The sequence below is a fragment of the Chlorocebus sabaeus genome, chromosome 15, assembly GCF_047675955.1.
Source record: "Chlorocebus sabaeus isolate Y175 chromosome 15, mChlSab1.0.hap1, whole genome shotgun sequence".
In the NCBI taxonomy this organism is placed as follows: Eukaryota; Metazoa; Chordata; class Mammalia; order Primates; family Cercopithecidae; genus Chlorocebus; species Chlorocebus sabaeus.
Window position 1 is genome coordinate 40469762 of NC_132918.1, and position 72089 is coordinate 40541850.

The 72089-nt window shown below is 38.5% G+C and overlaps 2 protein-coding genes across 7 annotated transcripts; one reads left to right on the forward strand and one right to left on the reverse strand.

The window, feature by feature from the left end:
• Positions 1 to 573: 573 nt before the first annotated feature.
• On the reverse strand, positions 574 to 34354 carry EIF2A (eukaryotic translation initiation factor 2A). 6 transcript variants are annotated; one of them, XM_008008732.3, is made up of 14 exons: positions 34231 to 34354; positions 28271 to 28340; positions 24959 to 25033; positions 21044 to 21162; positions 20104 to 20203; positions 19340 to 19422; positions 15956 to 16029; positions 15679 to 15823; positions 15431 to 15547; positions 11207 to 11778; positions 7649 to 7762; positions 3037 to 3165; positions 1548 to 1613; positions 574 to 979 (listed from the first exon to the last, which is right to left on the reverse strand). In XM_008008732.3, the coding sequence occupies exons 1-14, from the start codon at positions 34256 to 34258 to the stop codon at positions 914 to 916; spliced, it is 1758 nt and encodes a 585-aa protein (XP_008006923.2). In that variant the 5' UTR covers positions 34259 to 34354; the 3' UTR covers positions 574 to 913. The 6 variants fall into 6 exon arrangements, with proteins under 6 accessions (XP_008006923.2, XP_008006924.2, XP_008006927.2 ...); XM_008008733.2 differs by lacking the exon at positions 34231 to 34354 and adding an exon at positions 29494 to 29512; XM_008008736.3 differs by lacking the exon at positions 21044 to 21162 and having other exon boundaries at positions 34231 to 34340.
• Positions 34355 to 34541: 187 nt separating this feature from the next.
• SERP1 (stress associated endoplasmic reticulum protein 1) lies at positions 34542 to 36856 on the forward strand. The gene is made up of 3 exons (XM_008008731.3): positions 34542 to 35024; positions 35292 to 35367; positions 36576 to 36856. Exons 1-3 carry the CDS (start codon positions 34941 to 34943, stop codon positions 36614 to 36616), a joined length of 201 nt encoding a protein of 66 aa, XP_008006922.1. The 5' UTR covers positions 34542 to 34940; the 3' UTR covers positions 36617 to 36856.
• The last annotated feature ends 35233 nt before the right edge of the window (positions 36857 to 72089 follow it).

Sequence of the window (72089 nt, forward strand, 5' to 3'; positions counted from 1 at the left end):
CTAAATGATACATTACCTGAGGATATAGGAGTAGTATATCATAGTAACCTAAAGCATAGGCTCTGGGATTAGATGGCCATTTCCTAGCTTTGAGACACTGGCAAATTTCTTAATTTTATGGCCTTAGTTTTTTCATTTATAAAATAGAGATTGTAATAATTACTTCATAGAGTCTTATGAGAATTAAGTAGTTTTACATGTCTTATAAATTAATAAAGGATATCTGGACCAGGCGCGGTGGCTCAAGCCTGTAATCCCAGCACTTTGGGAGGCCGAGACGGGCGGATCACGAGGTCAGGAGATCGAGACCATCCTGGCTAACACAGTGAAACCCCGTCTCTACTAAAAAATACAAAAAACTAGCCGGGCGAGGTGGCGGGCGCCTGTAGTCCCAGCTACTCGGGAGGCTGAGGCAGGAGAATGGCGTAAATCCGGGAGACGGAGCTTGCAGTGAGCTGAGATCTGGCCACTGCACTCCAGCCTGGGCCACAGAGCGAGACTCCGCCTCAAAAAAAAAAAAAAAAAAAAAAAAAGGATATCTGAACTAAGGAACTTATAATAAAAGCAAAGTGATTAAATTTAAAATGTCTTTATTCATTTATATGGTATATATCACACTCCACAAAAAAAAATGACACTTGTCAAGTGTCATTTTTCAATCTGTCAAGCTTAGCTAAAAAATTCATGTATCTCTTTTCTATATCACATATTGACATGATATAGGATGCAAGATATAAATATCAATTCAATAGACATTATTAAATAATTTTACTTATGTAGAATCTTGGATAAGTGGTTAAAATTATAGATTGACATTAAGTGTGGGAACAGGAATATTCTGTGTATACCAATAGGTTTAACAGAAGATGTGTTTGCACTGATTTCTGGTCATCAGCTTGCTTTCTGTGAATCTTTAAATACCCAATTCCAAATCTTCCAGCTCCTGGAGAAGGGCTGTTTCTTTCTGAATTTTCTCCAACTAGAAAAGTTTAAAACAATGAAGTTATTATGAAATAGTTAGTGGATATGTAACCAAAATAATACAGAAAAAAACATGATATTTCTGACAATTTATTATGTTCACTAGTAAACACAGATTTTAAAACACAGGTTAGAAACAAATTCTGATTTGTTATCTGGTATGAATCAAGAGTGAAAAGAACAGACACTGTTTTATTGCATCCCTTTGGGCCCAAAAAATTTTCAATTCTATATTTGGGATTAAAATTGTTGAAAGGAGGAGGGAAAAGGCAAACAGGGCAGTACAACTTGAGATAATAATCTTATATTTGTCTAATACAACAAATTGCTATTATTTTCAACAGTAATAGCATAGTATGCCTCTTAGGAATATTGACTTTTTCATTCACATGAACCATATCTCCTCTATTTAAGAGTAAGGCTATTTAAAAGTAAAAACATTAAAAAGAATATGGCATATGGTTTTCAAAATAAGTTTTTAAAATCTATGTGCTTTTAAATACTTGTTTATAATAAAAGGGGGAAGGCTGGTGGTCACAAGCCTAAATGAAAAATGCAGAAAGTACCTGATTTTTTTCTAGCTGTTTTCCAGTTGCTGCTTGTTCTTTCAGTTGTTCAATTGCTTTCAGTTTCTGCAAATATCAAATATGAGTCAAGTGGAAGGAAGTCACTTCAAATGCAAATTTCCTTATTAAGAATGTGAAACTCAAATAAGGAGATTAATAATCTTACATCTGTATCAAGAATGGTCTGTTATAATGCTAAGATACACTATTTTTAAAGTTAAATGCTTTGGGAGGCCAAGGCAGGCAGATCACAAGGTCAGGAGATCGAGACCATGGTGAAACCCTATCTCTACTAAAAATACAAAAAATTAGCCAGGCACGGTGGCGGGCGCCTGTAGTCCCAACTACTCGGGAGGCTGAGGCAGGAGAATGGCATGAACCCGGGAGGCGGAGCTTGCAGTGAGCCGAGATCACGCCACTGCACTCCAACATGGGCGACAGAGCGAGACTCCGTCTCAAAAAATAATAATAATAATAATAATAATAATAATAATAATAATAATGATAAGTTAAATACAAAATTGTAAATGTTAAAAACATGAGATTTCGAAAAATATTTTTCTCAGGCTTTTAATTAATGTTATCATGTATGTATGTGTATATGTACATGTATCAGTAATGGCACATTTCAATGCCCCATTGGACTTGGGTGATGTTTCTGGCTTTGAGAGAAATCTCACTGAGAGCATTCTGAAAGACTGTTGGTCCAAAGTCCTGCCCAATTAAAAAGAATGAAAGAGAAACCTCATAATGCAGCTGTGAAGCAGCTCGTTTTATCCCCAGGGCCACCCCAGCACACTGGCTGCAATATCACAAGTCAATACACTTCTTTTTCATCTCTGTCTCTTGATCTTCAAAACTAGAATATCTGCCCCTACTTATCACAAGGTTTCTAATGAAACACTGAGTATAAAAGTGTTCAGTGGCCAGGCATGGAGGCTCACGCCTGTAATCCCAGCACTCTGGGAGGCCAAGGCAGGTGGATTATGTAAGGTCAGGAATTTGAGGCCAGCCTGGCCAACATGGTGAAACCCTGTCTCTATTAAAAATACAAAAATTAGCCGGGTGTGGTGGCGCACACCTGTAGTCCCAGCTACTTGGGAGACTGAGGCAGGAGAATCACTTGAACCTGGGAGGCGGAGCTTGCAGTGAGCCGAGGTTGTGCCACTGCACTCCAGCCTGGGTGACAGGGCAAGACTCCGTCTCAAAAAAAAAAAAAAAAAAAGTGTTCAGTATATTTCTATGCTAATGCACGCTGAATTTTATTACTCCAAAAATCAAAGTATTAAGAGTCTTCAGACATCTGTGAATAGAACTAAAATCAATACCATTTCTAAGTGACAGTGCTTCTAGTGAGAAAACAACAATGAGAACTGCTAATACCAACTTCTTAGATACCTGTCATTAGACATCTAAGTACTACCTTATTTATATAATTTTCATGTATACCTTTCAATACGCATGTCTATTTTTCATTTAAGTCTCTCACCTTCTTTAGGTTCTTGACTTTTTTGTCTATCTCAGGGTCCCCAGAAATTGACTGAGAGATAGTGTTTCGTGGTGTGCTCTGTGGGGCAGGAGTAGGTGCCAAATCTGGACTCTTGTCACTTCTTGCTTCCTGCAGGAAATATTTTTTAAAATTCAATTTAAAAAAACCAAAAACATTACAGTATTTAAATCAACATAGCTTTGGTATATGAAATACAGAAACTAAATATGTGATTTTATCCACATTTTATATGAAAAATCTGAATTAAAGGTCTCATGAAGTATGCTACATACTCCCATATTAGAAATAAAATGACCTTATCAGAGTAAACTAGGAGGTTTCTATACCGGCAAACAAGCATTCCAAACTTTTGGATATTCTGAGATGTGCCAACAGATAGACGGTTTGAATATATGAGAGGGCTTTTCTATTTAACGTGTTTCAAGTTTCACTCTTACAAGGCTCTCTCCAAAACTATAAAGAATATGTATGATCAAGTATATGTAATGGATTATGCTACAAGAATAAGAATCCTACAGATATTAATTCATAATCAGATCAATTCAGCTCTGCAACAAAGTACCACAAAACCTTTTTCCCCTTAAAGGGATGCTATATTGCTTCCAATATGATCAAACCTCTGATAATTTTTCTTGTCCCTCCTTACTGATTCTGAATCACTTTTATTTCTGCTAAGATGCTGTATACTCTTGCCCCTGGCCTTTGTGTATGTCTCCCTTAACCATGGTTTCAGTAACTAAGGGTCAACTGCAGCCCAAAAATATTACATGGAAAATGCCAGGAATAAACAATTCATCAGTTTTAAGCTGTGTGATGAAATCTCTTAGCATCCAGCCTAGGACAAGAATCATTCTTTTATCCAGTGTATCCACAGTGTATTCGCTCCCCACCTATTTTTCACTAGTAGCTGTCTTTGTTATCAGATCGACTGTCACAGTATCAACAGTACTTGTGTTTAAGTAACCCTTACTTTACTTAATGTTCCAAAGTGCAGGGTAGTGATGCCGGCAATTCAGATACGCCAGAGAAGCTGTAAAGTGCTCCTTTAAGTGAAAAGGTGAAAGTTCTTAATAAGGAATAAAAAATATTGTATGCTGATTTGCTAAGATTTACAGTAAGAATAAACCTATCGATGAACTTGGGAAGAAGAAAAAAGAAATTAGTGCTAGTTTTGCAGTTGCACCTTGAACTCTCTGTCTTCTCTATCTTCTCTATCTTCTCTTTCTCTATCTTTGGCTACTTACTTCAGAGTCAGGACTAAGAAGGCCTGGATAAAGTAAGATTCTGTCAACGGCCATTTAGCTTTGTTCCATCACACGGCCATAACTTTTACTAACTTCAGCCAGTCATCCCCAAAATACATACTGAATAGTTTATCTTGCAAGTTGAAAACCTTTGCTATTACTGGAAAAACAACTCAAAAAGCAACTCTACAATGAGGGATTACCGGTATCACCTTTGGTATCATCTTTAGTAAAAAAACGTGTGTAGGTGCTTGATGACTGTATTGGCTCTTTAAAAAAAAAAACCGACAGTTTGTATAAACTTGTAACTGAGAGTTATAAATTTATAACTGATCAGCCCAGGTGATCATACTATTTTTTTTTTTTGGAACAAAGTTTCGCTCTTGTTGCCAGGCTGGAGTGCAGTGGCACCATCTCGGCTCACTGCAACCTCTGCCTCCCGGGTTCAAGCAATTCTCCTGCCTCAGCTTCCTGAGTAGCTGGGATTACAGGCGTCCGCCACCACACCCAGCTAATTTTTGTATATTTAGTAGAGACAGGGCTTCACCATGTTGACCAGGCTGGTCTTGAACTTCTGACCTCAGGTGATCCACCCGCCTCGGCCTCCCAAAGTGCTGGGATTACAGGCGTGAACCACCATGCCCGACGGTGATCACACTATTACCATGAGCTATAAAGAGTTACACATTTATGACTGAGAGTTATAACCATTATTTTTAATAATCATAATTTCATTATATTAATGTGAAATAGTAAATAATTTATATTATAAAACATACAAATATAATCTGTATATTATTTATATAATTAATATAATTTAGTATATTAATCGTTGTTATAATTATTAATAATTATAATCATGTAATTATGTAAGTAATTATTTATATAATAATTATAAAGGAATCTTTGTTCAGTATCACCAGTGGTCATATTAAAAATATCTTTTGATAAAGTGGAAGAAACTTTGCTTATAAAAATAGAATTCTAAGTTGAGTGGGTTTCAGAGAGGCCCTAAAACTCAAAGGGCATCTTAGTTATCAAGTTGTAAGGATACTACTAATGTGTTGTAATATCCAGGGCCAGTAGAGGTCCCTACTTGTACTGATGAAGGGACATGACTTGCTTTTATACAAATCTAATATCAAATGCATGAAACAGATCATTTTTACTTGGAATAACCTAAAGCTGACCAATTAAGATACTTCTGGGGATGAAATATATTAACTACAAATGAGCAGAATGGTTTTTCTAAAAGTCCAGATTTTAGCAGAATATGGTTGCATAAGACAATTCTATACCTTAAAATAGTAACTGCCTCCCAAAACACATAACTAGCCTAGACCTGTCAAAATTCAAGAATTATCAGCAAGAATGTACTGGTGATATAGCAATCAGCTGTTAAAAATCTGCTCTTTCTAGGATGGCCACAGTGGCTCACGCCTGTAATCCAAGCACTTCGGGAGGCCGAGGTGGATGGACCGCTTGAGCTCAGGAGTTTGAGACTACAGCAACATGGCAAAACTCGGTCTCAAAAAAAACCCCAAAACAACACAAAACCAAAAAAACCTACCCCCATTTCCAGCCTGAAAAACATAGCGAAAACCTGTCTTTACAAAAATGAAAAAATTAGTTGGGAATGGTGGTGTACATGTATAGTCCTAGTTACTTGGGAAGCTGAGGCAGGATTACTTGAGCTAAGGGTTTGGGGTTGCAGTGAGCTGTGACCATGCCTCTGCACTCCAGTCTGGATAACAGAGTGAGACAGAGAGTGTCTCAAAAAAAACCAAAAACAAAAAAAAACAAAAACCCTACCCCACTGCTACCGTCTGACATATTGGTGTTTCCCCAAAATTCATAGTTTGGGATCTAATACCCAATATGATAGTATTAAAAGGTGGGGCATTTGGAAAATGATTAAGTCATGAGGAGCAGCTTTATAAAAGAGACCAGAGAGAGCTCCACTGTTCCTTCCACCATGGGAGGACACACAGAAAGAAGGTGCCATCTATGAGGAACGGGTTCTCACCAGATACCAAATCTGCCAGCACCCCAGCTTCTAGACCTGTGAGCAATAAATTTGTTTATAAATTACCCAGTCTAAGGTAGCAGTCTGAATGGATTGAGATATGTACTCTGCCTGAATTGCAAAAATGTGATCACCATAACTTCACTAACCAGACATCCCCAGCCCAGCTGATCACATTGTCACCATGAGCTATACAATATGACAATTTGCAATTATTTATACTGGTGTGGCTTTTCAACTACATTAAATAAAAAATATTCTGGAAATATCCCATTATTTGGATACTTCTGGTATTTTGATTCCCAGTTAAATAATTTCATATAGTACTATAATACTGAGTGCCCAAATGGCTTTCTAGTCATGTAATTTCCAGCTTCTCTTAGTAAATAGATGCTTCAAGGAAAGCAAACTACACCACTTTACACAAGTGCCACCAAAAGGGTCTACAGCAAGTAACATGCTACATAATACTATTAGAGTCCCAGGTTATGATGTCAGGTTCCGTTTCTTTTGTCACCCATAATATAGACAGGATTACTTAGAAATTCATAGGCAAACACAAACGAAAGATATTCTGCCTATTTAAGTCTAACTACAACTATATTTTATAACGTGAGAGCCAAGGTTTTTTGTGTTTTCTTTTTTTGAGTCATGGTCTTGCTCTGTCATTCAGGCTGGAGTGGTACAATCACAGCTCATTGCAGCCTCAACCTCCCAAGCTCAAGTGATCCTACCATCTCAGCTTCCCAAGTAGCTGGGACTATGGGGTACATGCCACCATGCCCAGCAAAAAATTTTTCATAGAGACAGGGGTCTCACTATGTTGCCCAGGCTGGTCTTGAACTCCTGGGCTCAAGCAATTCTCCCACATTGGCCTCCCAAAATGCTGGGTTACAGGCATGAGCCACCACACTTGGCCACAGTCAACTATTTAGGACCACAATTCTTTAAATTTTAAGGCTTAGCGCTAACTTAACTGCCTTTTTTTTTTTGGAGATGGAGTCTTGCTCTGTCGCCCAGGCTGGAAGGCTAGAGTGCAGTGATGCGATCACTGGTCACTGCAACCTCCACCTCCCAGGTTCAAGCAAATCTCCTGCCTCAGCCTCCTGAGTAGCTGAGATTATAAGCCATGCCCAACTAATTTTTGAATTTTTAGTAGAGACAGGGTTTCACCACGTTGGCCAGTCTGGTCTTGAACTCCTAACCTCAAATGATCCACCCACCTCAGCCTCCCAAAGTGCTGGGATTACAAGCATGAGCGACTGTGCCAGGCAATAACTATTTGTTTGTTTTGTTATGAGGAAATTAGTGCCCCAAATACCTGCTTTGCGGCTTTCTTAGCTTCATGCTTCCTTTGATTTTTAAGAGCTGTTTTTGATAATGGCTTATCATTTCCTGATTGTGATTTCATATTCTGAGGTGGTTCCTCTTCATGCTATGGAAAATATAAAATAATTTTGAAATGGAGTCCATGTTGTAAACACCTACAACAACAAATTATACACTTCTGCTAATATAGGATAAACTTATTTTATTAAATTTAAGATCATTAGCAAAGATTATTTCAAAACTCATTGGTAGTGGCACACTCCAACTGTCAGGATGGATTTAATCAGGATCTTCCTATTAGTTGCTATATCTTTCAATCATATCAGAGCTTGCAAAATTCACTTTAGTTTTGTTCAAACAACAGAATTTTTCTTAGCACTACTACAGACACATGAGTCTTATGAAAACTAGATACCAACAACAGCTTCTTCTGAGGCCTTTTTGGTTCTAACTACTGTCAACAGAAATCCAGTTGCCTCGCTTATTTTCTTCACACAAAGAATTATTTGCTAGATCTTTACTTGTAAAATCAGAGATTAGAAGATTAAAAATAAAAGCAAATGAAAAACCAAGAATAGATTATAAGAAAATAAGTGAAATAGAAAGGAATAATTAACTAGATAATTATAAATCTGGGACTGACATAATGAAGAGGCCAAAAAAAAAAAAGTACATGGTTTATCAGATTACACAATGAAGATAATAATTTCCAACATCAGATATTTATGTAACCATGTAACAACTATATTCCACAATAGAAAATACAGTGAATTATAGGTTCAATGTATCTCCAGAATAGTTTTAGACAACATACAGTACAAGTGATGGCACTACAACTCCCTATCAGATTCATGTACTTACTGATTTCTATCTGTATTGCTATTATTTTAATGTTAACTCTTAGACTCTATCATAACTCAGAACATCAAAAGTATCAGCTCTCCATGAAGTTTCATGAGTACTAGGTCTCAGATCTGCATTTTACTTATAAGTCCTATGTGGAAATGAGCAGAGCTCAAACACTTAAGATGCAGAATAATAAATAAGAAACCATAGAGTGACCTTATCTTAGCAAATGCATCAACTATTTCAGGTCATCAAAGTTCTGGGCATGTTCATATTATACTTGAAACAAACTGAATATTATGAGAACCCACATTTGTAGAACAGCAGACACATTTAGAGTGCAAGGCTTTTTCATTTCATGTTTACCCATGTTGCATAAAATGCTACTTAAGTTATATAATATTTGCTGAACATTTGTTTTATACATAATATGAAAATCCTTTCAATAGCAAGCTCTTCTGTAGTAGTTTGCTTTGGCTAAAAAGTTTCTGCTCAGGAGAACTTTGATTAAAAATGATGCAAGAAGAAAAGGTAAGTTACAAGTCTCTTCCACACTTATGAGCATCATGTAAGCCACTGAGAGCCTTTCACTTGAGACGAAAAAATCCACACAACTACTATAAATCATGAGTTTTTTCTGGTTTTGGTACTATGTGCTCATTATGCATAATTTCATTCTTATTAATAAACTTTGTTTATTCAGTTGTATCAGTTATTATGGGACTGTTTTTGATGAACACATTTTAATTTCTCAGCTCAACGCAACCTCCTGCTCCAGAGCTCAAGTGATTTTCCCACCTCAACCTCCCCGAGTTGCTGGGACCACAGGCAGACACCACCATGCCCAACTATTTTTTAAAAATTTTTAGTAGTGACGGAGCCTCGCCATGTTGCCCTGGCTGGTCTCAAACTCCTAAGCTCAGGTGATCCATCCGCCTCAGTCTCCCAAAGTGCTGAGATTACAGATGGAAACCCCTGCGCCAGACCAACGAACACATTTTAAAAGGTGAAGGTTTTTTGGAAAGCTAATAAATATTCTTTAAGTATAATTTATATATAAATTTGTACTTATAAAATTTTTTTTTCTGTGGGGGAATAACCCAACACCTTTTTTCCCCTACTGCTGAGTAACCCTCCTCCTTTGTAAAGTTATCTACCACGCTGTCTTTGTTTCTAGTAATTTCTTGACAGTATTTTCTTTGTAATTTAGCTCATTTCTGGAATTAGATACATGTAAAAATTTCTAATTATTGGGCATATAGCTACTTCAACTAAAATGATTTGACAGGACCACACAATCATCATGCCACATAAAAAAGCAACAATTTAGTAGAAATCTTGAATGTTAAAAAAAAATCCCGGCCGGGTACAGTGGCTCATGCCTGTAATTCCAGCACTTTGGGAGGCCAACGTGGGTGGATCACCTAAGGTTGGGAGTTCCAGACCAGCCTGGCCAACAGGGCAAAACCCCGTCTCTACTAAAAATAAAATTAGCTGGACGTGGTGGCAGGCACCTGTAATCTACTCAAAAGGCTGAGGCAGGGGAATTGCTTGAACCCGGGAGGCAGAGGTTGCAGTGAGCAGAGATAGTGCTACCGCACTCCAGCCTAGGTGACAGAGTGAGACTCTGTCTCAAAAACAAAACAAACAAAAATCCTGATTTTAAGTTCTTACCTAATTTCATCACCATTTTCAAAGTATTATTTTCTGTATCAATTTCTCCCCCTCATCAAAATAAACCTACTAGTTTTATGGATCAAAGAATTGTGCCATCATGCACAAATAAAGAAGGCAGGATGGGTTGGAGTTGCTTTTGTTTTTATCTGAGGTAAGGAAAATTCCAATACAGAAATAGGACAAACCCAAAGTCTACTATATATTTTCTTTTCAAATCTAAATAAATATGATAAATACAAATACCATGTGTTGTTTTTATATAATTTTACATAAATAAAACAATACTGTTTAAATAGTAAACTTTTTTTTTTTTGAGACGGAGTCTGGCTCTGTCACCCAGGCTGGAGTGCAGTGGCCGGATCTCAGCTCACTGCAAGCTCCGCCTCCTGGGTTTACGCCATTCTCCTGCCTCAGCCTCCCGAGTAGCTGGGACTACAGGCGCCCGCCACCTCGCCCGGCTAGTTTTTTTTTTTTTTGTATTTTTTAGTAGAGACGGGGTTTCACCGTGTTAGCTAGGATGGTCTCGATCTCCTGACCTCGTGATCCGCCTGTCTCGGCCTCCCAAAGTGCTGGGATTACAGGCTTGAGCCACCGCGCCCGGCCGAAATAGCAAACATTTCGATGGAAATTAAGAAATTTCAGACCACTGATACATTTTGTCCAGTCCAAGAGAAAGGTGGTGGTGGTGGTGGTTGTTTTTGAGATGGAGTCTCGCTCTGTTGCTCAGGCTGGATGGAGTGCAGTGGTGTGATCTCGGTTCACAACCTCCACCTCCAGGGTTCAAGCAATTCTCCTGCCTCAGCTTCCTGAGGAGCTGGGACTACAGCCATGCGCCACCATGCCCAGCTAATTTTTGTTATTTTTAGTAGAGATGGGGTTTCAACATGTTGGCCAGTCTGGTCTCAAACTCCTGACCTCAAGTGATCCTCCTGCCTCGGCCTCCCAAAGTGCTGGCATTACAGATGTGAACCACCACTCCTAGCCCAAAATAAACTTTTTTCTATAAAAGTAGTAAAACTTTACTTACCAATTTGGAATTGGTGACTGGTTTATTTCTTAAAGCTGGGGGTCTATAAGCTGTTGCAACTTTAGGTTCCTCATTGGGTACTTCACTTGGAACTGCTTGGTAAGTTATTGTTTTTGCTGGAAATACTCCATCCAAAAATGGCTGCCAAGAAACCTGCCATAATTCTGCATTTGATGGCACATCATACTTGTGCAAGATAGAGCCAGTATAATGCCAAATTTTGTATCCATTATTAACCCGTAACCTGGGAGCACATGTAGCTGTTAAAATATGCTCACCATCTGGGCACCAAGCAAAATATGTAGAATCAGAAGCCACTGGTTTAGAAATAAGTTTGTAGTTTTTCACATCCCACACTTCCATTTGTCCTCTCAGATTTCCAAATCCAGCTAATACTAATATATGTCCATGAGGGCTATAGTAGGCTGCATTACGAGGACCAGTTCCAAAGTCAAATACAGGATCACATCTCAAGTTGAAAATTGTCGCTTTGGCAGGCATAAAACCATACACAGCACAAAACTCAGTAGAACTAGAATTCCAAACTACATCATAAATGGGGCCATTTTTTGCTAGAAAAAGAATATAAAGCCCAAATTAGCAATAAAGAACTATATAAATATTTGTTAGCAAAAGTTACCATCATATAGTACTCACGAACACATCAAACAGATAAAAAAATTTCAAGGAATGTTAACATTAAAATACTCTTATATACTAGGGCGATTAATGTATAATTATAAATTTATATTTAAGAACCCCTACTGAATCTTAATTTCTTTTAAACATTTTGGTACTATGGCCTTATAGTAATAGTTACTATTAATAAACATTTTTTTTGGAAAGGGTAATACGTGCAGACGGTAATCAAAATACAAACTATTTTATTTATTTATTTATTTATAGAAATGGGATCTTACTTTGTGGCCCAGGCTGGAGTGCAGTGGCATGATCAAAGCTCACTGCTGCCTTGACTTCCTGGGCTTAAGGGATCCTCCTGCCTTGGCATTCCAAAGTGCTAGGATTATAGGCATGAGCCACTGTGCCCTATATTTTTTAAAAGGGCACAAAAGGCCAGGTGCGGTGGCTCACGCCTATAATCCTAGGACTTTGGGAGGCCAAGGTGGGCAGATTACCTGAGGTCAGGAGTTTGAGACCAGCCTTGCCAACATGGTGAAACCCCATCATTACTAAATGTAGAAAAATTAGTGGGGCATGGTGGCATGCACCTGTAATCCCAGCTACTCGGGAGGCTGAGGCAGGAGAAGCACTTGAACCTGGGAGGCAGAGGTTGCAGTGAGCCAAGATCGCGCCACTGCACTCTAGCCTCGGCGACAGAGCGAGACTCCATCTCAAAAAAGAAAAAAAAAAAGCCACAAACACAGGTCACTTTACACAAAGGCAACCCTATGATATATTTCTTGGATATCCTTTCAGAATTTTTTTTTTGTTTTTGAGATGGAGTTTCACTCTCGTCACCCAGGCTGGAGTGCAGTAGCACGGTCTGGGCTCAACACAACCTCTGCCTCCTGGGTTCAAATGATTCCCCTGCCTCAGCCTCCTGAGTAGCTGGGATTATAGGCATGAGCTACCACGCAGGGCTAATTTTGTATTTTTAGCAGAGATGGGGTTTCACCATGTTGGTCAGGCTGGTTGTGAACTCCCGACTTCAGGTGATCCACCTGCCTCAGCCTCCCAAAGTGCTGGGATTATAGGCAAGAGCCACTGTGCCTAGCCTCTATCAGCAGTTTTTGATGATGCAGGCTTCCCTTCCCCCTCACTATACTTCAACCATACTGTGTAGTTTCATATTTTTATCTTCATCAGCCTTTTAAGTGAAAATATCTATCTTATTTTCATTTCTATTATTTTAATTATAAGTTAAGCATCTTTTAATATAAGTAATTTTATTTCTTTTTCTAAGGGCTGATTTTTTTTCTTTTTTTTAAAGAGATAGTCTCATTCTGTCACCAAGGCTGGAGTACAGATGTGGCATCTTAGCTCGCTGCAGCCTCAAATTTCTGGGCTCATACAATCCTCCCACCTCAGGCTCCTAGATAGTTGGGATTATATGCATGAGCCACCACAATGGCTCTGAGGACTAATTTTTACTATCCAACGCCTATTTTACTTTTCTCCAATTATTGGTCTTTTACTTGGCTTACTTGATATATTAAGAACATTTACCCTTTCTCAGAACACATCACTTGACTATTTAAAAAATATATTTTCCCCAAATTCTTGTTCATTTTGTTTAATTTATGGATGCTTTTCTTCTCTCACTATAATAATCCATTATTCTTCTATGGTCAAATTCATCATTTTCCCCCTTAGTACTTCTGTCTTGTTTAAAAAGTCTTTTTCTACTCTTAAGATTAGAAAAAAAAATTCTCCCATATATTCTTCTAGTTCCTCTGCAGTCTTATATATAAGTTTTTGATCCAACCAGAATTTATTTTGGTGAAGAAGATAAAAACCTTTTGTTTCAAATGACTAGCCAGTTGTCCCAAACCATATATTAAATGATCAATATTTTCTCCTCCATTGATTCAAATGCTGACTTTATCATATATTAATGTCTACAAAAGTATGGATCTATTTCTGGACTCTGTTCTCCTCCACTGCTTTATCAGTTTTACCAGTATATCCATATCCACAACCAAACTGTCTTAATTACAATTGCCTTAATTTTTTTTTTTTTTTTGTGACGGAGTCTCGCTCTGTCACCAGGCTGGAGTGCAGTGGCGCGATCTTGGCACACTGCAACTTCTGACTCCTGGGTTCAAGCAATTCTCATGCCTCAGCCTCCCAAGCAGCTAGGATTACAGGCACGCACCACCACACCCAACTGAATTTTGTATTTTTAGTAGAGACGGGGTTTCACCATGTTAGCCAAGATGGTCTTGATCTCCTGACCTCATGATCCGCCCACCTCAGCCTCCCAAAGTGCTGGGTACATTTTAATACCTGGTAGTGTCAGAACTCCAGATAACTTCCCCTGCCCTGCTCTTCTTTTACACAAGTTTCCAAAATACTCTTGTGTGTTCATTTTTCAACACCAACCTTAGAGCCAGTTTATTTAGTTAAAAAAAAAAAAATCAGTCAGCATTTAAATTTAGTTTTAGATTGATAGCAGAGAAATGACATCTTTATAAAAATAATTCTTCTTAGTAAAGGCCATAGTTTGTCTCTCTGAAGAGTTTTAAAGTTTTCTTCCCATTGGCCCTATATATTTGTTCTTATTATTTTTTTGCTATATATGGAATCTTTTATTTTTTTAAAGTAGCTGTTGGTTATAGTGTGACTTCATCTACATGAGCAGAGATGATTTTGTTTTCTTTCAAAACTGTATATATTCTACTTCTGCTGATTAGTTATAGTGACTAGGTATTTCAGAATGTTATTAAAATAAAGTGAAAAGGGGAGCCATCCTTGTTTTTTCTTTGACTTCAATGGAAATACAGTTTTTTAAAAGGTAGATTACCCTACTTACATAAGTTCAATTCAAAACGAGAAAATTAGGAAGCTGTATTTTAAAACTATTATTTTAAAGTTTTAGTTCATTAAAACAACAGAAGAAGTGGTAACATTCTTGGATATTATTATTTTGAGACGGGCTTTCACCCAGGCTTAAGTACAGTGACACGATCATAGCTCACTGCAGCCTTGAACTTCTGGGCTCAAGTGATCCTCCTGCCTCAGTCTCCTGAGGAACTGGGACTACAGCCATATGCCACCATGCCTGGCTAAGTTTTTCTATTTTTTGTAGAGGCAGGGTCTCACTATGTTGATCAGGCTGGTCTTGAACTCCTGGGCTCAAATGATCTTCCCATCTCAGCCTCCCAAAATGTGTTGGAATTATAGGCATGAGCCACCATGCCTGGCCTCTTGGATATTACTAACAATTCTAAAGATAGTATTAAGCAATTTGCTGTCATAATTAGCTAAGTAAGCTCCAAAAGAGCTACTACAACGGAATTACCTCACTCAGGAAGTTTACTTCTAAAACACTGGCATAACTCAAATAACTAATTGTATTCTGCCAAAATAAGGTATGTTTGAGGATGATTTTAAATTTCTTAATTAAGAAGAATTTTATCTTAAAGGTTATTAAGGTATTTGAATTCTATCTTTTGATCAAGAATTTAGATTATATCATCTTTATGGCATAGTATTTTTTACTACTATTGTTTCTAATCAAAGGAAGACTGCTGGAATACTCACGTAATTGCACTACAGCACTTTCGCCATTTGTTGCAATATAGTGCAGAGTTTGCTCTCCATAGTAGGAAGCTCCTGTCTTGTCAACATCTGTGCTAGCTATTACCAACACAGCAGTAGCTATAACAGTAAAAACTTTAATTAGATTTAAAACACAAATTACATGGGCATTGATTCTTCTGTTATATGCATAGGAATATAGCCTAAATTAACAACTGGTAAACAAGAGGGATAAAATATACTTAGCATACCTTTTTTATTCCACAGCATTGTAACTTTATCTGCCTTAAAGAAACTTTTATTAGCTAAAGCTGCATGAGGTCCAGCAAAGTTGGGGTACTGATATAATCTAACAAATGAAGGTGCACCTTTACTTCCTGGAACATAGACAGCCACCTAAGATACACACATAAATCATTACTTAATTTTTTGAGAATAAAAACTGAGATGGACATGTTTTTACAGTCACAAAAAACTAGGAAAAGGTTTAAACACATAATATTCCACTTAAACAAAAACAGCAATTACCTTGTATGGTTGGGGTCCAGGTGATAATACAAAATCATTAATTTTTTGCAAATGCAATTTATTTGCAATTGTGTCTAAAAAAAAGAGTAAATTAAATCAGATTGATGAGAGAGGCTAAAAGGAACATGTTAAACTCTGAATACATTATAAAGGATTACTATAACTACACACTAATAGTACTCACTGTAGTCTCCTGTGGTGACACACAGTAACACAGTGGAAAAAGCATGGGGTAGGAGCAAGACAAATGTAGGCTTCAATTTCTACTCAGTCATTTACTTGCAGTGTGAGCTTAGGCAAGTAATGGGATTATACCACCCAACTCTCAGTAATTGGTTTTAAGAGAACAGTGCCAGGCACATGGTAGGTATTTGATAAATGTCAGTTATCCTCTCTTCAATCACTGAAATAAAGTGGTCTTAGAGCCTATTAGAAGGAAAAGATCAACCTTGGCCTGCTACTGCAGAATGTGGATATGGAAATTCTATAACTTAATGTGATAAACAGATGCATGGTAACGATGATCACAACCATAGTAACAAGGGCTGATATTAAGAGCTTACTCTATTCTAGGCAGTCCAAACCATGCTATTATTAATAAAACTGCTACCCTAGTTAATTAGATCAAGAGCTACTATACTTTCTTTGTTTGATTTCAGAGATCAATGGCTTTTCAAACGCAGCATACCAAACTGTCAGTGGTGATCCCTCTTCATTTGGCATGCTCACAAAGAGGCGAATCAGACAAGAAAGCAAGTTAACCCAGAAACAGCTAGGTGACAGTGCGCCTCAAACACAGGAAAATGAAAGGCATAATTATACTGATTGGATATTGCTCAAAATCAGCCTACATGCCATCTTTGGTATGTGTGAACAAAGTTACCAATTCCTATTCTAACTACGATATACTCAAAACTGTACAATCAGTAATGGGATGCTCTACAGACAAAAATAACTGCAAACCCTTTTTAAAAAATTATTTTCAGCAATAGTGTCACTTTTTGGTATTAAGATTCTAAGAATACCCTGTGGATAATGTGGAACAAACCAAATGAACGCTTGTGTGAATGTGATATTCTTAAATTATCATCCCTGGTATTCCAGAGAAACAAGATTCTTGGTGGTAACAAAAGGCAATACAAATAAGATAGAAGAAGTTAAATAAAAACCTTGTAGTCTTTAATTTAAATAAAACTATAAGCATAAAACTTTAATTAAAAAAAAAACTATGATTGTTACGTTTTTTAAATAGAAAAAAATGCCTAGAAACAATGACCTATGCAACAGCTAATAAGAATCCCTAGAACCTAAATACAATTTTTTTTGCTAAACTCAGCCAATTTTTCAAGAAACCCCATTTCCTTTTAATGTTTCCTTTACTGAGATCAAGAGCTAATACTTTTTATTTGTTCAATTTCAGAGATCAATAGCTATTCAAAAGTAGCACACCAAAAAGGAGATAGGGTTTCCTGAAAAATTAGCCAGTTCTAGGTGTAATGGTTAGAAATGTACAAATTAATCCTAGAATGACTTTTCTTACCATACAGCAAAGAAGCCACTAAAGACTAATTGGTCAATGAGGAGACAATTTGAGCATCCATAAGAAAAATAACTACAATGGACTGAAACACATATATTTTCAATCCACATTAAGAATGGGACTAAAAAGGCCAGGCACGGTGGCTCATGCATGTAATCCCAGTACTTTGGGAGGTTCAGGCAGGTGGATCACCTGAGATCAGGAGTTTGAGACCAGTCTGACCAACATGGCGAAATCCCATCTCTACAAAAAATATAAAATTAGCTGGGCGTGGTGGCACATGCCTATAATCTCAGCTATTCAGGAGGCTGAGGCAGAAGAATCGCTTGAACCTGGGAGGCAGAGGTTGCAGTCAGCCGAGATCGCACCTTTGCACTCTAGCCTGGGCAACAAGAGTGAAACTCCTTCTCAAACAAAACAAAACAAAACAAAACAAAAAAGAATGGAACTAAAAAACAGCCTGGGCAACACAGTGAGATCCTGTTTCTACAAATAATCAAAAATTAGCCGGGCGTGGTGGTACAAGCCTGTAGTCCCAGCTACTTGGGAGGCTGAGGCAGGAGAATTGCTTGAGCCCAGGAAGTCGAGGTTGCAGCAAGCCATGATTGCGCTCAGCTTGGACAAAAGAATGAGGCCCACTCTCAAAAAACAACAATGGGGAAAAAGCTAATTGGTTACAATGAAGGTTGCTAGAGATAGAATACATTATATTAAAACTGATAAAAGCAAGAATATTTATCCTGCCTTTTCTATATAAATGCAGCACTAGGTAACCAAATAGTAGAAGGGGAAATTTTTCTTTATAGAAGCAGTACAGCTGAAAAATAAGGGAGGGAGAAAACACCAGAATATCAACAGTTTGCAACCACTGATGAAATAATGCATCTAGGCATGAAACATTGTCAGCTAACCCTACAAAATTAAAGACAACCAGACATTATGTGCTTCTTGATAAAAGAAGTGAACATCACCTTATAATGTAGTCTTACCCTTACTCATTTAAAAAAGAACCTGAAGCTGACCAACTCTAGAGTTAACTGGCAATTTATAGGGGACAGACGAACATGTTAAATTATACCATGGGATACAAAAGCAAAATTCAAACTATGGGAAAATATGTAAGACAAATAACCTTGTTTCTTAAACAATAAATTATGAAGAATAAAAAAAAAAACAGATGGTGTGGGAACTTATAGGACCAAAAGAAACATAAAAGATGTATCAACCAACCACAATGTGCAGTACCTTATTTGGATCCTGAGTTTTAAAAAAATTGTAACATTTGCAAGTAGTAGAAATTTGAACACATATTTAATAATTTGTGATAATGGTTTTGTGGCTAAGTTTAAAAAATGAAAGGCTCCAATCTTCAGAAATCTACCCTGAAATATTTACAATTATATATTTAACAAGTATATAAAATTATACCATGTCTGGGATTTGCTTTCACTTAGTAAGAGAGATGGTAGCTGGAGAGATGCATGGATAAGACTGGCCATAAGCTGATGTTAGGACTAGGTGTCTGAAGTTTTATGTTTAAAATTCTACAGTATAAAATATCTAAAAAATTTGTGTCACAGAATTTCAATAGCAATTACATTCAGGAAAAGATATTCAAATGTCTTAATAGCAATTATCAGATAATAAAAAGTTATTATAAAAGAAAACCTTTGTGTTATAGATTTTCACTGAATTCAGACTTATAAAAAATTATGAAAATGAACGTAATAGCAATTATTAATAAATTAACAGTATTTAGGAAAACCCTACGGTGTCATAAAAGTTAATGAAAACGGTATATGATTACAGTAAGTAATAAAATTATGTCATATATCTTTCCATACTAAAATTGTTGTTTTCAAAGAAGTGAACTTCATTGTTAACATTGCGGGCACAAAGAGTTTCATCTTCTGACCAGGATGGACACCTATGTCAAAAAAAAAAAAAAAAAAAAAAAAAAATTCAGATGGAATGTAACATCACATTAACATGTTAAAGTAATTTATGATACTGGTTACTATTTAAGGAAAAACACTTATAAACACTTATAAATATGACATCAAGTCAGTTACTAATAGTTTTAGTCAATATATGTTAATAGAAAAGTCTGGGCACAGTGGCTCATACCTGTAATCCCAGCACTTTGGGAGGCCTAGGCGGGTGGATCACCTAAGGTCAGGAGTTCCAAGATCAGCCTGGACAAATGGTGAAATCCCATTTCTACTAAAAATACAAAAATTAGCCTGGCATGGTGGCATGCGCCTGTAGTCCCAGCTACTTGGGAGGCTGAGGCCGGTGAAATCGCTTGAACCTAGGAGGTGGAGGTTGCAGTGAGCCAAGATCACGTCACTGCACTCCAGCCTGGGCGACAGAGCGGGCCTCCATCTCAAAAAAAAAAAAAAAGAAATATTGTTCCTTTCCACTTAATACTAAAGGAAAGAAAGATCAAGTTTTTGCTCTAGTACATTCCTACATACAAAATCCTTAAAAATGTAGATTTTTGTCTGATAAGTTATTTTTTTAAATCAATATCAGGAAAACAAATATTATACAGTGATGACATTAAAAACACTATGTAAAAAATTAGTATTTTAAACCATTTATTTACCAATTTTGCGTTTTTTTCTGGATGAAAGATTTCAAACATGTCCCAGTTTTCACATCATAAAGTTGTAGGTTGGGTATCCCAGCTGTGCCATCTTTAGAAGCTGCAATAAAAATTTTTTTTTCAGTAATTGCCTTGTTACATTTGTAAAAAGATTATTTTTCTTATTAAGTTTGACATGGATTACTATCAAATGGGTTAAATCATGAAAGCTTGCTTCTGTGTTACCAAAAAAAAAAAAAAAAGGTTACATAAACCACTCATGATTCTAAACTGATTCTCAGTATCTCTTTCATTCACTTGGAAAAATAAGATTCATTAGAGTTCATGCCTCTTGAAAGAACAAAAACTCAGGATGTTTGTAACCCAATGACCTATTATCATTTACTTATTCAACCATATCAACATTATTAGAAAATGTTTCTTAAAATAAGCCCTTATAACTATTTTATTACATGAAACACAGCTATATAAAATGTTCATATAATATATTATCATTAGGTATCCCTTTAAATATATTGGAAAATGGCACAACACTTTCTACTCTGTTATACCATATACATCTCTCAGATGTTCTGTCTACTGTACTTCCTTTCACGTAATAATTATTTAAAATGTCTTGATTTTAAAAGTCATTATTATTCTTAATCTTCAGAAATCTCTATCCAGCAGTTATTTACTTTCTGAATTTTCCCTTGAGCTTTTTCTTTTCCTTTAGCTCATAAGAGCTCTTTACACTAACTTACCATATACCTTGAAATTACTTTCAATACATTGTTTATTTGGAGAGTACAAGATTCACTGTTGATCATAAATATTCACAAACACAAAAGTATCGTAAACACGAATTACTTTCTTACGAGGTTATAAACTTTATAACTTTTTCCCCCGACTAAACGTAATTGATCCTGTCAGAGTATTTTTACACTGAGAAAATACTTACTAGTATAAGGCTGCCACGTTGCCAGGACAGTATTTTTGGGCGAGAATTCAAGGCAAACTGCCTTTGGGAGGTCGAAGGAGTGCAGTAGCCCCTTGTTAGTGACACTGATAATATTTACTCTGGTTTCAAAAGAAATTATTTCAACAATGAAATATTGTTTTATAGTAGTCAACACTAACCAAAACATTCATAGCTCTTTTCAAACACAGATCACTCCAAAATGTTCATTTTTCATAAAAAGCAACTTCAAGTTGGTTCTAGAAAATATCCAGGAAATACCTTAACTTAAAAAAAAAAAAAAAAAAAAAAAGCCAGGTGCAGTGGCTCTCATCTGTAATTCCAGCACAACCTCTGTCTCTACTAACATTACAAAAATTAGACAGGTGCGGTGGTGGGCACCTGTAATCCCAGCTACTCGGGAGGCAGAGGCTGCACTGAGCTGAGATCGTGCCACTGCACTCCAGCCTGGGCGACAGAGTGAGACTCTGTCTTAAAAAAAAAAAAGTATATATTTTACCAAAAGCCTCCTATATAAGGCTAGTGTTGGGAAATGATATAAAAGAGCAGACACATGGATGATTCCACCTTCAGCTGAAAAGGAAAAAAACGCCTTTAAGTGAACACAAAACTAATCTACAGAGAAGCTGAGGTCTATCAAATCAAAGGAAAGGCAAAGGTGCTAGAGAAAATGGCAAAAGTATACTTTGGTTTTATTTTTTATTTGAGATGGAGTCTCACTCTGTCACCCAGGCTGGAGTATAGTGGCACAATCTTGACTCACTGCAACCTGGGTTTAAGTGATTCTCCCGCCTAAGCCTCCCGAGTAGCTGGGACTACCGGCGCATGCCACCACACCTGGCTAATTTTTGTATTTTTGGTAGAGACAGGGTTTCACCATCTTGGCCAGGCTGGTCTCGAACACCCGACCTCAGGTGATCCACCCACCTTGGCCTTCCATAGTGCTGGGATTATAGGCATGAGCCACCGTGTCTGGCCCGCAAAAGTATACTTTTAAATTTGAATAAATGGGCCAGGTGCAGTGGCTCATGCCTGTAAACCCAGCACGTTGGGAGGCTGAGGTGGGAGGACCGCTTGAGCCCAGGAGTTCAAAACCAGCCTGGGCAACATAGAAAGATCTCATTTCAATTAAAAAAAATTTTTTTTTTTTTAATAAATGGAAGCTATAGCAGCTAGGGAAATCAGTAAGGAGACATTTGACGTCTACTACAATCTCAAGAGCAATCTTTAAAAGATATGATTCTAAGAATTATTATAGTACAATGACAAAAATGACAATAATTGTATGATAAAAGCAGTTCCATTTTGGGTTTTTTCTATGTACCTAACCACTTTACGTACATTTTCTCATTTAATCCTTAGAACAATCTTATAAATGTCATCATTTCTGTTTTACATGTGCTTAAATTTAGGCTTAGAAAAATGATTTGATGATTTGCTCAAGATCATGCTATTGATAAATGCCACAGCCAAGCTTTGAAATCAGTTTGGCCTGGCTTGCTTTTATGTACTAAACACTCTGGGGTGTTTTAAAAAAAAAAAAAAAAAAAAAGGACACTCCATCTTATTCCAGAAGTTGCTGTAAGTAACTTTGTTCTACTCAGGTTTGAGGAAGATAACTGAGTTTAAGATAAGCAGTCACTGAAAAGAATGAAAAACTACCACATATTATTTAAACACAGACACCTACATGGAAGTCTTCACAACTTGCTGCAAATAACCTATTTTAGAATTACGAGACGCTTTCTGGTTTTCTTGTTGTTGCTGTTGTTAACCTTCATTTTTTTCTTTGCTTTTCAACCACAGCCTCCTCAGAATTGATGGTCTTTAATAGTTATTCTTAGTTTAATGACGGACGTTTATTTTAATTAAGAAAAAACATATTTAAGGAAGAATCATAATGGTTTCTGACTTAGTTAACCAGAAACTGAACAAAGACCACAATCAATACATGAAATCTAGTTCTCTTGCCCCAGAACAATAAGTATCATTGTGGTCACAGCACTTTAATGAAACAAATGCCAGAACGTAATATAGACGAAATCTATTAAAATCATGGACATGACATACGGGGACATACTAAAAGGATTCAGAGTTGAATCCAACAGAAGGTTAAGTGCAGATATGAGTGAACTGTTAACAATAACTGCTAAGATAAAAATAGACATATTCAACAAACTCTAAGCTAGAAGAACAAGGAATACCTCAAAAACAAAACAAAAAAGACAATGAAAAGAAGTATAGTATATAGACCATTAGGTAGTAAATTTCTACTGACTCATTACTCAAATAATACAAATTAAAACATGGATTAAAAAATAAAATTTAAGTACCCACAATAGGTTACACAAAATAAGAATAAGAAATTTTGAGATCACATCTTATTTTTTGAGGCTGAGATTAAAACTGTTAACATTGTAGATAAGACTCATTATAATTATATTATTAATGATTTGAGAGTAGTAGATTCAGGCTGGGTGAGGTGGTTCATGCCTGTAATCCTAGTGATTTGGGAGGCTGAATGAAGTGGGTGGATCACTTGAGGTCAGGAGTTAGAGACCAGCCTGACCAACAGGGTGAAACACCATCTCTACTAAAAATACAAAAATTAGCCAGATGTGGTGGTATGGTCTCAGCTTGTAGTCTCAGCTACTGGGGAAGCTGCGGCAGGAGAATCGCTTGAACCTGGGAGGTGGAGGTTGCTGTGAGCTGAGATGGCGCCACTGTACCACTCCAGCCTGGGTGACACAGTGAGACCCTGTCTCAAAAAAAAAAAAAAAGAGAGAGAGAGAGAGAGAGTAGTACATTCAATAACTTAAATAAAAAAAAAAAAAAGGACTGGGCACAGTGGCTAACACCTATAATCCCAACACTTCGGGAGGTCAAGGCAGGAGGACTGCTTGGGCCCAGGAGTTTGAGCCTAACCTGGTCAACATAACAAGACCCGGTTTCTATTAAAATTAAAAAAAAAAAAAAAAGAAAAAAAGAAAAAGAATAAAAGACCAATTTTTTTAAATTATAAAAGCTAATTCTGTCAGCTACTTATAGTCATAAAAGATGAATCAACTAATTCAACATGTTCTCTTTAGTAGTCAATTTTTAAAAATCAACTATTAATCCAGTCTCATCTGGTAGTTGAAAGACTTCTGAATACATTACCATTGTAAAGAACAACGTTTAAAATCTGCTTTTCAAACTAATGCATGTATTTTCTCCCTTTTGAAAAACCTAACAGTATTATATGTGGTTTAAAACAATGTAAATAACTTTAAGCCAAGCAAGTATTTGGGCTTTTGCATGGTCTGTGAAATAAAATGTTGTAGTAACTCTTGAAAAATTAATAAGGACTGGTTTTCTTAACAAAATATAAGCATTTAATCAACATAATTTTTTGTGCAAGACCAATTTTGTAAACTGGTATTTTATGTAACATACATTATACTAAACATTCTTTTGAATAACATACACTTTTATATACATAAGATTAATAACTGCAGGCAGTTGTTAGCAATTTAACAGCAAAGATAAAGAGTATCTACATCTAGGATTAAATGAGTAAAGAGAATTATTTTCTCAGTGTTAGTGCAGATTTAAGAAACGCCAACCAATAACTTAGAGCACTATTTAAAACAACTTCTCAGTTTCTTTAGCATTAAATTATGTTTTTCATACATTAATTTTTAATTCTAGGTTACTAGGTAATTCAAGCAAGTCATGGCATATATATAGAAACGAACAACTTTGAAGGTATTCTGTGTAACGAGAGGTAATATCTCACAACATCATGACATTAAAAGATAGATTTCATTAATGACACTCAAATATCTGTTATTCAAATAATGCCAGTTGTGTTTATATTCATGATACACAAAATATGTTATGTAAATGAACACTAACTTTTCTCCATTGCCCCAGGCAAACAAGGTCCCATCCTTACTAAAGGTATAGACTTTGCAATTCTTCCCAGATTCCCTGAAAATGACAAAAAAAAAAAAAGTTTAAATGAATAAGCATTAATACTTTTCAAAAAAATCTGATTATAAAGTCAACCATTTCACTATCAATTTAATAACTCAGAACTTGCACAAATTTTTAAGAAAATTCCAAAATGCTTTCATCTGCCAAAACACTTTAAAATGCAATGCTAACAAACATTGTAAAGTAAGCTGGAAAATGATTTCATACTAACAGATGGATTAAAAAAAAATAGAGTCTTTTGGGTGAATAAGTTTGTGTGGTAGGCCTTCCATCAATTTCTCATGTGTAGAGATAGAAAGTATAACAACAATAAGAGGCTCCTCACTTAACTACTTGGGAATATTCTATCGAGTAATCAAAACTCTAAGTACTATATCTCTGAACTGAAGATGTTTATTATGAATACATCACCCAGTGATAATGAATACCCAAAAAGAAATGTGTATCTGTGCACATGTAGATGTACATTAGTGTAGTCACAACATGAGATGAAAACTTCCTGACTAAAAAATAATTTGAATTGCGAAATAACAACAAATGCATTGAGAACTCACTAATACATCCCTTACACTATCTTTGCATTAATTCATCGGCACAAATGAAGATGACATTTGTGCTTCTGCAATCACACAATAATGACAGCTTACACTCAGTTTATAGATATCAAAACATTTTAAAAATCTCTTTCCCATGGCGCAATGGCTCACATCTGTAATCCCAGCAGTTTGGGAGGCCGAGGCAGGCAGATCACCTGAGGTCAGGAGTTTGAGACCAGCCTGGGCAACATGGCGAAACCCTGTCTCTACTAAAAATACAAAAATTAGCCAGGCGTAGTGGTGGTAGAGTCACTGGTCAGTAGAGTCAGATGACAACAGCCTGATTTTTATAAAGTTCCCCATTAACAGTCATCAAACAGTTCAGCTAAAGGTTTCAGCATCTTTTGATGATCATCTGCCTAGATCAGTGGTTCTTAAGTGGGGTCCCCAGATTTGCAGCATCAGTATCACTGGGGAATTTGTTAAAAATGCAAATTATTGGGCCCTACCGCTGATCTAATGAATCAGAACATTTGGAAACAGAGCTGTAATCTGGATTTTAATGAGCTTTTCAGATGATTCTGATGCTTGTTAAGTTTGAGAACCAGTGGCCTAGATTCATTTCTTGAGAATGACAAAATGGTAATTGTCTGATCCAGCATCCATTCTGCATTTATTAACTGGAATTCATCTACAAAGCTCTTTTTCTCATCAACCATTTGGTTACCCTGATAAACAGTTTGTATAAGGCAAGATAAGTGCTTGATTCCTTCCCTTTAATTTTCAGTTTTCAAAGTAATGAGTGAGGACTCCATCAACCACCAATGCTGACCAGTAAGGTTTAAATGGAGGGGGGATTTTTGGGGGGAGCATTTATATACTTGACACGCTTTATCTTTCTATTCATAATTCTTAATGTTCCCATCTTAGGTTAGGTGTGAATTTCTTCATGTTGATTCCTACGACCCTTTAACAAAATCTCATTAAGTCTTTTATAGCTTCTTTGCTTTCTGGCACAAAAGTCCCTACTGCAACTTGTACATTTTCTCTCCCAGACCTCGAGTTGACCACTTCTCCAAGGAAGTGGTTCCTTTTAGCGAAGAACTGTATTTAGAGATCACAATCTGTGAGGCTGGGGTATTCACTGCTACTGTGGTATTGCTGCTTCCAGGCCTTTTCATTGGACAGAACTAGGAAATGCAAATGTTTTATGAAAAGAAATCATGAGTTCATATTGATACAGGCAAGTCTATCTTTTCACTCTAATGTTGAAAAATCTTGGTGCCTAACGACATTAATACAATTAATTTACTCTATCCTATAGTAGATTTAAATGTCAATATCAACTTTCAGTTAAAAATAAAACTATTAGTGGCTAAATAAAATAAAGAAATAAAAATAAAAATAAAACAAAATAAAAATAAAACATGGTGGCTCACGTCTGTAATCCCAGCACTTTGGGAGGATGAGGCCCATGGATCACCTGAGGTCAGGAGTTTGAGACTAGCCTGGCTAACATGGTGAAACTCCATCACTACTACAAATACAAAAAAATTAGCCAGGTATGGGGGCAGGCACCTGTAATCTCACCTACTTGGGAGGCTGTGGCAGAAGAATCACTTGAACCCGGGAGGCAGAGGTCGCAGTAAGCTGAGATTGCACCACCTTACTCTAGCCTGGGCAACAAGAGTGAAACTCAGTCTCAAAAAAAAGAATTTTGCACATTTTCATATGGTTATGCCACCAGCCTGATATAAACCTAGAATTACTTATTTTAGTTTCCCATTGTTTTATTTTTATTTTAATTTTTTTTTTTGAGACAGAGTCTCACCTTTTTGCCTAGGCTGGAGTGCAGTGGCACGATTTTGGCTCACAGCAACCTCCACTTCCGGGTTTCAAGCGATTCTCCTGCATCAGCCTCCTGAGTAGAGTAGCTGGGACTACAGGCACCCGCCACCACGCCCGGCTAATTTTTGTATTTTTAGTAGAGACGGGGTTTCGCCATGTTGGCCAGGCTGGTCTTAAACTCCTAACCTCAGGTGATCTGGCCCGCCTCAGCCTCCCAAAGTGCTGGGATTACAGATGTGAGGCACCGCGCCCAGCCTTTAATTTTTAAATTTAAATCAATTACATGGTCCAAAGTCAAAACTATACCAAAGCTCTTTCACAGATGTGTCCCCTGCATCCTGTAACTCTCTCCCCCTATAGATAAGCATTTTTAACTAGTTTTTGGTTTACTTGTCCATTGCCTTTTTGGGGAAAAAAAAATATCTAGCTAGCTACATACTACGTGCATATATATGTCCTCCCTTTTTAATATCTTTTTCATTATGATTTCCCTAAGATTACTAGCAGCGATCTGGCTATCAAATTTGCAAGTTTTTCTCATTCCTTAAAACTCTTATAAACTAAAGGCTTGTATTCAGTCACACTAGTGTCTACACTTTTTCTTAGTATTGCTCCCCCTACCTTATAGATAGGCTTAAGTTACTATTTTCAGATCTGAAGATCATTTTCCTTGATAGAGAATATGTATTCTCTCCATCTTCGGTTAACATTATACAATACAATATTATACAATACAAACAAATTCATCTCTTCCTTTCTTGTTCAAAACACACCACCAACAAAACACTTTATATTGTACTATATGTTCCCAGTAACATATAACATTACTTAACAAAATAAACCATACCTTGGAAACACTGTGCTTTCTGTAAAATGTGGTGGTCCATTCACCATGTACAGTCCTTCTGATCCTCGTACTAAAGAAATAAAATAAAAAGAACCACAATTACTTTGTTAATAAAGACTCAGTTAACACAAATGTCTTTTTTTAAAAAAAATAGCTTTAGTAAAAATATTAATGAAATCATTAAATATTTCATTGAACTACAGAATATTAGCAACAAAAGGACATATTTTCTTACTCTGTTACATAAAATCATAGAATTGCTGAGAAATACGTAACTTTTTAAATAAAAACTCGAAACTTTCTCACCACTGAAAGAAAGGCAGCTGTCTTGTGGTAAAGAGGACATGAACTCAGAGGCTGACCTAAATTTATAACTGCCTGTGGAATCTTAGATACATTACCACCTCCGAATCTGTGACCTAATCTGTAAAATGGAAATATCAGAACATAGGATAGCTGTATGCTTTACATAAAGTAATTAAAAAAAGTATATGTTTAAAGTTTTTAGAAACATAAGGCATTATTAATATATTCACAATTTCTCAAACTAAGAGAACAAGCGGAATGAGACATATTCATTTACTAAGGCCCCAATGACAGCAATAGCCTAAAAAATGAAGTGGAAACAAAGTTCAAGATTAAATAATCATCTACAGAACTAGACCATACTTCTTTTTTCTACGTTTAAATTATTTTATTTTATTTATGTTTTTGAGACAGGGTCTTACTGTCACCCAGGCTGGAGTACACCGGCACGATCAAGGCTCACTGCAATCTCGAACTCCTGGACTTAAGTGATGCTCCTGGCTCAGTCTCCCAAGTAGCTGGGACTACAGGTATGTGCCACCCTGCCTGGCGTTTTGTTTTGTTTTGTTTTGTTTTGTAGAGACAGAGTCTCACTGTTGCCCAGGCTGATCTTGAACTCCTAGGCTAAGGCAATCCTCCCTCCTCAGCCTCCCAAAGTGCTGAGATTACAGGTGTGAGCCACTGCGCCTAGCCTATACTTTTTTAAGTGGTTGAATTAAATGCTTCTAAAGCTGAACCAAATAAATAGATTCATTTAGTCAACAAATGCTTAGTGGGAAAAAAATGAACAAACTACCTCCTAGGCCCTATGTTGAACACTGGCGATACAATAGGAAAGAAAATCAGCCTTGTCTCTGACCTCATTGAACTTTGCAAACAGTAAGCAAATAATTAGCCAAATATACGGAACTGTATACCTGTATTTAGAGCATCACAGGAAAGCTATATGGTACCACTGAGGGTATAATAGAGAGTTGTGACCTAAAAATGGAAGGGAAAGCATCCTTTAAAGTGTTTTGTATCCTGAGATGTAAAGGATCAATGGCAGTTAACAAACAACGAGAACAGTAACAAGTGCAAAAACCCCACGGAAAGAAAAATGACAGAGCATCAAGGGGATGGGAAGAAGGCCTATGTGGCTACAGGATGATGAAGCTGGAAAACAAAATAGGGCTCAGGCCAGGCGTGGTGGCTCACACCTGTACTCCCAGCACTTTGGGAGGCCAAGGCACGAAGATGGCTTGAAACCAGGAGTTCGAGACCAGCCTGGGCAACATAGGGAGATGCTGTCTCTACAAAAAGTAGCTGGGCATGGTGGCACATGCCTGTAGTCCCAGCTACTCGAGTGGCTGAGGCAGGAGGATCACCTGGACCTGGGAAGTCAAGGCCACAGTGAACCATGATCATGTCACACACCACCAAGCCATGTTAAGTTTTGTATTTCTTGCAGAGACGAGGTTTTGCTATATTGCCTAGGCTGGTCCAAACTCCTTAGCTCAAGCAATCCAATCTGCCTTCCTCAGCCTCCCAAAGTGCTGGGATTACAGCTGTGAGCTACCTCGCCCAAACTGACATTTTGTATTTCTAAGATGCCTTGCTAGATTTAATTACTTTGTAGTTTCATATAAATTTTAATAAAAGGATACACAGTTTAATTAATTTACTCTTGATAAGCTGTGATACAAAGTTTATTAGAAAAAACACAACATCAGGTCCATAACAGAACATAAACTGTTTTATAACTAATAAAACCAAAAATAAACATGGACTAAAAAATCTTTCAATACTGAAACAATTTTTTTCTACATGTAACTTTCTAACAAGGAGTCCTTTTTAATTACAAGTATCTGAACGTGAAACTAAGTATGATATGAAGTTAGCTCAATATAGTGTATTCTGAGTTTGTGTGATTCCCCATTTTTAGAGATTTCTCTCTTCAATCAAACGGGATCGGCAATATGTTCTAGCAGAAAGAAAAATCTACAATGCAAGCAGTTCTTTTCATTAAAACAACAAATAAACGCCAGAGTTTCACACAGTAGCTGTGTGAAATTCATTAAACATCTACATAATCTTTTCAAAGCTTACTAGCCTTTTTAGACAGTCATATACTATTTATTGCTCTAGGCCTGAGTTAGAGAGAGAAAAACACAGGGCTTCAATAAACAAGGATCCTATGGCAGGGGTGTAGTCATCTTTAAAATATGATGCTTTTCCCAACTCTTACATTCACTGAACTACGTATTAGTTTAGGAAAATGACTCAATTTTGAGCCAATTAGCTCTGTGACTTCAACTGGTCAAGCAGATTAGACAATGTGAATTTCATATAATGGACATTGCTGTTTTATGTGCCTAGCACCCAGCTCCTCTTCTTTAGGAGGCTCTCATTTTCTTTTGAGGAGTATCCAGGAGTGAGAATATAATTTAGTACTGACTACATGATTAAAAGTTGACTGATACAAAGATGAGCCAAGCAAAGTCAAAGGCAGTTAGCCTTGAGATTTTTGCTGAGACTACTGGCAAAAATGTGTTCTTTCCTTTGGAGCTGGGCATTTGGCTGAATATCTGTTTAAAGATGAATTTAATCTGGAGGAAAGCAAGAGCCTAGAGATGAAGAAAAACAGATTTCTGGACGGGCGCGGTGGCTCACGCCTGTAATCCCAACACTTTGGGAGGCAGAGGCCGGTGGATCACCTGAGGACAGGAGTTCGAGACCAACCTGACCAACACAGTGAAACCACATCTCTACCAAAAATACAAAATTAGCTGGGTGTTGTGGTGCATGCCTGTAATCCCTGCTACTTGGGAGACTGAGGCACAAGAATTGCTCCAACTTGGGAGGTGGAGGTTGCAGTGAGCCAAGATCACGCCATTGCACTCCAGCCTGGGCAACAAAAGTGAAACTCTGTCTCAAAAAAAGAAAAGAAAGAAAGAAAGAAAAAACAGATTTCTGAAGCATGTGAGTATCTGGATCTAGCAGCAGTGAGGCTTTTAGGTTATATGAGTTTTTTAAAAAATCCCTTTTTCACCTGCTTTGGCTTGTCATTCCCAATTAAGAGTTGGGGTTAACAAAATTTACTGGCTAATCTGCAAGCTATTCATAGCTCTAAAATCCCATGAGTCTAAATTTAACAAAAGATCTTGGAAGTAAAATAATCTACTGTTGAATGAAATATGTACATTGAGAATGCTTAAAAGATTAAACAGTTTGTTCTAGTGAAAGAAAAATGGACCACAGAGTTGAGCAATCTGAATCCACAGAGTTGAGCAATCTGAATAAGTATAATCCTAATCCTGCCAATCTGCAGTGTGAATCTGACCACTTAATCTCTCTGGGCCTCTAAGAATATAAGAATATGAAGAGTACACTGAACAGATGACATTTAAGCTCTTACAAATTCCCTCATTTTAAACAATGTAAGACAATTGTCATCCTTGGTTAATTTACTATAAAGTAGCTATCCTTCATTTAGAAGGATAGTCTAAACAGATAAATCTAATCTAGATCTCTTGTATGCACAGTTCACAATACGGTTTGCGCTCCTATGAGGCTCTAATGCCCCCACTGATCTGACAGGAGGGGGAGCTCAAGTGGTAATGTTCGCCCGGTACCAATCTCGCCCGGAGGGTTGGGGACCCCTGATTTAGAGTATCTATTGTCTGCCAGGCACTGCACTAGTACTGAGAAGACAGATATAAATAAGACCTTGTCCCTGACATTGAAGGACTCACAGTCTAGCAGGGGAGAAAGGCAAGTGAATGTCTAATTATCCTACTTAGTAAGTGAAACAAAATTTCAAATATACTTAAGGTACAAAAATAGCCCAGGAAGTGACTGACTCTATCTGGGTAGAGTGAGGAAAGGCTTCACAGAGCAATGATACTTAAAATGAATTTTAATTTCAACAGATGATAAAGAGTTTGCCAAATCAACTAGAGGCATAGGGTAGTACTAGACTGAAGAAACAGGTTGTTCAAAGGTACTCACAAGCAGTTCAGTATTGATGGAGCACAAAATAGGATGGGATAGCAAGGAAATAAATGAGTCTCAAGAGCAATTCAAGGATTATAAATGGTTACATACCCTATGCTACATGGGATGGAATCTACCCTGTAAGCAGTGAGCAACTAACTACTGTAGGCATTTTTAAAGGAGGGGTTATTTATCAGATTTTAAAATGTCGTATTTTTTTCATTAGAGTTCAAATAATAATTTAGTATTAAAAATTGTGAATAACAAGCTACCTTTACGAACCTAAAAAAAATTTATTATGTAACTCTGCCCAACAGTCTTTGCCTAGCATATTATCTAGCACATTATAGCCAGCGTTTGATAAATGATGACTAAACTGTAGAAGACAGACTATCAGTGGGCATGGTGCTTAATAATAAAGATTTTAAAATGTAGAAATAGAAATGTAGACTGGCAAAAAGTGCAAAAATGTTTTAAGGTTCTTTTTTTTTCTTTTCTTTTTGAGACAGAGTCTCGCTCTGTCGCCCAGGCGGGAGTGCAGTGGCGCGATCTCGGCTCATTGCAACCTCCGCCTCCCGGGTTCAAGCAATTCTCCTGCCTCAGCCTCCCAAGTAGCTGGGATTACAGGCGCCCGCCACCACGTCCGGCTAATTTTTTTGTATTTTTAGTAGAGACAGAGTTTCAACCATGTTAGCGAGGGTGGTCTCGATCTCCTGACCTCGTGATCATCCCACCTCCGCCTCCCAAAGTGCTGGGATTACAGGCGTGAGCCACTGCCCCCGGCCCTTAAGGTTCCTTTCAGGGGGTGGGGGGAAAGGGAGGGAATAGCCTTCTTCCTCAAATGCAGACGTTTCTCTTAATGACTTTTTTCCTTCTATATAGTTATCAGAAGTTAACCAAAGGCTTCTTTTCCTTCCCAACTCTTTCCCTTACATAATACTCACATGCAAATACTCCTAGCCACACCCTAGTAAAGCAACTTCCCCAGCATTGTCCAATCTAAGTTTATTATCTTCTTCAACACTACACACTCTGTCCTCAGCTTCAAAATTTCAAAAGTCCTCTAATGTTCTACTTTTGATATGCTCATAACCATTTCAAAATCAAATGTTGCTAGAATATATCTATCATGCTCACTGCTATACCCTCTTCCAACCCCACCTTCATCATTTGAAACCTGCATTACAGCTCCACTCTCCCTATTCAGTCCTACAAACCTCATTAAGGCAGGCAGGCCAGAATTTGGAATTACTTAAGTCCAGGTGTATTTAATGTGCGTGGTCATTCTAGTGGACTAGCTCTGTTTGTCTTTGTCCTTACTGTAGAGCTAAATGACTTCACAAGGGCCCGTGTAACATCAGTATTGCAGACCCAGATGTCACAAATTCAACTAGCACATTCTGTTTTTCTCCCCCTTCTTCTATTCCTGTAGAAGATGAATCCGCAGGCAAGAATGATGGATGAGTGAAAGGGAGGGGGAATACGAAAGCCCAGAGGCGGAGACTTCACTTCCGACTGCCACGCTATATCAAGAAAGCCAAGAGACAGTCTGGCCTTTCCGCAAGCCACAAGAAAAGGCAGATCAGACTTTTCGGGCTCCTCGGGTAGTTCTCAAAGACAAAGACAAAAATAAGAAACTAATCTGAAGAAAGAGAGTCCCTTGCTTCTTCAGAACTCACCTGTCAAGAGCGGCGTGGACGGCGCCATGTTGTCCCGGAAAGAGAAACCGCTCGGGTGAGAGTTCACGAGGGCCGAACCCGGCCCCTACACGTCTCCTCCTGCGTGGAAACAGCGAGCTGGTGTTTCCGGAGCCATCAGCCTCGGGGCCAATTCACTTCCGGTTGCGGAGTGACGCAGAAAAGGCGCCAGAACGCGCAAGCACATATCTGGGGCGACGCTTGACAGAGCTTGGGTGGGCTGGACTGGGGCGGGTGCGCCTGCTTTCGCCCTCCTTCTCTAGCAGGAGGGGCGCGCACTTCCGCGGGGCGGAGCCCACCTAGTGCTGACGTTGGCAGCCGAACCCAAAGTAGATCGAGGCGGCGGGCTGCACATTCCCGTTGTTGCGTTGCGTTTCCTTCCTCTTTCACTCCGCGCTCCCAGCGGCGGCCAAAGCGGCGGCGACTGCGGTGCGAGAACGACCCGGCGGCCAGTTATCTTCCTCCCGCGCACCCGCCAGCCTCGGCCAGTCAGTCGGCGACCGGCACCCGGCTTGTGCTCAGTCCCCGCGCTTGCCGCGCCCAGGCCCAGCGGCCGTAGCCAGCGCCTGGCTTGAGAACCTCGGCGCTCCGGCGGCGCGCTCACCACGAGCCTCGCCTCGCAGCGGCTCGAGAGGAGGCAGGCGAGCGAGCGAGTCCGAGGGGTGGCCGGGGCAGGTGGTGGCGCCGCGAAGATGGTCGCCAAGCAGAGGATCCGTATGGCCAACGAGAAGCACAGCAAGAACATCACCCAGCGCGGCAACGTCGCCAAGACCTCCGTAAGGAAAGAGCGGGCGCCCCTCTGCGTTCCGCAGCCGGGGCACAGTCGGGGTCCCTGGGGCCGCGTCGCGTTTTCTCCCGGATCCGGCTGACTGTGGGCTGGTGCCGTGGAGGGGTAGGGGCCCGAGTCTGCGAGCCGCCAGACTGTAGGGGCTCGGGAACCGAAGGGGAGACCTGTGGGTGAGGGGGCCGGCCACCGGGGCTGTGGGAGCCTGGGGTCCGAGTGGTTTGTCTGCATCTGAAATGGTGGATTTTCCCTTTTGCAGAGAAATGCCCCCGAAGAGAAGGCGTCTGTAGGACCCTGGTTATTGGCTCTCTTCATTTTTGTTGTCTGTGGCTCTGGTAAGTGTCTTGCGGGCTCCCATCAGGTAGAGTCTTGGGTTGAAAAGGTTTGGGATGACGTGGTGACCGGTCAGTAGTGAGTCCCACCTGCGTAGTTCTCAACCCACCTGCCGAGGACTTCACATAATTCTGTTTCATCTGAACCAAATTACTTGTTCCACATATGCACAGAGGGTGGTGCTCCAGAAACTTCTCCTAGCTTAATTTGTACTCACAGGAGATCAGAAAGGAGGTCAAGTCTTGGTAATGATCGAGTTGGAATAAATGTAAGACCGGACAAAACCTAACGGAATGATAATTTAGAATGTTTTTTAACTCCATTATCAGTCTTTGCAAAGGAACTTATGTACATACAGATGTTAGCACTTGATTTAACATATACCAGAATCTAATGTCTTAATGTCAAAATTGAGTATATTTTTTAAAGTAAAGCTTGTGCAAAGAATTGATTCACTATAGAGGAAATGTACCTGATTGGCATTTTAATGTGTGAGTCAAATGTTTTTAGGTTAATAAAAGAAACGTTTGACATATGGTTTAAAAAAAATTGTCAGGGCAGCCTGCTGTCAGAGTAACAGACACTTGCCTTTGCAAATAGATTACAAAAAAAGGTCTTTCCTCTCTTCGTTTATCATTTTAATATGCAAGCTGTTAATATTGAAGTAGATGTTGGTTTTCCACTTTCTAAAATTACTGAGATTTCTGTTTAACGTTTCACTTTGCCTTTCTTCTGCACTTACCAATTGGAAACTTTCCTGATAAATGGCTGACAGCCAAGCAGTTTATGTAACCTGAAGATTATTGAATTTCAGCTTTGTGAGAATGAGGAAACATGTTTGTGTTATAGGCCAGGCCTTAAAAGGATGCTTAATTATTTAGGGATAAACCAAAATAATTCTATGCTGGAAAAACCTGTTTGCTTTGGTGCTTTAAGTTCTTTGTAAAATGGTTACTTATCTGCAAGTTGTCTTGGTAATACTTAGACATAAAATTCAGCGAAGCTAAGATTGAAAAAAATAACTCAGGGACATTTCATTGTTTTATTTGTTCAGATAGGCCTGTCTTCACTTCTTATTATAGTGAAGTTATGTACCATTTGCAAATGTAAGAGTACCCTTGGATTCTTCAGCTACCTTAATTAATATTTGTTAGTCACCAGACCTGTTTTATTCAAAGCTTATTTTAATATTTGCTCTTTCTTTTTACAGCAATTTTCCAGATTATTCAAAGTATCAGGATGGGCATGTGAAGTGACTGACCTTAAGATGTTTCCATTCTCCTGTGAATTTTAACTTGAACTCATTCCTGATGTTTGATACCCTGGTTGAAAACAATTCAGTAAAGCATCCTGCCTCAGAATGACTTTCCTATCATGCTTCATGTGTCATTCCAAGGTTTCTTCATGAGTTATTCCAAGTTTTCTAGTCCATACCACAGTGCCTTGCAAAAAACACCACATGAATAAAGCAATAAAATTTGATCGTTAAGATACAGTAGTGGACCCTACTTATTCAGTCAATTAAGAGTAAGTTTTTTTATGTGGTTATTAAAACACTATGAACAATTAGTCTATTTCTGCATAGACAGGGTCTAGATTTTGTTAACCCTAATGTATAAATGCAGTTAGCTTAAATTACAATTTGAAGTCTTGTGGTTTTTATATAGCTAGGCACTTTATTACTCTTTTGAACTGAAAGCACACTCCCTTATGGGGTCATGTAACTGTCCTGTAATAAGGTGCTTATAAATGGAACAACTACACAGCCTAGTTTTGCCACAACCTTTAGCATCTAAAACTTTTTAAAAGCTTCTAAATGTCTAATATAAAGGGAGATGCTTGTAGCCACAACATCTATTTTACCAATATTGTTTCCATTACACTACCTTGGATTTTGCATGAGTGAGTATAGTAACCCAAGATGCCATAGAAAAAACTTGATCATTTTCTGACTTAATCAGTTACTGTGGTTTCATTAAAAGCTGCCGTGGTGGAGTGAAGTCAATCAGGGAAGGTTTGTTTATGTTACATTGATTATGTTACATTGATTTCACCAGAATTATTTTAATATATCAAAGGGGTTTACTATGGCAAACAAAATTCTAGGGAAAAATACTACTAAACATGGATGCCTCATTAGAACATGCTGTTGAGTCCAATGTGCCATAAGATATTTTATTTTAGCATGTTAAATAGCACTTTTAATAGCAAAAAAAGGCACATCAACTACAAAGTTATCCTTAGTTTGGAAATGCTTTTCTAGATTAATGATTGAAATGCCGTTAGGGTACTAGACACATCAGCCTAAAGTGGCATCTGGAACTGAATGGATTTACTGATAATGATCAGTCTTTAGTCTTCCCTTTGTTATATGATTTTATAGGTTATGATTGATCAGATTTACATTTTACTAATGGTAAGGGTGAGGGTGATAGGGCAGGTTTTGGGTTTTCTAGTACTGTTGAAAACTGCAAGTACTGGCTGTTTGTATACTTAGCCATAACTTGGTGAATAAAAACCTGAGCAGTGTCTATGTATTAATGCGTTGGAAAGAAAGCTGCTTGTGTTTGCTTTGTTAATTGCCTCAGGATATTTCTTTTAAAATAAGCTGTTTTAAGAGGAACAGAAGGGAAATCTGCTACCTAGTGTATACACAGTGTGAACCTCATAGAGGGCTTCTGATACCCTCAAACGTGGAGAGCAGTAAGGGAGCGGAGTGGTTAAGGACTTTCAGGAACTTAACTATTCTGGAATAAGAAATTAATCAACTGACCTTGGGCCAGCAGGTTTTTAACTAAATTGTTACTTGCCTTTCTCACCCAGTTAATCAATTTCTGTACTTGTTTCCCTTTTTGAAACAAGTATCTTGGTTAGCTAATTCTGTTTTATGGTTGTGCTAAATTCATAGCAGGTGCCTTATTCTTTGCTTTGAGTCAAACCATTCCATATCAGAATTTTCCTTGGTTTACTATAGATAATTGGCTTTAAGTTGTTTTTGTTTTTTAATGTACAATGTTCTGATAAATTTGACTGTTAAATTGCTATAGCTGGCAATCATTTTACATATGTAAAATTGCATTCCCTTTGTATTTCATGTGTAATTTACCAATTAAGTGCATTTTATATTTAGGTTGGATTATGCATGTTTGGGTAAATGAAAGCTGTGTCTTATTTGATTTATTCTTTAAAAATAAAGTTCCCTGAATATTTGATGCTTTTCTTCTAAAAGCAGATGCTTTTACAGTTATCTGAGTGTACCTTTTGTAGTTAGTAGAAAATGATTTTAAAGAATGTTTAGTATTGTACTTAAAAGAAATGGTATGCAGAGGCACAGATGTAAGATTTATAACTGGAAATAGGTAGTAAGAAAAATATATAGAAAGCACAATGATTTGAATATTTTTCCACTTAGGATTTCCTAATCTCCTTGTCATCCAATTCAAGCTCAAGATAAAGCACAATTCTTTGATCTCCCTTTGCCAGTTGAATTTTATAGATCATCTCATGTTGAGCACAGCATTACTCAGTTACTCTTTGTGGTTTAGCTCTAACATTTCAACAAGTTGTCAATTATTGTATCTGTTTATCTGTTGGGTTGTATATAATGTTGCTCAAAATAATTAAGTGGACTTCCAAAAATAAGATTTCCATTGTAACAGGATGCATTGTAATGGGCTTTGACTTACATTAAAGAAATATGGATAGTCAACTGCAGGGCCATGACTCTTCTCACTGAAGTTACTGGAGTCTGTTGGTACAAAGGACGACCATGTAGACCTGGATTATGTTCCTGGGCTCAGTAGCAGGTTCACCGACAAAACTCTATTGTGCTTTATTATCTGTAAAACTTAGAACACCAGATTGTCCGTTTCGAAATTGTTTTTAAGTTTGATTTGCCTTTACCTGGCTTTTTAGTTTTTAAATTTATTTTTTAGATGCAAACCCTAACTTCAAGAGGTAGGAGTTGGTTGGCTGCAACAGCAAACTCTGTGGCCCTCCCTCAGAGAAGCATTTCCTGTCTAAACTTAGTACCACACTAGCTACTTGTACTACTTTATTTTCAGATTGAATTAGGATTATTGAATTATTGAATTAGAAAGAGGATTAATGAGCAATAAAAGGCTAGAAATTAAGGGAAAAAATTAACTGCCTAGGCTTAGGTAATTCAAAGTAAATTAAAATGTATCACAGAAACATAAAGATAGAAGGGACATGGAAAATTTAATCCAACTGCTTCAATTCGCAGATTAACGAAAACATGCATTTTAGTCAATAACTTATATGCCAGGTATGGAACTGTGAATACATAATCCCGACACTGAAATATCCTTCAGAGCAGTAGAGAAGGAACAGACATAAAATGAAAGCATAACCACAATCGTAATAAGTATTTCAAAGGACAAGTAAAACCAGATAAAGTTTTTTTGTTGTTTTTTGTTTTTTTCCATCACAGAGCTAATTGGGGGAGAGCAGAAACGAACCAAAGTTTCTTATACCCTATGGTAATAGGAATGATTGCAAAACTTGCACTTAGAACACTTCTGTTTTCACGAGCTCTTTGCTTCTGCTTTCACAGTTCTTTAATTTTTTTAAAATTGCCAATCAAAGGAGGAAAAAGGAATCCGTCCTTTTATGGATGCATTAAAAAAAAAAATTAGTGACAAATTTACTTTTGGTGCTCCCTCTACAGCACAAAAATGCAAGAGTCAGTAATGTTACCACTGTGATACATTCAAGGTTACATTTTTATAAATTATTTTGCTAGAGTTTTGTTGAATAAGTTTTCATCTGGGCCGAGCGCGGTGCCTCACTCCTGTAATCCCAGCACTTTGGGAAGCTGAGGCAGATGGATCACCTGAAGTCAGGAGTTCAAGACCAGCCTGGCCAACGTGGCGAAACCCCATCTCTTCTAAAAATACAAAATTAGCCGAGTGTGCTGGCACGTGCCTGTGATCCCAGCTACTTGGGAGGCTGAGGCAGGAGAATCACTTGAACCTGGGAGGTGGAGGTTGCAGTGAGCCAAGATCGCACCATTGCTCTCCAGCCTGGGCAACAAGAGTGAAACTCCATCTAAAAAATAAAAAATAAAACATTTTTCATCTGTGATGTCGAAAAGTCTAAAATTATTTTGTTTTTAATTTTTTAAAAAATAGAGGTGGGGTCTCTCTGTGTTGCCCAGGCTGCTCTTAAACTCCTGGGCTCAAGTGATCCTCCTGTCTCAGCCTCCCAGAGTGCTGAGAAGACCGGCAAGAGGCACCGCACCTGGCCAAAATAAAAATTTTTACAAGGCAGTCCAGTAGTCCGAAAAATGAAGCAATGTGCTCTCTAGAGATACTTTTTGTATCAAAGGGTTTAATGAATATTTTCCAGTGTGCATATTTCTACTTTGCAATGCAGATAGAACAAATCTGTGTATTTATTAAAACTGATTACAGTATCATTACATGGACTAATAACAAATTTTTATTTTCTAACACAGTGTGTTGTGGAGAAAGCCTGCCAAACAGGAGAATGAGAATAATTTATTTTGAACTGAAATAATTGATTCAGGAGCTTTAGAAATGATCTTGATTGGCCCTTTTATTTTACATTTGAGGACATATGGCCTAGAGATACTGTCCTTTCTAACACCAATAAAGCAATGACAGAGCAAAGATTAGAAAACTGGGTTTGTAATGATGAAATTGGTACTTAGTATGTTGAATGCCAAGGAATTATGCTTTAAGCATGTCTCCTCTTTTTTTTTTAGCAATTTAAAACACTTTTATATTAAGAATGTAATGTCTCATTTTACCTTTGAAGATTATATATTAATCTAACGAAACTCTGAGTTCTCCATGGTGATAAAATCTGAAGATTTGTTGACCTCAGATGGCTTCCCACTGCCATGGGGAAGAAATAACTCTTTTTGCCTTGGTTTTCAGGAGGCTTCACAACCTACCTTTCAGCCTTGCCCTCCACAGCTTCCCTCCGTAGAACTGTTCTAGCCCTGATTTTGCAGATACCTTGTACTTTAGGTGGTTTTGCCCACTTTTCCTGCATTAAAATACTACCTACCCTTTTCAGCTTTAATTTCACCTCTCCTGTAAAACTTTCTCTTGCCATGGGATTCAGTAAGACTCTCTTTGGGACGTACAGCTCTGGACCAGTTAGCATTTATTATGTTTACATGTTTATTATGTGTGTTTCTTAGTTTCTCAGACATGGAATACTCAAGGACAAAGGCTATATCTTTATTTCTTCATCTACTGCCATCACTCCCTTGGCTAGTACAGAGCTTTACACATATAGTGGGAGTTCAACGTATTAGTTGAGTGATAGAGTGAAAAAGATCGATGAATGCCTTATATCAGGATAATCTGTAAGAAGCAGGTCTTTTTGGAAAATCCTCTAACCCTGGTATAACAGTCATCCCAACTACTTCCAAGCCTGGTCACCTCTGGTTGATGGCTAGGCTCAACACCAGAATTCGGTTTCTTTACCCTTTAAACAAACTCCTCCAGGATAGGCTTGATATTTGGAAGCACTTAAACAGTCATATTTGAGAACAGTTCATAATGTGTCACTGAGAAAACAAAAAAGCACTTTATCAAAGAAAGTTGACACTTTACCACACTGTTCAGTCCGGTTATAAGGAAAGGGTCAAACAGCTATGCTTGCTGTTAGAGCAGGTGCTTGTGGGCTGTCAGCTGCCCTCTGTCCCAGCCCATCATAGGGTATAGGACAGTACAAGGACACCACACCAGTGCACCCTTCTCTGTGCCAGACCCATGCAAACCAGGCGAGTATACTCCAAACCAAATCCAGCCCCTGAGTAGAGACAGCTTGTTCTCCTCACAAAGGAATTCCCCACAGTAAGTCCACGCCAATTTTTTTTTTTTTTTTTTTTTTTTTTGAGACGGAGTCTCGCTCTGTCGCCCAGGCTGGAGTGCAGTGGCCGGATCTCAGCTCACTGCAAGCTCCGCCTCCCGGGTTCACGCCATTCTCCTGCCTCAGCCTCCTGAGCAGCTGGGACTACAGGCGCTCGCCACCTCGCCCGGCTAGTTTTTTTGTATTTTTTAGTAGAGACGGGGTTTCACCGGGTTAGCAAGGATGGTTTCGATCTCCTGACCTCGTGATCCGCCCATCTCGGCCTCCCAAAGTGCTGGGATTACAGGCTTGAGCCACCACGCCCGGCCAGTCCACACCAGTTTGACCATCATTTAGGATGTGGTGTGGTTGCCAAACCAAGTCTCACATTGGGCAAAGGAGACTTCCAGCACCCTTTTGGGAAAATGTCATCCATGGAGCCACACAAAGCACCCTAGTCACAGCACATTTAGCTTCTGGCACCCAGAAGTGCCATGAGACCAGGGTAAACCACCAAGACGCTGCGACTTTGTTTTCTGCACCAATAAACGCACAACTGCAGATCCCAAAGCACAAATGCATCTGGGATTGAGATAGATTGTAATTGCAGATAAAGCCTAAATCATAAAGTTGATTTTACAGTGGGAGTGTCCAAGCATGTTTCTGCCTAGCTCCAGTCCTAGTTACAAGTGCACAATCTGCCTGTCAATTACTCGTGGATTAAGTGGAGAAGAAAAGTACCACAGACAGTGAACAACACCCGGAAAGTCGTTTGTTCTTGCTTGAGAATAGTATAAAGACGTTTTTCAAGGCCAGATTCCTTTCTTTTTGTAAACATCCCAATAAAAAATTCATCTATGTTGCCAAACATACACAGGGAAAGCTGACCCAGCAGAGTTTAGTACTCAGCCTGGTTTTGTCCAGGCGCAGTGGCTCAAGCCTATACTCCCAGCACTTGGGGAGGCCAAGGCAGGCGGGTTGCTTGAGCTCAGGAGTTCAAGACTAGCCTGGGCAATATGGTGAAACCCTGTCTCTACAAAAAAATACAAAAATTAGCTGGGCTTGGTAGCGTGTGCCTGTGGTCCCAGCTACTCAGGAGGCTGAGATGGGAGGATTGCTTGAGCCCTAGAGGCAGAGATTGCAATGAGCTGAGATCACACCACTACACTCCAGCCTGGACAATGGAGCCAGAACCTGTCAAAAACAAAACAACAACAACAACAAAACTCAAACAAAAACACAAACTCAGCCTGATCTAATCTATTACTCACAGTGTAGTTTGGGGACCAGCAGTAACCTGGAAGCCTGATAGAAATGCAGTGTCTCAGACACCCCACCAAAGGCCCACTGAATCAGAATCTGCATTTTCACAGGATTCTCAGGTGATCTATCTGCAAACAAAACTTTGAGAAGTATTGAAAAGGGTCCTGAGTTCTGGTTCCAGCTCTGGCACTAACTAGTTCCATAGTCTTGCATCCCAAAACCTCCTTGAGCTTCATTCATTTCACTTGAGGAAAACAAAACACCCACCTGCCTCATACAGTGAAGTCCAATGATGGTAAAATCACTTTGAAAAACTAGAAATACTCTATGCAAATAAGATACCACTAACTTTGTGAGCTGCAAAACCAATAGAGCTTTTGATAGGTTGAAGGACTTTCCTCACTGAAAACAAAAAGAAATCATAGCCTTCATATTGATATTTGGCTTGGCTGAAAGTCACCTACCATCCTAGGATCACTAGGTAGTTTTAGATCTCAAATTATACTTTTACCTTTCCAAAGTTTTGCCTTCCAAATGACTTCTCAAAATTTATACGACTGTGCATCATATTTTGCTATTTAGCTTCCGCTAAAAAACGTTTTGCACGTAGCAGGTTGAGAACATATTGGTCTCAAAGATTGCTCTTCCACACTAGTTAGCTCTGCTTCAGATGCTCCTATGACACCCCTTTTATTACCTTACATCAAAATTGCCATAACTAGGAAGTGCGGTGATTGTACCTACAGGTAATGCCACCCTGGACATGAAAAAGGCACTCGGCAAATATATAGGCTCTTAAAACTTGTCCTTGAAAAGTTGAATTCCCATTAAAAGAAAACAGAAAAATGTTTAGAGAAAATATATGGAATTTGGACTGGATGTGGTGGCTTATGCCTTTGATCCCAGCACTTTGGGAGCTGAGGTGGGAGGATTGCTCAAGCCCAGGAGTTTGAGACCAGTCTGGGCAATGTAGTGAGATCCCATCTCTATAAAAAATAAAAAACGTAGCCAAATGTGGTGGCTCATGCTTGTAGTCCCAGCTACTTGGGAGGCTGAAGTGGAAGGATCGCTTGGGAGGTCAAGGCTGCAGTGAGCTGAGATCACACAACTGCACTCTAGCCTGGGTCACAAAGTGAGACTCTGTCTCAAAATAAACAAACAATATGGAATTTGATTTTATACCTTCCTCATTTCAAATAAACTTAGATTTACAGAAAGGTTGTAAAGATAGCATAGAGAGTTCCTGTATATCCTTTACTCCACTTCCACTAACATTAACATCTTATATCCATGGTACGTTTTTCAAAACCAAGAAACTAACGGTACAGGAATACTTAAACTAACTTAGGACTATATTTGGATTTCACCAATATTCCACTAATGTCCCTTTTCTGTTTCTGGATCTCGTCAAAGTTACCACACTTCAATGTAGCCTTCAGTCTTTTTGTTTGTTTGTTTGTTTTTTGTTTCATTTTTTTCGTACGGTGGTGCGATCATTGCTCACTGCAGCCTAGAACTCCTGGCCTCAAGTGATCCTCCTGCCTCAGTGTCCCAAAGTGCTGGGATTACAGTCATGAGCCACTGCACCTGGCCCTCTTTTTTGTTTGTTTGTTTTTTAGTAATGAGGAAATTGTGCCTTATATCAGATATCAGATAAAAATTCAGTATGCTAGATTTTTTAATATTTTAATTATAAAAAGTTCAAATATACATAAAATAACATGACATGTCTACATGTCATTATCAATATACCACAGTTGTTAAAATTTTGCCATATTTGCTTCAAATCTTTTCAAAAATATAAACAAAATTAGGATGAAAATACTAAAGTTAGGATGAAAATACCCCTTATTTGCCCCCTAAAGTCAATGTAGGCTATTTACATATTTTCTGGTACTTTTAGAATACTTGTATAAATTTATAAATGAAACATACCCTTGTACACTTTTAAGATTTTAATAAGTGGTATCAAACTGTACATTGTCATATGAAACTTTACACTCAATGTCATTTTGAGGTTTCTTCAGTGGATCTGTTTCATTCATTTGAATTGCTTTATATAATTTATAAATAAGCCACATTTGTTTATCTAACTTCCTTATGAGGGATACTGAAGTTGCTTCCACTTGTTCCCACTTGTTTGAAATCTGGGTTGTAATGAATATGGGTGTTTACATTAATATATTTTCTCCTTGTTTAGCTGTATACAGAATTTCTGTAGTCTAGAATTTGGAACGTCTGGGTATGCAGTATGTACATCTTCAAATGTATGAGGTATGGTGAAATTGCTATCCAAAAGAGGGTATACAAAACATTGTTTCCGCTAGCAATGTGCAAGAGTTCCTCTATCCTCAAGTGCTCACTAAAATTTCATTTTATCAGATACTAACTTTTGCCCATCTAATAAGAAGGTAAAATTGCCTCCCTGTTTTAATATGCATTCTCTGATTACTAGTAAGGTTGAGTGACTTTTCAAGTGCTGGCTCTGAAGCCTGGATTTGTATCTGTTTTCTGTCACTTTGTATCTATATGACCTTAGGCAATCTAAGCCTCAGTTTTCTCAACTATAAAATAAAGATTAAATGAGCTTATATATGTGAAACACATAGAAATGAGACTGGTGTAACAAGATGCCCTGGATTCATCTGAGATATTTCCTTCTCTAAACTTGGAATCAGCCTTTTTCCCCAGGAGTTCTGGTTCTTTTTATCAGGATATGGTATTTAGAGATTGCAACCTGGACTCTAGGGGAGCTCATTACAGCTGTGTTGTCACTGCTTCTAAGACTTTTAGTGAACATAGCTTATAAAATATGTATTTTTAAGAGGAAACTTATACTGTAATTTATACTGGTATAATTTATACTGATATTTCCAATTCAAATGTAAGACTATAGTTTTCACTTATGTCTTTAATTTTATGTTTGTATCCCTTAAAAAAATTTTGTTTAAGAGACAGAGTCTTGCTTTGTCACTCAGGCAGGTTTAGTGGAGTAGCTCACTGAAGCCTCAAACTGCTGGGCTCAAGTGATCCTTCCGCATAAGCCTCCTGAATAGCTAGGACTACAGGTACTCACCACCATGGCTGGCTAATTGTTTGTATTGTGTTGTAGAGACAAGGTCTCACTATGTTGACCAGGCTGGTCTCAAACTCCTGGGCTCAAGTGATCTTCCCACCTCGGCCTCCCAAAGTGCTGAGATTACAAAAAGCCACTTTGCCCAGCTTTCCTTCATGTCTTTCAACAATGTTTTGCAGTTTTCAGAATATAAATTTTGTTCTTGTTAAATTTATTTCTAAGTACATTTTTCTTTTTGATTCCATTGTAAGTGGAATTTTTCCCTTAATTTTACTTTCTTTTTGCTCACTGCTACTGTGTAGAAGTTCAGTTGTTTTCGTATCTTGATCTTGTACCCTGCAACCTTGTAGAGCTCATTTACTAGTGCTAATAGTTGTTTAGTGAATTCCTTACGATTTTCCACACACAAGATTATGTGATCTGCAAATAGAGAGTTTTACTTCTTTCCTTTCCGGTCTGAATGCCTTTTCAGTTACTTGTCTAATTACCCTGGTTAGAATTAACCTCCAGTATGATATTGAATAGAAGTGGCAACAGTGGGCTGGGCACGGTAGCTCATGTCTGTAATCCCAGCACTTTGGGAAGTTGAGGTGGGTGGATCACCTGAGGTCATGAGTTTGAGGCCAGCCTGGCCAACATGGTGAACCCCGTCTCCACTAAACATACAAAAATTAGCCGGGCGTGGTAGTGCACACCTGTAATCCCAGCTATTTGGGAGGCTGCGATGGGAGAATTGCTTGTACCTGGGAGGCAGAGGTTGCAGTGACCCAAGATTGAGCCATTGCACTCCAGCCTGGGAGGAAAAAAAAAAAAAAAAAAGAAAACAGTGGACATCTTTGTTTTGTTCTGGATCTTAACAAGAAAACATTCAGTCATTTACCATTAATTATGATGTTAGTTGTGGGTTTTTTGTAGATATCTTTTTCTTTTTCTTTTTTTTTTTTTTTTAGATGGAGTCTCACTCTTTTGCCCAGGCTGGAGTGCAGTGGCATGATCTCGGCTCACTGCAACCTCTGCCTCCCGGGTTCAATCAATTCTTCTCCCTCAACCTCCTGAGTAGCTGGGATTACAGGCGCCCGCTACCATGCCAAGCTAATTTTTGTATTTTTAGTAGAGATGGGGTTTCACCATGTTGGTCAGGCTGATCTCGAACCCCTGACCTCGTGATCCACCCACCTCGGCCTCCTAAAGTGCTGGGATTACAGGCATGAGCCACCGCACCTGGCCAGATGTGCTTTTTCAGATAGAGGCTTTGGTTTGCTAGTATCTCTGTAGAATTTTTACATTTATGTTCATAAGAGATCTTGGTGTAGTTTTCAATTCTTGTTGTGTAGGTTTTGTTATCAGGGTAATACTGGCCTCGTAGAATAAATCAGGAGTCATTCTCTTCTGTTTCCTGGAAGAGTTTGTGAAGAATTGGCATTAATTCTTTAAACGTTTTGTAGAATTCACCAATAAAGCCATCTGGGCCTAGGCTTTTCTTTGTGGATAGTTGTTTTGTTACAAATTCAATTTCTTTTCTTCCCCCCTTTAGACAGTGTCTTCGTCTGTCACCTAGGCTGGAGTGCAGTGGCACGATCATGACTCACTGCAGCCTTGACCTCCTAGGCTCAAGCAATCCTCCTGTCTCAGCCTCCCGAGTACCTGGGACTACAAGTGTATGTCACCATGCCCAGCTAATTATGTATTTTTTGTTTTGTAGCGATGGGGCCTCGCTGTGTTGCCTGGACTGGTCTCAAACTCTTGGGCTCAAGTGATCCTCCCACCTCAGACTCCCAAAGTGCTGGGGTTACAGGTGTGAACCACTGTGCCCACCACAAATCCAATTTCTTTACTTATTAGAGGTCTGTTCAGATTTTTTGTTTCTTCTTGATTCAGTGTTAGTAGTTTATGTCTTTTTAGAAATTTGTTCGTTTTGTCTGTTATCTGGTTGGCGTACAGTTGTTCACAATATTCCTTTATAATCATTATTATTTTGTAACATTAATAGTAACATTTCCTCTTTCATTTGAGCCTTCTCTCTTTTTCTTGGTCAATCTAGCTAAAGGTTTGTCAACTTTGTTGTTCTTTTAAAAGAACCAACTTTCAGGTTTATTAATTCTCTCTATTGTTTTTCTGTACTCAATTTCTTTAATTTTTGTTCTATAGCCGTTGGTATTCTAGGCTTGCCTGTGCTAGCATGGAACCTTTGCTGTATGAATGGGCTGGAGTGAGGGGGATTGGACCCAGTAGTCTCAGCAGATTCTCTATCCCACGAGTGGGGACTGGGTAGAAGAACGGGGCTCCCACCTTTCGGCTACACCACCCAGAACTTAGCATTTGCAACAGGTAGATGGGGAAGGAGGAGAAATGGAGACATGCTGCCCTGATGGGAAGATACTGCAGCCCTCTAGTTGGGAAGTGAGGGCAGAGGGAGCCCTGTGTTCTTGGCTGTGTCCACCTGGAGTAGGGTTCCCATCACTCCGAATATGGAAGGGTAAGGAAATTGGTCATGACTCAAATGCCATAGACTCTTAATATTCCTAACTAGTTTTAGTAGGTTAGGTTTTCTTTTTTTTCTTTTCTTTTCTTTTCTTTTCTTTTCTTTTCTTTTTTGAGATGGAGTCTCACTGAGTCACCCAGGCTGGAGTGCAGTGGCATGATCTTGGTTCACTGCAACCTCCTCCTCCCGGGTTCAAGTGATTCTCCTGCCTCAGCCTCCCGAGTAGGTGGGACTACAGGAATGCATCACAACACCCAGCTAATTTTTGTATTTTTTAGTAGAAACGGGTTTCCACCATGTTAGCCAGACTGATCTTGAACTCCTGACCTCTCAGGTGATCTGCCTGCCTCGGCCTCCCAAAGGGCTGGGATTACAGGCATGAGCCACCATGCCCGACCAGTTTTAGTAGGTTTTCTTGAATAACTGTTTCTTCATTTGCTATATGGCCTTAAGACAATTTCTAAAGAACTTAAATTTTGTTTTTTAATGATTTTCACCAGTTTCCTTGTGGAATGGATCCATAGAGGTCCTCAGGTTGCCATGCCAGAAAGATAATCTCAGTGGTTGCTTTTACATTTTTAATTCAATTTGATAACTATATATATTTACTTTGTTTTAATATCAAATCTGTTAAGCCAGATATATTCAGAGAAATCTAGTTCTTATTTCTTGTATTCTTTCTTTGATACAGGGTCTTACTCTGTTGCCCAGGGTGGAGTGCAGTGGTGTGATCACAGCTCACTGCAGGCAGCTTCTACCTCTTGGGTTCACGTGATTCTCCCAGCTCAGTCTCTTGGGTAGCCGGGATTATAGATGTGTGCCACCATGTCTGGCTAATTTTTTGTAATTTTGTGTGTGTGTGTGTGTGTGTGTTGAGATGGGGGGAGTTCACCATATTGCCAGGCTGGTCTTGAACTCCTGGGCTCAAGCAACCTGTCCACCTCAGCCTCCCAAATTGCTGGGATTACAGGTGTGAACTACCGTGCCTGCCTTCCGTTCCTATTTTTGTTCTTTCTACTTTCTTGTCTCTTCCTATATTGATAAGGCTACAATATTTTGTGAGATTAATATAGCATAACATTCACCCTTTTAAAGTGTACATTTCAGTGGTTTTTAGTATATTTTACAAAGTTATGCAACCATCATTACTACCAAATTTCAGAATACTTCATTTCCCCAGAAATAAACTTTGTATCTGTCGCTCTCTTCCCCATACCTATTGATGTTCATTGCCCCTCCCCTTTCCTCTAACCTCTAGCAACCAGAGTCTACTTTCTCTCTAGATTTGCCTACTCTGGACTTTTCATATAAATGGAATAATACAGTATGTGACCTTTTGTGATTGACTTCTTTTACTTAACATAATGTTTTCAAGGCTCATTCATTTTAGAGCATGAAGCAGTACTTCATTCTTTTTGATTTGTTTCCCCATTCATCAGTTGATGGACATGTGGATTGTTTCCATTTGGGGGCTCTTATGAATAATGTTGCCATGAACATTCACGTACAAGTTTTTGTGTTCGATATATGTGATTTCTTTTTTCTCTTGGGTATATACCTAGGAGAGCAATTCTTGGGTTTTAGATAACCTTTTTAAAAAAGGTTTTCTTTTATGCTTTTATTAAGAGATAGATAATAGAGATATGGATATATAAATATTCACTTTCTTAGATAAATGGTAGGATTGCACAGATGCCCTTTTCTTTATCTTACTTTTTCCACTTAAAATATATCCTGGAAACCAAAAGCAAAAAATATGTATCCTGGGCATCAGCCCGTGTAAGTGTATAGAGATATTCCTCACTTCTTTTTATAGCTCCATGATCAGGATGTGCCATGATTTATTCAACCAGTCACTATTCATAGACATTAGTTTTACTGTCTCTTGCCATTACAAATAGAACTGGAATAAATTACCTTATGCATTATATCTTTTCATATTTGTGCAAGTGTGTTTTAAGGATAAATTCTTGGAGTAAGATTTCTGAGCCAAAGGATAAATGCAGTTCGGGAATTATCAAATTCCCTTCCATTGAGGTTATTCTGTTCTATGTTCCTATCAGCAATGTATCAGAGTGATGGTTTCCCTATATGGTTACTTTTTAAAATGTATTATATATTATTAAAAATAATAGGCTGGGCACGGTGGCTCACACCTGTACTCCCAGCACTTTAGGAGGCCAAGACGGGCAGATCACGAGATCAGGAGATCGAGACCAGCCTGGCCAACATGGTGAAACCCCGTCTCTACTAAAAATACAAAAATTAGCCGGGTGTGTTGGCACACGCCTGTAATCCCCAGCTACTCGGGAGGCTGAGGCAGGAGAATCACCTGAACTTGGGAGGCAGAGATTGCAGTGAGCTGAGATAGCACCACTGCACTCCAGCCTGGCGACACAGCGAGATTCCGTCTCAAAATAATAATAATAATAATAATAATAATAATAATAATTTTAAAAGTGTATTCTCTAGTTTTTGGTGCCAGTTCTATGTTTGTTCCTTTGTTCAAGTTGTTAATTATGTTGTTTACGTCTAGATTCTTACCAGTTTTTTACTTTTTGATACAGGTTTATGGACTTGTACATTTTTTCCAATATTTCTGTAAATTTTTCTTTAAATATTTTGAGGCTCTGTTAGGTATATTCAAATTTAGAGATATTTCTCTGATAGATTATTTCTTTTTCATTATGTAACATCCATCCAAGTCTCTAATAGTGCTTTTTCACTTACAGTCTATTATATTTGATATTATGGTTACATATAATCTTTAGTATATAGATATACACGCACACACTAGTATATGTATACACACACACATATATACATATATATATACTCAAATACATAGTCAGCGCTCCATATCTGTGTGCATCTGTGAATTCAACCCTCCAAAGACTGAAAATATTCAGAATAAAATTCCATAAAGTTTCAAAAGGCAAAACTTGAACTTGCCATGCCTAGTACTGTGTTGAATTTACATGAATGAAATGATATGTAGGCATTGTCTTAGATGTTGTAAGTTGTCTAAAGATGATTTAAAGTATGTGAGAGAATGCGAGTAGGTTATATTCAAATATTGTGCCATTTTATATAAGGGACTTGAGCATCCACAGATTTTTGTATTTGCCAGGGTCCTGGAACCAATCTATGGATACCTAGGGCAACTGTATACATTCAAACATACTGAACAATACATATTCAAATATATATTTATATATTCAAATAACATGTGTAATAAATGTATGTATTTACCTTTCTTTTGGATGCAGTTTGCACAGTTTTTTTCTACTCATTTATGTTCAATATCTCTATGTCCTTGTGTTTTAAGTATCTAGTATAAATATGTGGATTATAATTATGTTTTTATGTAGTTTAAAAATACTGTTTAATTCATCTACATATATTAAAATTAGTAATGTTTTGTTTGGACTTACTTTTACTATCATATTTATTGCCTTTGTGTTTACTGTATGTTTTAGTTTTTATTATTTTGCTTACTTTTAAGTTACTTCTGTTGGATTGATTGGTATTTGGGATTTCCCGCATGGCATATTCTTTTTTCTTTCTTTCTTTCTCTCTCTTTCTTTCTTTCTCTCTCTCTCTCTCTCTTTTCTTTCCTTCTTTCTTTCTTTCTTCTTTCTTTCTTTCTTTCTTCCTTCCTTCCTTCCTTCCTTCCTTCCTTCCTTCCTTCCTTCCTTCCTTCCTTCCTTCCTTCCTTCCTTCCTTCCTTCCTTCCTTCCTTCTTTTGGGACAGATTTTTGCTCTGTCACCTAGGCTGGAGTGCAATGGTGCAATCTCGGCTCACTGCAACCTCTGCCTCCTGAGTTCAAGCGATTCTCGTGCCTCAGCCCCCCAAGTAGCTGGGATTACAGGCATGCACCATCATGTCAGGCTAATTTTTGTATTTTTGTAGAGACAGGGGTTCACCATGTTGGCCAGGCTGGTCTCGAACTCCTGGCCTCAAGTGATCCACCCACCGCAGCCTCCTAAAGTGCTGGGATTACAGGTGTAAGCCACCATGCCCAGCAATATTTTGTTTACTATAATGCTTTCCTGTGGCTCTTCTATTTCGGAAACTGGTGGGGAGCTTTTCATTAAGTTGTATTTCTTTCCTCTCTCCCACTTTAGGGATAATTTGAGAAAGGCTTAAATTGTAGAAATTAATATGAAATTGTTTTTTCATTTAGAAATCATAATTTATGTTTACATAAAGTACAGAAAACTGTAGCTTACCATGTAGCTTTTGGGGTGAAAATGACATTTTTATCATAATCTTTTGTACCGTAAAAATAATATATGTAATGCTTACTATCAAAAGATAGACTCTTTTGAATAACCCCATTATTGGGAAATACACGCCAAAATATTTAGGGGTAAAAACTCATGATGTATATAACTTACCCACAAATAGTTCAGGAAAATAATTATATCCAGAGAGAAAGGGAGAAAATAATGAAATGAATGGTATAAAATGTTGAATAGATAAATCTGGGTAAACGGTATATGGCTGTTTTTGGTACTTGTAACAAAGTTTTTGCAGCATTTTATAACTTTGAAATTATTTCCAAATAAAAAGTTTTAAACTCCATATTTAGCAAAGGATTACAAAAATCCCTTCTTTGTGAAATTTTTCATTCACATTAAATTTTAAAAAGTGAATGATAGTATTTTTTATAATGATTGGGTGCCCCCTAGTGTTCAATTTTCACAACTACTAATCTTACAAATTCAAACCCAACTTCTTAAAGCTGTATTTAGAAATGCCTTTTTGTTGATTTTTCTTTTTTTTTGTGGTGACAACATAAGATTATGTTTTTTTTTTTTCTTGAGACACAGTCTTGCTCTGTAACATAAGATTATGAGAAGAATGTGTATAATATCAACATTTGTATAAAAGAAAAATAACCACAAGCTACTAAAATATGAAACCAGACCCATGCATTATGATATCAAATGCAGATTTCTGCCTCCCCTAGGACCTTAATCAGTACACAAACTAGTTAAAACTGCGGTTTTTTACATAGTCTATGATAATTATAGGGCATAGAATTATTCAAAACATCCATTTACTGGAGGTGAAGTGGTCACAGCAGGAAAACTAGCAACACATTTTCTCCTTTTTTCTTTAAACAGCAGATGTTATTGTCTTTCATCCAAAGAAATTCCTTACGACAAAAGAACAAGTAGGTTTAACATTTGTTTTAAGGTAAATCAGTATCATAAGTTGTGAAAGAAGCATACAATTTTAAAACAAACATCAAAAATCAATCTGCTTTAACAAACTTCACTCATTCTGATGCTCTTCTAAGTCTTCTTCATGGATTGTGGCTATCATCCAAATTGTGCAGCGATTCTCTGAAAAACCGGAATGTAAAATGTTGAGTTCAATTTAAATATCCCTGGTATCTTCATCATTTCCTGTGTCATTGACTGGATTTAGGCGTCATCTCCTGGAACAGACGTAACCTGCTTTTGACAGTGATTTGTCCTAGAAGCTCAACACGGACCTTTAGATGTCCAGCTTTATTAGTAATGTAATGTGAAATTATGTAACTTTGTTGTCTAGTAGTCTTGCAAGCCCAGCCATATAATGTCCAAAGTCTTTATCCAAACTTTTTCTTTCCATTTCTTTTGACCAACAAAACATGTTGTTTCAGTCGGGTGCAGTGGCTCATGCAGGTAATCTCAGCACTGTGGGAGGCTGAGGCAGGCGGACCACCTGAGGTCAGGAGTTCGAGACCAGCCTGGCTGAGACAGGAGAATCGCTTGAACCCGGGAGGTGGAGGTTGCAGTGAGTTGAGATTGTGCCATTGCCCTCCAGCCTGGGTGACAAGAGTGAAATTCCATCTCAAACAAACAAACAAACAAACAAACAAATGTTGTTTCTAACTGTCCATTTGCCAACATGTACATTAACTGAGCTTACTGGTCCATTCTCCTTTTCAGATTCATTCTCATTTCAGATTCATTCTCATTCTTACCACCATACCTATTTTTACCTTTGTTCTGGGCAGAGTTGGATGGGCTGGGTCTTTATCTCCCTCCGTGGTGTGTGGGGCACAGCAGTTACAGGAGGCCTGGTACTGTGTGTGGGAGAACACTGGCGCATGTGGGAGAGCGTCCATTTGAGATTTCCTTATTATATTCTCCCCTCTGTGTTTTTCATAGTTACACGCTCTATCTCTATTCTCTCAAAAACACCTTTTAAACATAATCAGGTATGTTTGATGAAGTCTAAAATGAATCTCTATTTCTACTTTCTTCTTGAACAAAGCCTATAAAATACTTTGATTTCAATTATCTCTTCCATATTTTACATTAATGTCATCTAGTATTTTTGCCCAAATTAGCTATTTTTTTTTTATAAGCATGCACTTTTTTTGTTTTTACATTGCTTATCATTCCTTCTTGCATCTTATTCTTTCTGGGTTCCATTTTCTTTTTCCTGAAGTACATTTTTTAGTGTTCTTTCAGCAACCATCAAGGACAAGTTCTTTAATCTCTTTGTGTGAAAATGTTTTGATTTGCCTTCTCTCTTGAATGAGTTGGGTATTCACTTCTAGGTTGACAGTAATTTTCCCTCAGCCATTAGATGTTTTTCTATTTATTTATGTATGTGTTTATAGACAGGGTCTCACTCTGCTGCCCAAGCTGGAGTGCAGTGGCATGATTATGGCTCACTGCAGCCTCAACCTCCCTGGACTCAGTGATCCTCCCACCTCAGCCTTCCTAGTAGCTGGGACTACAGGTGCATGCCACCACACTCGGCTAATTTTTGCATTTTTTGTAGAGATGGGATTTCGTCAGGTTGCTCAGGCTGGTCTTGAGTCATCATGGTCACCAATCAGATTATTTCCTGGCCTCTCTATTATTACTGTTATAAAGTCAGTTATCAGTTTTATTGTCTTTTTTTTTTTTTTGAGACAGAGTCTTGCTCTGTTGCCCCGGGTTGGAGTTCAGTGGCGCAATCACGGTTCACTGCAGCCTTAACCCCCCTGGACTCAGTGATCCTCCCACCTCAGCCTCTGGAGTAGCTGGGACTACAGGCGTGTGCCACCACACCCTGCTCATTTTCGTGTTTTTAGTAGAGATGGGTTTTCACCATGTTGGCCCGGCTGGTCTCGAACTCGTGACCTCAAGTGATCTGCCCATCTGGGCCTCCCAAAGTGCTGGGATTACAGGTGTGAGCCACTGTGCCTAGCCAGTTTATTGTCCTTCTTTGTAATATATATTTTTTCTCAGGGTCTTTAAGTCTTAAAAGTATTTTATCTTTGATTTTGGTATTTTTAAGTTTCACTAAGGTACGTGGAACAGTAGTTCTATTTTTTACTTTTCTGACTTTGTGAACATAGTGATCTCTGAATCTGGGATTTATGTCTTTGACCAAGGCTAGAAAGTTTTCTGCCCTTTATCTTTTCAAATGTCTTTGTTTTTATTTCTTTGTTTTACTTTTCAGAGACAAAGTCTCTCTGTGTTGCTCTGGCTGGTGTGTATTGGCACCATCAGGGCTTACTGTAGCCTAGACCTCCCAGGCTCAGGCCATCCTCCCACCTTAGCTTCTCAAGTAGCTAGGACTACAGGCTTGTGCCACCACTCCTGGTTAATTTAAAATTTTTTTTTTGTAGAGTCGAGAGTCTCATTATGTTGCCCAGGCTGGTCTTGAAGTCCTGGCCTCAAGTGATCCACAAATGCAAGCCACTGTGTGCCTAGCTCATCTCTTCAAATTTCTCTCTCTTTCCCTCCAGAATTCCTATTAAAATGTTTAACCTTCTCATGTTGCCTTTATGTTTCCTAATCTCTTTGTTACAATCCTTTCTTTTTATCTCTCAGCAATATTTTGGATAATTTTCTCCTATCTACCTCCTAGCTTGATAACGATCTCTTTAATTTGGTCCAATGGATTGTTTTGCTCATCCTTTGTGGCTTTGAAGTTCCAATAACTCCTTTTCACTTCTAAAATTACTTTTTTTTTCTTTTTCTTTTTTCTTTCTTTCTTTTTTTTGAGATAGAATCTTGCTTTGTTGCCCAGGTTGGAGTGCAATAGCACTGTCTCGGCACACTGCAACCTCCTCCTCTCAGGTTCAAGCAATTCTCCTGCCTCAGCCTCCCGAGTAGCTGGGATTACAGGTGCCTGCCTCCACACCTGGCTAATTTTTGTATTTTTAGTAGAGACAGAGTTTTCCCATGTTGGCCAGGCTGGTCTCAAACTCCTGACCTCAAGTGATCCACCCACCTCGGCCTCCCAAAGTGCTGGGATTACAGGTGTGAACCATCATGCCCAGACAACTTCTAAAATTTCTATTTGATTTCTTTTAAGATTTTTTTCTGCGATTGTGCTTGTTTTTTAAATAAGGTCTTATTTTCCTTGGTTTTTCTTTTTCTTTTTTCTTTTTTTTAATTTGGCTTTCTTCAGACCAGAGGTTTTGATTTTTTAAAAACATATTTTTAATAATTTTAAACATAATTATTCTTTTTTTTATTGTCTCAAGTTTTGGTACTTGTGTTTACTGACTCTCACTTCTGGTGGAATAATTCATTGTGCTTTAACAATTTTTTACAGTAGGACATCTTTAGTGGGGGCTCTGTTTTCCTTGAAAATTATCAGTGGCTTGAGTTGTAGAAATATTCTTTCACAAAAGGGCATCGGCTTTGCAAAGAGCCACGGGACCCAAGGATATTGTTAATCTCACATTATTTTATGTTAATTTTTCAGCCAAGGTTTGGGGGTTAAAGTTCTTGGATTCTAAAATTTTACACTAGACTGGGTGCGGTGGCTCACGCCTGTAATCCCAGCACTTTGGAAGGTTTAGGTGGGCGGATCATCTGAGGTCAGGAGTTTGAGACCAGTCTGGTCAACATGGAGAAACCCCATCTCTACAAAAAATACAAAAATTAGCCAGGCATGATGGCAGGCACCAGCTACTCGGGGGGCTGAGGCAGGAGAATCACTTGAACCTGGGAGGCAGAGGTTGCAGTGAGCCCAGATTGTGCCACTGCACTCCAGCCTGGTCAACAGAGCAAGACTCTGTCTCAAATAATAATAATAACAGTAATTTTACACCAGATCTGGGGTGAGGTAATTAGGCCCAAGATTTTAAAATTCAAACAAATAAATAAATTTTGTTTTCTGGACTCCATAGTCCAGAAAAGAGAAAGGTAAGCTTCCTAATTAAGCATCTTTCTGACTTGGTAGATACATTTCATGCTGCTCCACTTTTTTACTCAAAGATCTCAATTTATTCACCTTCACCTCCCTAACCTTTGTGGATTCAAGAGTTTATCTCTAGTCCTTTGTAGCTTCTAGGACAGCCACAGGATTATCTGCTGTGCTCAGGTTTCCATTCCTTCTTCACTCTGGCACTTGGAGATTCTCCTTTATAACTTGTGGGTTTAGCTACTCAAGAGGATTATTGTTGTATTTTATTTAGCAATTATTTGAATGTAAGGGTCGATTTCCCTAGTCCTCTTGTTGATATTGGAAGGCTTGACCTTGTTAAAGGATGATTTTCACTGTTGTTTTTTTTTTTGAGACCGGGTCTCTGTCACTCAGGCAGGAATGCAGTGGCACCATCACAGCTCACTGCAGCCCTGACCTCCTGGACTCAAGCAATTCTCCCCCTTCAGCCTCTCAAGTAGCTGGGACTACGTGTGCCATCACATCTGGCTAATTTTTTATTTTTATTTTTTGTAGACATGGGGTTTCACTATGTTGTCCAGGTGGTCTCAAACTCCTGGGCTTAAGTGATCCTCCCGCCTTGGCCTTCTAAAGTGCTGGAATTATAGGCATGAGTCACTGTGCCTGGCCAAGGATGATTTTCAAAAAGAGGTAAAATTATGACTCTATACAGATATAAAATGAATGTGTTAAAGATTTTATTTAAGTCATTATAAATGAAGAAATAGTAAGATGTTAAACAATGAGTTCAAAGAAGTCGTCAAAGCAGCACAGATTTATGTGGAGCAAAGCAATACTGAAATGAATTTACAAATGGATAGAGAAACTGACTTTTTCAACAGGGAGCAGAAAATTGGATCTCTAACAAAATGTCTTTGTAAACAACACTAACTTAGCACTGTTATCATTTATTGACAATTTATAGAGTTGTAAAATAATTCAAAAGCAATGGAAAGGTACAATCAGATAAGTGGGTTCTAAATAGTGCTTAGTTTTCCATTTGAGATACCCAATAATCTTTTTTGCTATTTCCAAATGCTCTAACCCTGGATTTTATAGGAATTTTTCAGAGAAGACTTTCTTATACTTTTTTACCTTTATAGTGAAAGAAAACAGTATTTTTTCCTGTATCTTTTGCTCAGTTGATAGAGCCAAACTTTGGAGTAGGAGCCGGGGATAAAGAAAGAAAAGGAATTATAGTCAGGTACTGTATAGTAATGTTTTAGTCAACATTTGACCACATATATGACGGTGGTCCTATAAAATTATAATGAAATTGAAAAATTCCTATTTCCTAGTGACATCATAGCTGTCATAAGCCATCGTAATGTCATAATGCAATGCACTTACTTTTCTATGTTTATATATATTTAAATACACAAATACTTAACATTGTGTTACAATTGCCTACCACATATTGCCAGCAACATGCTGTATGGGTTTATCGCCTAGAAGCAATAGGCTATACCATGCAGCCTAAGTGTGTAGTAGGCTATGTTATGTAGGTTTAGTACAGTATAAGATGTTCCCGTAACTGTGAAATTGTGACATATTTCTCAGATGTTCCTGTTGTTGACACCTGACTACACTTTAACATCATTATTCCCATTTTCTCCAGAAACTTCTGAGAAACTCTAAGGGGCCATTAAATGAACACTTGATTCTAGCCACTGTCAGGGAGTTACCTATCAGGTGCTTTATCTGTTTATGGGAGAATTGGTGATGGGCAGTATGGAGCTATTGTTGATTTATGGAATATGCACAGAGTATACATATTTTAAGGTTCTGGGAACAGAAAATCCATTCACCATTGACCTATGCCAAGCAGTTCCCTGTGAAACGCATTTTGGAAACCACTGCAGAAGCTTGAAAGATGAAGTTGCATTCAGGATTTTCATCCAGATTTCAAGGTTAGGCCTTATCACTTTTGTTTCTAGGAAGGAAGATTCAGCAGATTTTGCTCCTATATTATTATCAGAGTTCTGAAAACACTTTGTGGACACCTCTGCGTGCCCAGCCCAGGGAACTCTAAAGGCGTTAGAGGGATAACATGTTTTGAGGTGGGATAAAAGGCAAGAGAGATGACCTCTTCCTCTAGCAGTGGGCAAGCAGCTGGCTCTGCTCTTCACTGATTTTATGGCTTTGTCTGTGGAGCAACAACAGTGTTCCACAGAGAGGCGCTTGACTGAGACAGTTGCTGTTAACTGAGCAAAAGAGAGCCGGGGGTACAGTAAAATGTGGAAAGCATTCTGTTTCCTCTAAATGTGGGAAGAAATGAAAAACTTACAGGGGAGAAAAGACTGGTAATTTTGCTCTGAATACTTAAGTAGAGTCTGAGGAGTGGAATTAATAGGTTGAAGGATATGTGCATATTATACTCAGTGTCATGTAGACCCTGTAAATTAATTTCATAAAGCTTATGTGGCAACAAGGTGACTTGGTAACATGGAAATCAATCATAAGTGAGAAGGGCAGGACATAAAATGTGTACTGATATATACATACTAAAATGGGAAAGGAATATGGAAAACATTAGCTTGGTGGATTTTTTTGTGATAGGGTTATGTGGGTGTTTTTAAAAAATGTATAATACATTTGTTTGCTTGCTTGTTTTGAGACAAGGTCTCTGTTGCCCAGGCTGTAGTGCAGTGGTGTGATCAGCTCACTGCAACCTCTACCTCCCCCGCTCCAGCAATTTTCCCACCTCAGCCTTCGGAGTAGCTGGGACTACAGGGACCAGCCACCACACCCAGCTAATTGTTTTACTTTTTGTAGAGATGGGGTCTTGCTAAATTTCCTAGGCTAAATTGTTTATATTTTGATTACTGTGTCCATAATTTGATAATTTTAAAAAGCAAAACTAAAGAGGAAAAACATGTGTTTGCTTATTGCTGTAATTTGTTGCAAGCTTTCACATTTTACCCTTATGTATAACCCTGAAGTGTATTAAATAACGTATGATATCAGGTCACTTAGGCAATGGTAGGAAGCACCTACTATCCTGCGGCAAGATGATTTTGGGACTTGGTAATTTGTGTTCTCTCCAAATTTCGGTTCCGTAGGGCTCTCAGGAATGTTGCAGGATTAAAAGCAGAAGCAATCACAATCCAAACGTTCTCCCGACCTCTTGTAAAAGCCGGAGAAGCGAGGAAACCCGGCGTTGTGGAGGGTGGGAGAGCGGAGCTGCGGGTCCCCTGGGGCTGGGGGTGGCGCGGCGGGGTTTGGGGCGACCGTTTGGACGAGATCGCCGGTCCTCCAGCGAGGTGTGGAGGATGAGAGCACCCTTAGGACCACCGCGAGCGACGACCCTGAAGAAGTCAGTGGAGGTCGTGACAGACTGCAAGGGAGACCCACCCAGTTCTATTTGTGCTGCAACAGCGGAGGAGAGACGACACACGACCTAGATGACACCAGGAGGGAGGATCTGAATTAAGGTAATAATAAGTCGGAGTTTGTGACCTGAGATTCATACAACAAACCCCGAGGAGAACGAGGAGGAGGACCGAGAGCTTTTGTCCCATGCTCGTGAGCTGAAGCCAGGTGTTTGATAGGTTTGATCTTCTAGAAAGTCCTTGCCCACCTAAAGTAATTGGGTGCAGCTGAGGTTCTCAAATTTGAGCGTGCACCGCAATCACCCGAGGGGTAATTAAAAACTGGAGTGCACTTTGGGAGGCCGAGGCGGGCGGATCACGAGGTCAGGAGATCGAGACCATCCTGGCTAACACGGTGAAACCCCGTCTCTACTAAAAATACAAAAAATTACCCCAGCGTGGTAGCGGGCGCCTGTAGTCCCAGCTACTCCGGCGGAGGCTGAGGCAGGAGAATGGCGTGAACCCGGGAGGCGGAGGTTGCAGTGAGCCGAGATCCAGCCTGGGCAACAGAGTGAGACTCCGTCTCAAAAAACAAAACAAACAAACAAACGAAAAAACACCTGGAGTCCTGGGGACCCCATCCCCAGAGTTTCTGATTCAGTGGGCCTGGGTTGGGGCCTGAGAATGTGCATCTCTAACAGGTTCTCAAGTGAAGCCGATGCTGCAAGTCCCGAGACGGTGCTTCCACAACTGGTGAATGCTATGCTTTTCAGATAATTTGATATCAAACGTTGGCATGGCTGCAGCTACCTAAAGTGGTGTGTCAGTTTCACCAGAGGTTACTTTTCACTTAATATTGGCTTGGTTTACTTTCAGATTTAAGCGTGGAACATTTAGAGTATGTTATTAATAGATGCATTTACAAGGCTTATTTGGAGGAAGCTGTTCCAGTGCTTTCACTTACTTTATAGATGACCGTAATTTTTGGAGATTTCCATGATATAATTAAAACTATGTCTCGGTCATTTGTGTGACCTCTTTCATATCTGTGTTATCTAGTTATGGTATTTCTCTTAATGTAAATATTTTAAAATATGTCTTTGGGTCTTTTTAGCAGCACTCCCATGAGGTAGAGCATTTGTTTTGCTTTTACGGTGTTAGTCACAGATCTAGGCTTAACTTCACATTGTTTCCCAGTGAGTATATGTGCAGGTAACATCACAGGTGTGATAAAAAGGGTGTGGTTACTGAATAATGAGAGGAAACCCCAGGCAATACAAAGGAGTGTTAATTATATGACTCTTTGGGACTTCAAATAACGTAGCCTGCCCAGCTTGCTTCCTGGGAACCCTCCTTCCTGATAAGCCTTCAACTGGAAAGAGAAAGAGGCCTCAGCCATAGAGGAAAACCTTTCTTAGAGAGGTTCTGAGACCAAAAGGTCCAAATTCCGGCAATCCCTGAAGCCGCAAGGTTTCTCTGAAATCAGTTAGTGACTATCGAAGGCAGCCATGAAGAGGAAAAGTTAAAAATATGCAGACTATGTGGCCCTGGAGAAGAGGAGAGAAGCATTTTGATCCAGTTTGCTTCAGTTATAGGGAAGTTCCCAAGCTAACTAGATTGGTGAGATAGTGCTTTTTATTTTATCAACACAATTTTTGTTACTGTGCTTGAACTTACATAGACTAAATGAATTCTTTAATATGTATGTGTTCACAAACATACATACTCACACTCACTCTTGTACCCGCCTTCCAGATCAAGATAGTAGAGCATTCCCAATACTTCAAAAGGCTGCTTTATTCCTACCCCCAGAGGTAACAGCTGCTGACTCTATTGCCATTGAATGATTTTACCTGTTCTTGAACTTTGTATAAATGGAACCATACAGTATGTACTATTTTGTGTCTGGATTCTTTCACTCAATACTATGTCTGTTAAATTCATCTATACTGTTGCAAGTAGCAAGAGTTTGTTCTTTTTCACCCCCACCCTGATCACCCATTTCCCCAGCCCTAGGAAACTATTAATCCACTTTGTCTGTATAGATCTGCCTATTCTGAAATTTTCATATAAAAGGAACCACGATATTTTGTCATTGTGACTGGTTTCTTGGCGTGTTTTCAAGGTTCATTCATGTTGCAGCATACATTAGTAGCTCATTTCCTTTTATGGCTGAAAAATATTGAGTATACCACATTTTATTTATCCATTCATCAGCTGATGGACATTTGGGTTGTTTCCACCTTTTGGCAATTATGAATAATGCTGCAATGGACTTTTCTTTTTTTTTTTTTTTTTTGAGACGGATTCTCACTCTGTTGCCCAGGTTGGATGGAGTGCAGTGGCTTAATCTCGGCTCACTGCAAGCTCCGCCTCCTGGGTTCAGGCCATTCTCCTGCCTCAGCCTCCTGAGTAACTGGGACTACAGGCGCCGGCCACCAGGCCCGGCTCATTTTTTTGTATTTTTAGTAGAGACGGGGTTTCACCATGTTAGCCAGGATGGTCTCAATCTCCTGACCTCGTGATCCGCCTGCCTCGGCCTCCCAAAGTGCTGGGATTACAGGCGTGAGCCACCACCCCTGGCCGCAATGGACATTTGTATACAAGTTTTTGTGTGGAGAGTGGAAATACATTTTCATTTCTCCTGGGTATATATGTAAGAGTGAAATTGCTAGATCATATGGTAACTCTATATTTAACTGGTTCAGGAGTTATCAAACCATTTTCCAAAGCAACTGCACCGTTTTACATTCCCACTAACAGTGTATGGGGATTCCAATTTTCCCACATCTTCACCAAAGCTTGTTATCTGTCTTTTCTATTTCAGCCAGCCTAGTAGATGTGAGTGGTATCTTACTGTGGTTTTGATGTACATTTTCCTGATGGCTAATGTTATTGAGCATCTTTTTGTGTGCTCATTGGTTATTTGCGTATTTTCTCTGGAGAATGTCTCTTTAGATCATTTGCCTATTTTTTTAAAAATGGGTTGTTTGCCTTTTTATTATTGAATTGTAATAGTTTCTTACATATTCTAGATATAAGTCCCTTATCAAATATACAATTTGTCAAGTTTTTATCTCATTCTGTGGATTTTCTCTTCACTTTATTTTATTTTAACTTAAATTAATTAATTTATAGACAGGGTCTTGCTCTGTTGCCCAGGCTGTAGTGCAGTGGCACAATCATAGCTCACTGCAACCTTAAACTCCTGGGCTCAAGTGATCCCTCCTGCCTTAGCCTCCCAAGTAGCTGGAACTACAGGTGTGTACCACCACCCCTGACTAACTTATCTTTTCACTTTTTTGATAGTGTTCTTTGATGCCCCAAATTTTAAAATTTCGATAATGTTTACCTTCTGTAATTTTTCTTTTGTTGTTTGTACTTTTGGCATCATATCTAACAAACCCAAAGTCACAAGATTTATGCCTTTTTTTCTAAGAATTTTATAGTTTTAGTTCTTACATTTAGGTCTTTGTTCCATTTTTGAGTTAATTTTTGTATATATTGTAAGGTAGGGGTAAAATTCCATTCTTCTTCATGCGGCTATCCAGTTGTCTCATCATCATTTGTTGAAGACTATTCTTTTCCCATTGAATTGTCTTGGCACCCTGTCAAAATCAGTTGAGAGAGTTTGTTTACGGACTCTGACTTCAATTCCATTGATCTGTCTGTCTAGCTTTATGCCAGTACCACTATCGTGATTTCTGTAGCTTTGTTGCTTTGTTGTAAGTTTTGAAATCAGGAAGTTTGAGTTGTCCAACTTTTTTTTTTTTTTTTGAGACAGAGGCTCGTTCTGTCACCCAGCCTGGAGTGCAGTGGCACAATCTTGGCTTGTTGCAACCTCCGTCTCCTGGATTCAGTAATTCTCCTGCCTCAGCTTCCTGAGTAGCTGGGATTACAGTGCATGCCACCACGCACGGCTAATTTTTGTATTTTTAGGAGAGATGGGGTTTCACCATGTTAGCCATGCTGGTCTTGAATTCCTGAACTCAAATGATCTGTCCGCCTCAGCCTCCCAAACTGCTGGCCTAACTTTACTTTTTATCAAGATTGCTTTGGTTATTCTGGGTCCCTTGTAATTCCATATGAATTTTTCAGTTTCTACAAATAAGCCATCTTGTATTTTGACAGTGATTGCATTGAATCCATAGATTAGTTTGTGGAAACATTGCTATTTTAAATTAAATATTAAATCTTCCAATCTATGAAAATAGGATACTTTCCATTTAACTAAGTCTTCTTTAATTTCTTTCAACAATGTTTGTGTTGAGTGTATATTTTTGTTAAATTTACTCCCAAGTATTTTATTCTTTTTGATGTACTTGTAAATGGAATTGTTTTCTCAATTTCATTTTCTGTTGGCTCAGTGCTACTCTGTAGAAATACAATTGATTTTGTATATTGATTTTGTGTCCTGCTACTTTACTGAAAATTTTAATTAGTTCCAGTAGTTTTTTAGTGGAATCTGTAGCATTTTCTATCTACAGAATCGTATTGTCTACAAATAGAGAGAGGTTTACTTCTTTCCAATCTGTATGCCTTTTACTTCCTTTTACTTCTTGTCTCACTGCTCTGGCTAGAACTTTCTGTGTAGTGTTGAATAGAAGTGTTGAGAGTGGACATCTCTGTCTTGTTCCTGATCTTAGGAAAACAGCATTTGTCCTTAACCATTAAGAATGATATTAGCTGTGGGTATTTTGTAGACGTCCTTTATCAGGTTGACGAAGTTCATGTTTGTTGTTGTTTTTGTTTATAATCAGCTTTAGCTTGCTGAAGAAAGTCCACTTCTATTCCTAGTCTGTTGAGTGATTTTACCATGAAGAGCTGTTGAAGTTGTAAATATTCTTGTACATTCCTTTTTGGGTACATATTAAGTACTCATTTCTGTTGTAGCTATAACAAGGACTGGAAATGCTGAGTCATAGGGTATGAATAAGTTTAGCTTTAGCAGACATTGTCAAGCAAGTTTTTGTTTGGTTGTTTGTTTTGAGACAGGGATCTGGCTCTGTCACCCAGGCTGTAGTGCAGTGGCTCGATCATGGCTCACTTCAATCTCTGCCTCTGGAGCTCAAGCCAACCTCCCACCTCAGCCTCCCAAGTAGATGTGACTACAGGCATGCACCACCATGCCCAGCTAATTTTTGTATTTTTTGTAGAGACGTGGTTTCACCATATTGCCCAAGCTGGTCTCAAACTCCTGAGCTCAGGTGTTCTGTCCACCTCAGCCTCCCAAAGTGCTTGGGATTACAGGTGTGAGCCACCACACCTGTCAGTTTTCTAAAGTGCTTGTACTAATGAACACTCCTATCAGCATCTTATGAGGACTCCAGTTGTTTTTGCAGGTTGCTGCTTTATTAAACTGCTCGCTAAGGGCACCATCTGCTCACCTTTGCCAAAAAAAATAGGGGACAACTGCATGCGCAGCCAGCACTATGGCTGTGAGCAGTGGTTCCTATACTTTCACAAATGCAGGAGTAGCAGAGTCACCACTTCCATGGGCGCTTTGGTGGGAGTGGTTAGTAGGGTGGGGAAAATGAAGGGTTTTAACTTTTGCCAATATAAGGTGTGAAAAATAACACAGTTTTGTTTTCCAATTTTTTTAAACTATTAATGATATTGAAACAAATTTTCATAGCTTTCTTGGTCCTTTGTATTCTGTAGTTTTTTGGTTCATGTTCCTTGCCTTTAGAAAATAAGATACTTGATTTTTTATTGGGTTTTAAGCCTTCTTTATTAATAAAGTCGTTGTTCTATTATCTGTAACATTTATACATTTTTATTAATATTTTTCCAGAACTTTTGTTTATTTTGGTGGTTTTATTTTGTGGATGTGGAACTGCCAGTAAATTGCCAACTCTGTATGAATTTTGGCATTGGTATCATGTTAAGAAAGGTTTTCTCATCTAGAAATATACAAATATTCTATCTTTATCTTAGTATTCTTCTCTGTTTTTTGAGAAGGAGTCTCGCTATGTCGCCCAGGGTGGAGTGCAATGGCTCATCTCGGCTCACTGCAACCTCCACCTCCTGGGCTCAAGCAATTCTCATACCTCAGCTTCCCGAGTAGCTGGACTTATAGGCACATGCCACCATGCCAGGCTAATTTTTTTATTTTTTGTAGAGACGGAGCTTCACCATGTTGGCCAGGCTGGTCTCAAACTCCTGACCTCAAGTGATCTGCCCACCTCAGCCTCCAAAAGTGCTGAGATTATAGGTGTGAGCCACCGTGCCCGGCCTAAACATTTATTCTTTAATGTATCCAAAATTTATTTTAATGCATGGTGCGAATTGGGGATTTAGTTTTATTTTTCTTTAATATGGAAAAAATATACAATAGTCTGTGAGTTTTCATTACCTTTAACAGGAACTGTGCATCTTTGCACTAAATTGATTAAGAGATAATTGCTACAGATTTGAAAAGAGAAGTTGTACTTTTTTTCCTGAATAAAGTGGTGATATTTGTTCATTGTAGAAAATTTGGAAACCATAAAAATGTCTAAAACCTAAAATCAAAATGAGGTAATGATACTTGCCTCTACTTCAGTCTTGTCTCAGTCCTGGCTCCACTCCTGTGTATTCCACGTGCACACTGTGGTAGTTTTCCACGACCACAATTTCATCTCTTCTTTCCTGTTATCAGGTGAATTGGTAACCCCAGGGACTCCTGCCAACCTCAGTTTAAGTTCCTGAGAATGTGACTGATCTTAGTTAACCAAAGAATCATGGAGTCAAAGGAGATCTTGATGCCTTTTTTCTATTCATCCTTTTGACCTTGTGCAGGATGATATCAACCACATTCCAGAAAACTTTCATTCTGAGCTTTTGCATTCACCCCAAATTTCTTAGATGAAATGTAAGCTTATCATCGTTCGTCCCTTTCTCAGATCGAACACACAGCCACTGCTCATCATCTCTCACGGGACATTCTTGCATATATTTCAAGACTTTAGCTATATTCCCAGGGTCAGAGAGAGGCAGAGCGTCTTCCTATCTGTAGGACAGCAGTGGTGTCCTGAATTGACAAGGAGCATTTTCTTATTGAATTCATCTCTCCTGGTTGAAAGAATGTTATTTAGTTTGGCATGTATGAAAGCAGATGCTGAGGCAGACTATCTAGGTTTTATTTTTGCGTGGCCTCAGGCAGGTCAACCACTCTTTCTGGGCTTTCTTCTCTCAATAAAAGTAAAAAAGTTACTATTTCTGACCTGGTGCAGTGGCTAGCATCTGTAATCCTAACACTTTGGTAGGCGGAGGCAGGTGGATCACTTGAGCCCAGGAGTTTGAGACCAGCCTGGGCAATGTGGCAAAACCCCACCTCTACAAAAAAATAGAAAAAATTAGCCAGGCCTGGTGGCTTGCGCCTCTAGTCTCAGCTACTTGGGAGGCTGAGGTGGGAGAATCACCTGGGCCTGGAAGGTCGAGGCTGCAGTGAGTCAGATTGCAGTACTGCATACCTCAGCCTGGGTGACAGAATGAGACCCTGTCTCAACAACAAAACAAAACAAAAAAATAAAAAATTATTAATATCTACTGTCCAATAGGATTGTTTTTATTTTTTATTTATTTATTTATTTTGAGACAGAGTCTCACTCTGTTGCCCAGGCTGGAGTTCAGTGGCGCGATCTCAGCTCTCTGTAACCTCCACCTCACAGACGCAAGTGGTTCTCCTGCCTCAGCCTCCCAAATAGCTAAGATTACAGGCACAAGCCACCATGCCTGACTAATTTTTGTATTGTTAGTAGGGATGGGGTTTCATCATGTTGGCCTGGCTGGTCTTGAACTCCTGACCTCAAGTGATCTGCCTGCTTCTGCCTCCCCAGGTGGCAAGATTACAGGTGTGAGCCACGATACCTGGTCGGTATAGGACTGTTTTTAGACCCAAGTATAAAGAAAAAAAGTGTAGGGTTCTTATGTGGCACTTTGGCTTTTTGAATTAATTTTTTTTTGCATTTTAAAAATTATGGTAAATATATAACACAAATTTATCATTTTAAACATTTTTTCTTTTTATTAGTCATTGTTACTATTTTTAATTGACATGTAATAATTATACACATTTATGGGGTACAGTGTGAAATTTCTGTACATGTGTACAATTGGTAATGAATGACCCAGGATACTTATCATATCCATCCCCTCAAACATTTATCATTTATTTGTGTTGAGAAGATTTAAAATCTGTCCTTCTAGCTATTTGAAAATATATAAGTTGTTTTACAGTAGTCACCCTATAGTGCAATAAAAACACTAGATCTTATTCCTCCTATCTATATGTACTTTCGTTTCCATTACACAAAGCAACTCTACTCCTTCCCTGCTCTTGGCCTCTAGTAACCATTCCTCTACCTCTACTTGTATGAGATCAACTCTTTTGGCTTCCACATAAGAGTGAGCACATGCGGTATTTATCTTTCTGTGCCTGACTTATTTTGCTTAACATAAAGCCTTCCAGGGTTATCCATGTTGCCATGAATAACGGAATATTATTCCTTTCTGAAAAATCACTAAGTAGTATTCCGTTGTGTATATATACTACATTTTCTTTACCCATTCATCTGTTGATGGACACTTAGGTGGATTCCAAATCTTGGTTATTGTGAATAGTGCTGCAATTAACATGGGAATGCAGATACCTCTTTGACATACTAATTTCCCTTTCTTTGGATAAATACCCAGTAGTGGAATTGCTGAATCATACAGTAGTTCTATTTTTAGTTTTTTCAGAAACCGCTGTACTCTTTTCCATAATGGCTGTACTGATTTACATTCCCACCAATAGTGTATTTAAGAGTTCTCGCTAAGCACGGTGGCTCACGCCTGTGATCCCAGCACTTTGGGAGGCCGAGACAGGCGGATCACGAGGTCAGGAGATCGAGACCATCCTGGCTAACACGGTGAAACTCCGTCTCTACTAAAAAATACAAACAACTAGCCGGGCGAGGTGGCGGGCGCCTGTAGTCCCAGCTACTCGGGAGGCTGAGGCAGGAGAATGGCGTGAACCCGGGAGGCGGAGCTTGCAGTGAGCTGAGATCCAGCCACTGCACTCCAGCCTGGGCGACAGAGCGAGACTCCGTCACAAAAAAAAAAAAAAAAAAAAAAAAAAAAAGAGTTCTCATTTCTCCTCATCCTCACCAGCATTTGTTATTTTTTAGCCACCCTAACTGGGGTGAGATAGTATCTCATTGTGGTTTTGATTTGCATTTCCGTGATAATTAGTAACATTGAGCATTTTTTCATATAGCTATGGCCATTTGTACATCTTCTTTTGAGAAATGTTTATTCAGCTCTTTTGTTCATTTTTAAATTAAGATTACTTCTACTTTGCTATTAAGTTCCTTATATTTTCTGGATATTAATCCCTTGTTAGATAAATAATTTGCAAATGTTTTCTCCCATTCTACAGGTTGCCTCTTCACTTTGTTGACTGTTTTCTTTGCTGGGTGGAGGTTTTTAGTTTTATACCCCATTTGTCTATTTTTGCTTTTGTTGCCTATGTTTGTGAGGTCTTCTCCATACGATTTTTGCCTAGACCAATGTCTTGAAATATTTCCCCTGTTTTCTTAGAATATTTTCATAGTTTTAGGGCTTACATTTAAGTCTGTAATCCATTTTGTGCTGATTTTTGTATATGATGAGAGACAGAGGAGTCTAGTTTCATTTTTCTGCCTATCAATATCTAGTTTCCCCAGCATGATTTATTGAAGAGACTGTCCTTTCTCCGATGAATGTTCTTGGTGCCTTTGTTGAAAATGAATTGGCTGTTAATATGTGAACTTATTCTTGAGTTCCTTTGATCTAAATGTATGTTTTTATGCCAGTAGCACGTTGTTTTGGTTACTATAGATTTGTAGTATCTTTTGAAGACAGGTAGTTTGATGCCTCTGCTTTGTTATTTTTGCTCAGTATTGCTTTGGCTATTTGAGGTTTTTATAACTCCATATGAATTTTAGGATTTTTTTTCTATTTTGGTGAATAATGTTACTGGTATTTCCTTAAGGATTGCACTGAATCTGTAGATTGCTTTTGGTCGTATGGTCATATTAATTCTTCCAATTAATGAACATGAAATGTCTGTCCATTTTTTGTGTCCCCTTAAATTTATTTCGTCAGTATTCTGTAGTTTTTATTGTAGAAGGCATTCACCTTCTTGCTCAAATTTATTCCTAGACATTTTAATTTTTGTAGCTATTGTAAACGGGATTGTTTTCTTGATTTCTTTTTCTGCTAGTTCATTATTGGTATATAGACGATCCTGATTTTTGCATGTTGATTTTTGTATCCTGCAACTGAATTTATCAGTTCTAAACGTTTTTTTGTGTGTGTGTATGTATGTGTGGAGTCTTTAGGTTTTTCTATAAATAAGATCATGTCATTAGCGACAATGGAAAATTTGACTTCCTCTTTTCTAATGTGAATGCCTTCTATATCTTTCTCCAGCCTAATTGTTCTGGCTAGGCCTCCCAGTACTGTCTTGAACAATAGCGTTGAAAACAGGTGTCTTCGTTTGTTCCCATTCTTAGGGGAAAGGTGTTCAGGTTTTCCCCATATATGACCTTTATTATGTTTAG

Excerpts from the sequence above, each read along its gene's own strand:
- SERP1 (XM_008008731.3), top strand. The coding sequence starts at position 34,941 with ATGGTCGCCAAGCAGAGGATCCGTATGGCCAACGAGAAGCACAGCAAG. Across the intron at positions 35,025-35,291 it reads GCAACGTCGCCAAGACCTCC|AGAAATGCCCCCGAAGAGAA; the intron begins GTAAGGAAAGAG and ends TCCCTTTTGCAG. Across the intron at positions 35,368-36,575 it reads TTTTGTTGTCTGTGGCTCTG|CAATTTTCCAGATTATTCAA; the intron begins GTAAGTGTCTTG and ends TTCTTTTTACAG.
- EIF2A (XM_008008732.3), bottom strand. The coding sequence starts at position 34,258 with ATGGCGCCGTCCACGCCGCTCTTGACAG. Across the intron at positions 19,423-20,103 it reads CAGAAAAAAACGCAAAATTG|GTGTCCATCCTGGTCAGAAG; the intron begins GTAAATAAATGG and ends TTTTTGACATAG. Across the intron at positions 15,548-15,678 it reads AATGCTGTGGAATAAAAAAG|CTACTGCTGTGTTGGTAATA; the intron begins GTATGCTAAGTA and ends TTACTGTTATAG.